This window comes from Lepidochelys kempii, chromosome 24 (genome assembly GCF_965140285.1).
Source record: "Lepidochelys kempii isolate rLepKem1 chromosome 24, rLepKem1.hap1, whole genome shotgun sequence".
Lineage (NCBI taxonomy): Eukaryota > Metazoa > Chordata > Testudines > Cheloniidae > Lepidochelys > Lepidochelys kempii.
The window spans coordinates 4,457,591-4,529,679 of NC_136403.1; the positions used below are offsets into that span (position 1 = coordinate 4,457,591).

Below are 72,089 nucleotides of genomic sequence, written 5' to 3' on the forward strand. Positions count from 1 at the left end.
ACTAGGTTTTGGAATGGAGCCAACACTTCTACTGGTTCTGCTGAATCCCAGGGCTGTTGGTCCCTCCCCAGTAGGAGCCAAAGGAGACCAGTTGAAAGATTTGAAAGGAGGACGTTAGAAATTCCACTAAGGTGATCTAAGCTTGGCATTGCAGCTGCAGTTTAAAGTAATGGCCATGTGGTCTAGTTCAGGGTTTCCCAACCTCTGCTACCAGGGACTGGCTTGCTGCCTTCCTAAATAGCATCAGGGAGATCTCACAGACCGGGCATGGGGAAACGCTGGCTTGTAGATAGGGGTGCTGCATTTTCCCCTCCAAATAGTGGGGTTCTGAAGGTGGAAAATTTCCAGGTGGCAGCGAGGGTCTGGAGCAGAGCAATGAGTTGATGGGTCTGGATCTCTCCAACAGAGGCCAGCTGGGGGAATCTGCAGCCGTGCCCATGGCTGCTGATAGCACAAGCGGTTTTCAGAGGTCACCAGGATGGGAGGGTGTGGATGATGGTTGGGGCCTTGTCCCTGCCCCCTTATCACCCCCAGGGCATCTCTGTCCCACATTGTGTTGGCGGAATGGTGGATGCCCACATCTGCCCCAGTTCCAGGCCCGAGCACTGAGCTGGCAGATGGCATGGCAGACAATCTGTCTCATCCCAAACAATCACCCCTTGCCCACCACGGGAACGATTAACGTGGAGAATTTAAAACACTGCTGCTCAGTGCATTGTGTCCATTCACTGCTCTCTGAATCACCAGAGAAAGAGCCCTGCACCCTGCCAAGGGGAGAGAGGGCACTGTAGCGTGGTACCCCACATGAGGTAGCAAAGCCCTTTGTCAGGATGGCATCTTCCACCCAACTCCACCTTTCACGCCAGCCCAGCAGACATGCCCCCCTGCATCGCTGAAATGGACAGATCTCAGACAAAAAAGGATTTCTTCCCCCCCCCCCTTTGATTCTTCTTTGTCACTCTGATCATAAAACTGAGCCAGATCCTCAACTGGGGTAAATCAGGGGAGCTCCATCACCACCAAAGGAGCTATACCTATTTACACCAGCTGAGCATCTGGCCCATCAACTCCAGTGGAGCTGGGCCCATTCACACCAGCTAGGGGTCTGGCTCTCTGTACTTACAGACTCTGTCAAAGGAGCTCAACCCATTATATGAACTAATTTTGCATCACAACATCCCTAGCAGAGCGGTACCAGGCATTGCATTAGCTACATTTTACAGATGGGTAACTGAGGTGCATGTTCTAACCTTGATAAACTTGCATCAACCTGTACTAGGACTCCACCCCCCCGCCAGAGAGGAAGGGTAGCCTTGTAGGTAGGGAATTGGTGTTGGACTCAAGAGATCTGCACTCAGTTCCTGGCTCTGCTACTAACTCCCGGCATCACCTGGGGCAGTTCACTTAAAATCTCTCTGGGCCTTAATTTCCCAATCTGAGCTAGGACACCTTCTCTCATCTATGTTGTCCGTTTAGATTGTAAACTCTAGAGGGTAGGAATTGTCTCTTTCCATGAGGATGTGCACTACCTTGCACAATGGGGACTTGATCTCACTTGAGGTCCCCAAATAGTACAGCAATAGTAACGATAAATAATCACTTTCAAGCCTTGACATCCAGGATCACAACCTCCTGGACCTGATTCTCCAGTGCCCTGCATCTCCTGCAGTCATTTCCACAAGTGTGAAGCGGCCATAGAATGAAACCAGGCCAGAATGTTAGCTTTTTGCACTCGTGAATGACTGGGCAAAGAGCAGGGTAAAGCAGAATCAGGCACCTGGACTTCAGTCGTTGATTTCCCTAAGGTAAAGTCATACTCTGAATGGGAAACCCCCATCCAAGATCAGAAATCAGCTCTCACAATGCAGAGTCTGTGCTCACTTGCATTGGTAGGAATACGCAGATGAATGCTAACACAGAACCAGAATGAGAGATGGATCCCAGCCCCTAATCCAGACAAACATAAGAGGCACTGGTTTTCAGCTTCTGTGCTGTTTTAAGGTACAATGATCTGTAATTTTAGAAATGAAGGTTTGAGCGGTGATTTAGTCATCGTGTAGAGGTACCTATACAGGGAATAGATTTCTGGTAGTAGAAAACTCTTTAATTGAGCAGACAAAGTCATAAAGAGATCCCAATAGCTGGAATCTGAAGCTAGATAAATGCAGGCTAGAAATAAGGGGCAACATCTTAAAAGCCATGCTAAGTAATGCTTGGAAAACTTCCCAAAGTATGTGGTACATTCTCCATCATTTGAAGTGTTTAAATTAAAGATTGGACATCTTTCTGTAGTCAGGTCTTCTAGCTCCACCACAAGATAGGGGCTTAATGCAGGGACAGTTGGATGAAATTCTCTGGCCTGTGCTGTTCAGACTGGATGATCACAATGGTTCCTTCTAGCTTTAAAGATCTAGAAACTCACTCGTGGATATGCTTCAGAGTAGCAGCCGTGTTAGTCTGTATGCTAATTCTGCTGCTGAATTACAATTTGTTGTGCTTATTATTTAAACAGAGATGGGCCTGACCCACAACAAGAAGTCTGGCTGTAGCAGACTACAACAGCCAGACTATCCACTAGAGTAGCAAGATACAAACTGGAGAGTTTAGAAAAATATCATACCAAGCCTGAGTTAAAAAACAAACACACCAACCAAGGAATATCTTCCAGCACAGCACTCCAACAACTCCAGCGTCCCCTTCCTCCAGCAACTCTGGCTGCCAGCCCTAGGCTAGGGCATTTTATAAAGGGATTCCCTACCCAGAACTCTTTGCTGGGAAGTCCCGCCTTTGTCTCTCTCGGTGATTGACTGCCCATCAAGCCAATCAGCTCGCTTTTCCGCACTGCTGGTTCTACATAAGCATCACTCTGAGCCCCTCCAGGCAGCTGAGTTTTGGATCTAGAGCAAACTTTGCAGTATGTGCTGTTCTCTATTGCTGGCCCACACCGGTACCCACAAGCCAAGGCACATTCAAACTTTCATCTGAATCCCTCTCCCAACTCTAAGTCTCAGCACCATATCCCTTGTTTTAGAGCTTGTGTTTGTTTCCAGTCACTACAAGCATGGGTGTTAAGGGAAGAATGTTGCCATATTGGATATATAGGCAAGGCCCTGCATATGGAGCTGCCTGAAATCCATCAGCTTCTGTTCATATGGCAACTTCATGTGTCTTTGCAGCCACTACCCTTTGAATTCTGCATGGTTACTCACCATAACCGGTGTTGTGTCTGTCTAGATAGCTCAAGCACTTATCCCCATCACATCTGAGCACCACATGAGCTGGAGTGTATTTATCCGTGTGAGGTAGGGCAGTACCACAGTCCCCATGGGCCAGATGGAAAACTGAGGTTCAGTGACTTGGCCAAGATCACACACTCTGTATCAGAGCCAGGAGTTGAACTTAGCTCTCCAAAGTCTTAGGCTAGTACCCGACCCCCTGCACCAGCCTGCTGCTCCTAGGGCTACCAGCTGCTCCCTAGGTAAACTATAAATCCCCCAGCCTCCCTCCCAACTTCCCCAGGGTTCATCTGAAACTTGGTCCAGTCTTGCCCTGAAAGTTCACAAATCTTAGCCAACAGGTGGGAATGAGTCTAAGCCACAATCCTGAATCCAGACCCCAGATCTGGAGCTGAACTCCATGCACCTAAATGTTAATTTACACTGAGGCCCCTTTAGACCACTCAGGCAGCATAAAAGGGTCTTACACCCCAGTCCTGTTTGTCTTATCCCAGTCTCGTAAGACCCAAATCCACAAAGGCATTCAGGCTTATAACTTCCATTGAAATCACTGTTGTTGGCAGTATAGTTTTAGCCATGCCGGTCCCAGGATATTAGAAAGACAAGGTGGGGGAGGTAATATATTTTATTGGACCAGCTTCTGTCAGGGAAAGAGACAAGCTTTCGAGCATACACACATAGGTCCCTTCCTTATTTAAGCAGCTGTACATCACTGTAGGATGCTGTTATACCAGGCTGCCTGACAGGTTCCACCCCTTAGCTGGATGAGGCAATTTCAGCAGTGGGCAAAGTGATTCCTATATAGACACACACTTTGGGATCCTTTGGAACGACAGGTGTTGTACTCATCAAGATCCACAGAACTTTGTTGAGCACCATGGGATAATAGCAGAATAAAGCCCCCCCCCCCTCGTGTTCATTCTCAAACCAACCTGCATGTCAGGATTCAAGCTACCATGAAGCATTATGCAACCAGCGCTATTGCTGGTACCATCGGACTTCAGGGGAGCCAGGGGGTTCTGAACACAGGACCTCCAGGGGATCAGGGAGGATTCCTCGTTCCAAATAAAACGTGTCACAGATACGTCCAGGAGCCCTGTTGCTAAGATGATAGTATATTGCGGTAGCATGGCCCAGTGGTTAGGGCCCTAGACATGGGCTCTCTCCTGTGCTTGGCGACTGACCTGAGATGCAACCTTGGGGGAAGTCACTGTGTGCCTCTGTTTTCCCCTTTGCCTGTCACTCTGCTTTAGAATGAGCACTCTTGGGGGCAGGTACTGAGAGGAAGGACGGGGCAGTAGTTAGGGAATTAGCCTTGGACTTGGGAGGTCAGCATTCGAGGCCCAGCCCTGCTGCAGGTCTCTTGTGTGACTTTTTGGCAATGGTTCAGCTCTTTAAAGGTATTTAGGTGCCTAACTCCCATTGGTTGATTTCAGTGGGTCAGGCACCTAAATCCCTTTGACAATCTGGGCCTTAGCTTCTCCGTGCCTCTATTTTTCCACCTGTACAATGAGGCTGACAGAACTGCCCTACCTCCCAGGGAGTTGTAAGGATAAATATGCTAAGGGGACCCAAGTGCTATGGAGGCCATAGAAGTAACTAAGACAGGTAGCCTGTCACTTGTTATGGGGAGGCCCACACCTCAGTGGAGGCCTCTAAGAACCAGCTTAATGCAAAACTAATATTTCGTCTGCCTGATCGGATCAGGTTAGTTTCATTTGATCTTTGGAAAACTCCTCTAATCACCTTGTAATTGCCACATCGTTTTAAATGAAGACGCCACAAACATTTTCAGCAATCCACGTTTTATTTTTGGCAATTTTTTTAAGTAGAAGAAAGGCAGTTGTAAAAAAAAAACCACAACCCACATTCTGAACAAGACAGAGGCTGAGAAAACATGAACAGGGTCCCCACGCTTTCCGCTGAAGTGCCTTCATTTCATTATCATTAAATTTGCCTAGTAATTAGATTTCCGTGCATGAATATTTAAAAAAAAAATGTAACAGACAGGCTGTCAAAAAAAGCACGACGGCATCAATTTGATAATTTTTCAGACAGACATTCAGAAGCAATTAACGCAGATTTCCAGGTTTTTAGGAGTTTGCTGCTCTTTATTTCTTTGATGATCAAATTCTTTCTTTCCGGCTTGCATCCTTCACCTGCAAATCAGAAAGAGACAAAAACACTCTAAATATCAACACTTCAATTTTTTTTAAATTGCTTTACCAATAGATTAAAGGGATATCAAGATCATTTTTTCCTTTATCCATCCATGCCGCGGGGCTTGCTTAACATGCTAAAAGCACTGTGGTCTTCCCCTGCCTCACATCCTTGCTAAACCAAGGCAGGCATGAGGTTGGGTCATATATTAGACCTCCCCTCTCCTGCAGGACCAGATTAAATTAAGGTTGCATGAAGCTTCTGTCTTGATCTTCAGGCATTTCTGCTGAAAACAGTGATTTTGATCACTATTTGCATAATTGTACAGTTACGTATTCACTGGCTCTCTAATTATACAATCTGTGTTCGACACCACTCCAGACAGGGAAGAGGCATGCCATGGGCATACTAAACTCTATGTACCTACCTCTGGACTCCAGCCTGGAGTCTAATATCCCCCAAGCCTGGATATTAGGGCACACACCGGAGTGGTTGGTTTGCCCTGTGCCATTCCCACAGTGCTTTTCCATGCTACTGGATGAAACCATCCACTAAATCCCCATTGTGCTGTGGAGTCACATTGTTTGACAATCCCTGCCCTGAAAAGCTAAATAGACAAGGGGTGGGAAAATTATTATCCCTGTTTTACAGCTGGGAAACTGAGGCACAGAAAGAATTAGTGACTTGCCCAAGATCACACAAGGAGTGGCAGGGGGCAGGAATGCAACCCAGATCACAAGAGTCCCAACCCAGTGCTTTAACCATACGATCACCCATCCTATCAGGGTCCAAAGGCCACTGGAGTCATATAAACATGGCCTCAGCTGGCCAAATCATATTGGCCTTCCATACCAGCCTATGCACGGCTGGCTTGAAGGTCCTCTCCACAGTTCATAGGGACAGTGAAAGAACTGTTTAGCCAGCGGGTCCCTCACACAGCCACTGAAGTACCGTGAATTTCACCTGGGCACATAGGACCACTGCAGCTGCAAGGACAGCACTATGGGAACAGACACAGAAAGCTTAGCTCTGGTGAAGTCACTGGGAGCGACTCCAATTGCCACCAGCTGAGGATATGGCATGTGCTCACTTTGCCCACGGTCAGCATCCGGCCACAGAGACCTGGTGCTCTCTCGCTGATCATTCCCACCAGAGCCGGGCTTCGGGTGAAGAATTTATTCCCTGCATTTCACTCTTTTTTCTATCTGCAATTTTCTCGGAAGTTTTCACCCAAGAATTTCCTGCAAATAACTCATGCTTTGGAGAGGTTCATTGTAACAGCTTGATAGTCCAGCTGTTTTGATTGGATGCAGAGGTCACATGTGGTGGTTCCAGTCCAATTGGAAGCAGGTGTCTGCCGCCCAAACAGAAAATTTGCTTTCTATGAATATGAATAAATAATGACTTTTATGAATATTAAGAGTAAATAATATATTGGCTTAAAATTCACTGTTTCCACTTACTATTGTTTTCTAATACAGTAGCACTGGGGCACCATTGTGCTGGGCACCAGGCAGATACATAGTGAGAGACAGTCCTGTCCCAAAGAGCTTACAATCCAAATAGAGCCAGACAAAGAGCGAGAGGGGAAACTGAGGCACAGAGCGGCGGAGTAACTTCCTCAAGACCACACAGCAGGCAAGAGGCAGAAACAGAACCCAGGTCTCCTAGTTGCCGCATTGTCCACGGGCCCATGCTGCTTCACAAACACTCTTCCTAAGAAACTGACTGCACAGGAGGGTCCGAGGAGCTGCGAGTTCAGTTCCCAGCTCCATCTGAGTCACTTTGTGACCTTGGACAAGTTACTGAATGTCTCTGGGCCTCTGTAAAATGGGGGAATAATCCTTTGACTAACTAGTTTGTAAATGCATTGAGCAGAGACCATCTCCGTTTCCTTTGGGCACATACAGCTCTCAGAAGAGCCGGGCAGAAAATCTTCAATGGGCCTTGTTTTCCATTGGACAATGCAGTTCTGTCGCAATCCCAATGCTTGGCAAAACAGCAGCAAATCCATTGAAATTTCATTGAGGTTGGGGAAAAAAAGAAGAGGGGAAATAGTTCAGGCAACACTGAACAGGAAACATTTTGATTTTTCCCTTTCAAAACGACTTTTGGTTTAGCCTTTTAAAAAAATAATAATTTTGTATTATAGTCTAATCATTAGATCCTGCGCAATCTGTTCATGTCAAAATAGAAATGAATCATTTTGATTGACCTGAAGTGATTTTATTTTCCCCCAGAATTTCCATTTTGTGAAGAATTTTGAAATTTTGTAGATTTTGTTCCTAATCGGAATCTCAAAAGCTTCCATGAAAAGCAATTTCCATTCTCTGCACAATGGGGACCTGATTTTTGGTTGCTTCTGTAGCACCAATGATAAATAACTGTTATCAGAACCTACATTTAAAGCCTTATCTACTTGATGATTTAGTTGGTGTTGATCCTGCTTTGAGCAGGGGGTTGGACTAGATGACCTCCTGAGGTCTCTTCCAACCCTAATCTTCTATGATTCTATGACAAGAGCCCTGTAAACAAATTCTTCCCACATCAGTCCTTTTGTTGTGTCTTATGGCTTACGCAATTGACGGCCACATGTTTTACAGACAAGAGTTCAAATTCTGATCTCTGCTACTCTGGGGCAAATACGGATTAAATTCACTGACATTAACAGGGGTATGCTAGATTTACACTGACAGGAAAATTTAGCCTGTGGGGCCCACACTAGCACGTAGGACAGTGCAGAGCTGTGGACAGGTCATATAGCACATGCATTAGAAATGATCGTACAGAGGGCGTACAGTTGGGAGAATGCAAGCATTTTGACCTGGGCAATGCGGATTTTTTATTATTATTATTTTGGGGTCTTTTTTAAAAAGTTACACAAAGCAAAATAGAAAATCCTAGACTTCAGCCCAGGTCATGCCTCCCTGAAATCTCCTTTGCGAGGGCTTTAGCAGAAGGAGCAGGGGGTGGAAGCAGCTGGTACGAGTTAGTTGAGTACCCAAATCAAAAGCATGTGAGCAGATTAAAAAAAATATATATCAATCCTCCATCTGATGCAGAGGAAATCCCACTAATTATAAAGAAGGGGTTTATTTCCTGGAGTCGCTCTGTTTGAAGTCATCGCAACTAGTAATTCTTAATTATTTTACTTTATGGAATATGGAACATCGACCCCCAAGTCCTCTGGTGTAATGCTAGGGCTGGGCTTTGCAGGTGTGGTTGTGATGCATGGCATGTACCTGTTTATTCAAATAAATGGCTTACCTGCTCTCCCATGAAACAGCAGGGCGGTATTTCAGCCTGCTTTAAAAAGGGGGTTGTAACAAAAAGGAATCATTTGCCCGGGCAAGCTTCCCGATGACTGCTTGGTACGTGTGTATTCGCTGGGGGTCCCTCTTTGATTTAGCCACGGTCAGGACTCATTTTTTTTGAAACGGGATCATAGAATATCAGGGTTGGAAGGGACCCCAGAAGGTCATCTAGTCCAACCCCCTGCTCGAAGCAGGACCAATTCCCAGTTAAATCATCCCAGCCAGGGCTTTGTCAAGCCTGACCTTAAAAACCTCTAAGGAAGGAGATTCTACCACCTCCCTAGGTAACGCATTCCAGTGTTTCACCACCCTCTTAGTGAAAAAGTTTTTCCTAATATCCAATCTAAACCTCCCCCACTGCAACTTGAGACCATTACTCCTCGTTCTGTCATCTGTTACCATTGAGAACAGTCTAGAGCCATCCTCTTTGGAACCCCCTTTCAGGGATGTTGCAAATAGAAACGGATCCCAGTAAAAGACACTAACCCGAAGCATAGAAAAAGGCCAGGCCCTTAAAAGGAAGGGTAGCCTTGTTGTTAAACTGCTGGCCTGGGCTTTGGGGGTCAGGGGTCAATCTCTCACCTCCCTACACATTTCCTGGGGAAGCCCCTAAGGCCCAAACCCACAAAGGGACTTGGGTGTTGCCATGCTGAAAATCACAGCCTCTAACTTTGAGACGTCTTGCCACCCAGTGGAATCCACAAGCCCTGAGCTCGGGGCCCAGGCTCCCTAGGGAGTGAGGGGAGCTTCAGAAGGGGAGCCCCAAAATCCAGCATGTTACACCGGGCTCTGCCTAAGCTAGCCAAGGGGAGCAGCTGAAGAGAGGGATGTGACCCAAGCCCTGCTCCTCTCAGGGAGTTTGTCATCGAGCTCTGCTATATAGCAACTCCATGGTGCACCCACATCTGGAATACTGCGTGCAGATGTGGTCGCCCCATCTCAAAAAAGATGCATTGGATTTGGAAAAGGTTCAGAAAAGGGCAACAAATATGATGAGGGGTATGGAATGGCTTCCATCCGAGGAGAGATTAATAACACAGGGACTTTTCAGCTTGGAAAAGAGAGGGCCAAGGAGGGATATGATAGAGGTCTATGAAATCATGACTGGTTGTGGAGAAAGTAAATAAGGAGGTATCATTTACTTCTTCTCCTGACACACGAACTAGGGGCAACCCAATGAAATGAATAGGCAGCAGGTTTAAAACAAACAAAAGGAAGTATTTCTTCACGCAACACACAGTCAACCTGTGGAACTCTTTGCCAGAGGATGTTGTGAAGGCCAAGAGCATAACAGGGTTCAAAAAAGAACTCAGTAAGTTCATGGAGGATACGTCTATCAATGGCTATTAGCCAGGATGGGCAGGGATGGTGTCCCTAGCCTCTGTTTGCCAGAAGCGGGAAGACAGGATACTGGGCTAGATGGATTGACCCAGTGTGCCAGTTCTTATGTTTCTAACCCTCTTTTGAAGTCAGCCATCTAAGTCCTTTCATAGATCTAGGCCTCAGGACTAGATTTTCAAAGGCATTTAGGAGCTGGATGACACATTGATATTGATAGGCATTAGGCACCTAATTTGCATAAGAGCTTTCAAAATTGCATCTGCATGGTTAAGTGGCAAAATACTTTGAAAATCTGCCCCCTCCCCCTCCCCCTCGGGTCTCCCTACGCTTCCCTCCACAGTCTACAAAAAACGGAAACGAGCCCTTCCTTCCCATGCTACCAATTTAGGCCCCGATCCAGCAAAGACCTGCACCTGGTACTGAACATTACTCATGTGATTTCAATGGGACTATTCACAGTGAAGACAGTTAACCACATGTGCAAGTCTCTCCAGGATCAGGGCCTTAGATTATAAGGATAACAGGCCACTGACACTCTGCATTTGTGTATGTGTGCTTGGACCAAGACTAACACAATAAAGCCCTGATCTGGGTTAGGGCCTCAGTTTGCCATCTTAATTATAAAAGAAGAGTGGATGCTGGGTCTTCATTTTTGGATGCATAGCACCAACTCCAAGCATTCAGCTATTATGAGCCAGGTCCCAAGAAATCCTGAGACTGGTTTTCAAATCATGAGATTTTAAAGAATAAAAAAAGGAAGGTTCTTTTTACTTGCTGTCCGGTGCTGAAGCCTTCAGGGGTCGCATCTTCTTTGCAACCACAAGGGCTAGAAACTTACTTTTAAAAAACAAACAACTACCAGAAGCTGAGATTTTTCACCTAATCATCTGGTTCCAGGAGCTGGGACTTTAAGAAAAGCACAGGGATCATAAAAGTTGGAAACACTGCTACACAGTGTCTTGGCTCATGGAGAAGTGGGTTATACAGGGCAACATCAGCATTTTATCTAGTTTGCTCCTCTGGGTTTTCTTTGCTGCCACTAGGAGTTCTCCCTTGAGCAAATAACCCATTGCTACTTCAAAAATAAAGGGGAGATTTGAAGCTACGTGCTGCTGCTTGAAATTCTGCACATGCCACGAAGCTTAAGGATTGTCCTACGAATGGCTCTTTCAAGTCATGAGGCATTTCAGTCAGAAAACAAAACAAAAAGAAAAAAGTATCCTTCCAAAGAAACACACTGGGGGAAAATTGATCGTCCGTAAACCAAAGGCTGGATTCATTCAGAAAAAACAAATGAACTCTTCCCTCAGACCAACTGTGGAATTGTAGGGCTGGATTTTTTTTAAAGGAGTCCCAGGTTTTGCAAGAACAATGAATTGTGCAGGCCTCAGTCAATCACAGGTGCAGTTCCAAGCATCTAGCTACCTGAATGGTCAGTACAATCAGGTATTCGAGACATTAAAGAGGTGAGCTGGCATTTGGCAGCTCTGGGTTCAGATCCTGCTCTGCCACAGGCTGCTTGCGATTTCCCCGGGTCTCACTTCTCCCCATCTACAAAAACAAGGACGATGATAATATTTCCTTTCTTTCTGTCTTGACTACTTAGACTACAAGCTCTTTAAGGCAGGAGCTGTCTTTTAATATGTGTATGTACAGCACCTCGCACAATAGGCCCCAACCTGATTTGGACATCTAGGCACTGCCGTAATAATAATTTAGAGGTCTAAAAGCCATCAGTTGCACCCACAACTGATTATAGGCACAAAGTTGGAGGCCAGTTTAAAGAATCAAGAACTATCTAATTTTGCTTAATTGTTATTTTAGTCTTTCATACAAGGTACAAAATCCAGTGCCGGTAATTACATTCCATCTCCCTAAACGCTTCCAGCAGTTGCAACTAATCATACTTTTCTGTGTCACTTCCTATTATGATGCACTGTTAAGCACCTAAGAGGTTCCACCCCAGAAACAAAAGCATTTCAGAGGCAGGTGAACTGTTTGCTCTGTAAAAAGCAAAGGAGGACTTGTGGCACCTTAGAGACTAACCAATTTATTTGAGCATAAGTGAGCTGCAGCTCACAAAAGCTTATGCTCAAATAAATTGGTTAGTCTCTAAGGTGCCACAAGTACTCCTTTGCTTTTTGCGAATGCAGACTAACAGGGCTGTTACTCTGAAACCTGTTTCCTTTCTGTTTCAAAAAACTCTTACAAAGGGGAGGCCTGAGGCTAATTTAGTGATCCTGATTCTCTAATTGCCCTGCTCTTTAAGCAGTCATTTACCCCAGTGCAAGATAGGTGTACACTCCCATAGCATTTTACAGTCAGTTTACATGCCCTTTGCAGAGGTGTAAATGACTTAAGGGGAAGTGGAACAGAATCAGGCTAAGTGTTTGTAAAGTTCTTATAAATTCCATTTTCAACAGAATTTAGGCCTAGCTTCTGCTCAGATTTTTGTCCCAGCATAACTATATCAGGTAAGAATGATTTTTTTTTTAAATCGATATACCAGTATTCCCCTTCCCCTATAGGAATAGCCGTATTGGTTTAAGCATTTGTACACCTATATAGCTGCAGCCACACTATGTGGGGGTTGCATTGCTTTCACTGTACTGGAATGGTTAAAGTGACAACTTGTGCATATAAACAAAGTCTAAGTCATTTAACAATTAAGGTTAAAATTGTCAAAAGTCCCATACAAGGGAAAGAGGTTCTACGGAGAGGTAAACTGAGGCATGGAAAGGGGAAAGTGACTTGCCTGAAGTCACACAGCAGGTCAATGGCCGAGCTGGGGAAAAGCTCTTAAGAGTGACACGGTGGGTGGAGGTCATCTCTTTTATTCAACCAGCCTCTCTCAGTGAAAGCGACAAGCTTTCGAGTTACTTCAGTTCCTGTAAGCCCTGAACACACAGAACTCTCAGCGCTGTCCATGGGCGTTCAGCCTGCAGATGGTTTGAAGTACTGGGCCTTGGTACTCTGTATCAGTGTATAGCCCCCCCCCTCCCCATCCATCCCCACTGGCGAGTTTGGCAGGGCTTAATTTGTCATGAAAGAGGTGCTGGGGGTTCAAGCAATTTTCTTTACCTTCATAAGAAATCAGCAAGCCTTAGAGGTGCCAGGGCTCAGCCCTGGCACAAATTAAGCAGTCGCGTTTGGGCTGACTAAGCACATGCTAATGCTTCCCCTACATTCCTCCTCTCAAAGCGATTTGCAACAGTTTCAATGTGCAGCTGTGCCCATCATCTGCCCTAACTGCCAGGTGACATGTTCAGAGTGGGTTAAAGAAGGAACAGCACAGAGGAACACAGTGCCCCTCGCACGGAAGCCACGCTGCTGGCACAGATTTGCTCACGGCATGTTAAGTCACACTCAGCGGACATCAGCACAACCCAACGTGACACGCAGGGCCACGAGACGGAATGCTAAGGGGCTGCATTGGAAGTGGGCCGGCTCTGCGCAGTGTAGATCCAGAGAAGATACCCCCCTTCCAGAACGGCCTGAAAATGGTCAGCACGTTCTCAGAAGCAAGCCGAAACGGGCTGATCTCAAAAAGTTACTGCGGACCAGGTCACTTGGTGGTGTAAACAGGTGTAACTACGATTATGTCAGCACAGCACCGGACATTTACAGCAGCTGTGACTCTGGCTAGTAGTTTAGACGGGCAATGAGGTCTAGCAGACAGACTTACAGGAGTGGAAGGCAGGTTTTATCCCAGGATCCGCCATGAGTCTTGAGCAAGTGTAGTCCCCTCTCTGTCCCTCAGTTTCCCCATCTGTAAAATTAGGGTAATAGTGACGTATCTCAGAGGATGGTTGTACAGTTTTATTACTTTGTGGGCATGAAACACTTCTCATTTACATTAGATTTATACTGGCAGCTATGGAGTTAGTCCTAATTTACATTGGTGTGAATGAAATCAGAATCCAGCACTATAAATATAAAAATTACTAAGTAGTAAGGAGCCTGACTCCCATCTCACACCAGTGTAAATCCAGAGCGGCTCCATTTAAGTCAATTCCTTTACACTGATATGAAACCAGTTTAAGTGAGAGGAGAATCAAACCCTGATATTTGGAAACCAGACTGAAAAAATCTCACTAGGAGAGGTTTCTCTCTAGATTTCAAGCACTTAAATTTCCAAAAGAACTGCAGAGTCACTCCAGTTAGCAGGTCAAGGTAAAGACTACGGGGATGCAAAGGATTCATCTTGACTTGCTGACTCATATAAAAGCTACAAACGGCCTTATCTTCATTGGGATTTTACCTGATGTCAGTCACCGTGCATCAGCCTGGGGGCCTGATTCACTGTTGTCCTGTGCCTTGCACGCTTCATTTGCACCAGTGCAAAGTGAGCGCAATAAGCTATTGAAGGAGAATGGGCAACATTCCACACCCACTTTGCTTTGGGGTAGATGACAGCACAAGGTCTAGGGCAATGTAATGAATTGCACTCGGCATTTTAAGTCAAAGGGACATTTTCAAGCAAGGGTCATTAGGGCCACTCAAATTTTTCAGCTCTCTGCTGAAATCAATTTGCCCTTCCCTCGAGTGAGCACACTGCTCTGGTTCAAAGCCCCTTTGCACCTCGCCCTGTGCTGTTTGCGAACAAGCTCCAGCCAAGTCCAGGCCACGTCACTCCACCCAGTTTGGCTCAGGGAGCTATCCATAGTGGGTTGGCGTCCAGAGTAGTAATATAAACGAGTTAAAAAAAAATTTAATCCATCCTCCATTAACTTCTCTCTCAATAGCTATTAGCCAAAATGGTCAGGTATGCAACCCCATGCTCTGTTTTTCCTTAAACCTGGGACTGCCAGAAGCATATAGTACCGGCCACAGTCAGAGACAGGATACTGGGCTAGATGGACCGTTGGTCTGATGCAACATGACTGATCTTATGTCCTTATGAAGGATGCACTTTTGGGTCAGACACTCCTTTAGGACCTTGGAGAACCGGGTTCCAATTCCCAGAGCTAGCCCAAGTTTCCCTTAATTGTCTTTGGCAAGTCATCTAGTGGGTTGGTACTCTAGGGCTTTGATGGGGCAGGAGCTGGAGAAGAAAAATCCTCTGAGGTCTTTCGCTGAAGCTGATAAGCAGAATATGGGCCATCCTCCTTCTAATGGGCCAGCAGCTTTTCTCTGTGTGGGGGGCGTTTGGGAGGGGGAGGCTAACAGCTTGTTGATTATACAACAATCCAAGATGGACCCGAAACAAAACACCCATCTCCAACCACCACTGGAATCTAGAAGAGGTTCAAAACTGCACCAAAGTCGAGTCCCTCTAATACCACTTTGCCTTTTCTCTAGCACCTGCCGAGCCAAGGATGGTTTCACACGAATAAATTCATCCACTGTGAGGTAAATCTCCCCATTTTGCAGATGGGGAAAACTGACCCAGGGAGAAAGAAAATTATTTATATGCAAAAGGCCTTTTGTAACAGGGCACATTTTGTAATGCAATCCACCTCAAATCACCTACAGCATAGCTGGGAGGAGAACTAGCTCTCCTGACTCCTGGTCAGTTATCTTAAGCACGATCTCTAATTAGGTTGGCAGATCTGGTTAGATCCCAGCTAAAAGGCAGAGGGGTGTGGGAAAGTCTGAGAACCACTGCACTAGACTAGACCCTCCTACTGCTCAAGATGGGTCAATTGATCTCACTATAAATTCACACTAAAATATATTTTTTTAATTATACTGAAAATTAAAACTATTCCCAGGGTCTTTGTCTTCCCAAAATGTAACAGTGATCTGGAATGGGGATCTGTGACATTAGAGATCCATAGATCCAGATCCTCAAAGGTATTTAGGTGCTTCACTCCCCTTGGGGAGTGCCGAGAAAGAAAAAAAACAAAACAAAACACAAAAAACCACCCCAAGATCCTTGCCTATCTGACAGGGAGGAAAATTTCTTCCCAACCCCAAATCTGGTGGTTAGTTAGACCCTGAGCATGTGAACAAGACATCAGCCAAGCATCAAGAAAGGATGGAACCATCAGCAAGAGAGCACCTAACAATGACAAAAATATCAAAGGACAAGCGAAATATTCAGGGCTGTCTATTGTGCAGGTCATTCTAGGGTAACAATTGACAGCCATTTTGCAATGAGCCCACATCAGCCAAAACAAATCCAGAGTCAGCACCAGACAGCATGATTCTTCCCCACAGTCCCTGACTGAGGCAGGACACCCTGATTGGGGGCAGCATTTCAGCATGGGTGTAAATCCCAAGGACATCTATGAGACTTAAGCACATGCAAAAAGTTAAGCAGGTGCTTAAGCGCTCTCCTGATTTGAGCCTGAAGCAAGGGCTGAGACTGGATTGGGGGCAATTTAGTAGTGGTGGGGTAGAAGGAAATTGGTTAAGATCCCATCTCAGCCACTGTGGGGAGCGGAAGGCAGGAAGTTTACAGGAGTGCCCCCCCTTTTTTTTTGTCCAGATGAAGAGGTGAAAAAAGGGCAAGGGGAAGAGAAATGCAGAAGATCAGGTCCCTGCTGGCGACGTTGCTGCTCTAAAACTAGGATCTCACTGAGAATCCCATAACAAACAGCTCATCAAAAACAGACCAGGGTCCATTTGTCAGCTTTGCTTCATTATTTGCAGTTTGTACACAGCGGTCATTAGGGATTCATTCGGTTTCCCTAGCAGCAGGCATTAGTCTAGCTTTTCTCTCTTCTCACTCGCTAGCTCTCTTTATTTTTAGGGTCTTATTTACAGTTTGACAGAGTAACAGTATCCCTTGCAAAGTACTCCGGCGGCTTTAATCGGGGGAATAATGGGGCCTGTCTGGAGCTGAATAGAGTTTAGGGGACAGATTGTTCCACACTCACGCGGTGGGGGTAATTTATTTATGTGCGCACATGTCAGCGGGAGAAAGGGACGGACGGATCAATATGCAGCGGGGACACCGACAGAGCTGAATGGCTATGGAGAAGGGAGAATTGAGTCAAATGCCCAACTCCCCCCCCCCCCCCCCGCCTTGTCAACTGACCTCCCTTGGCCATGAACTTGAGGGGAGGCAAAGACCCATTCCCAGGCCCTCTGGGCGTCACGGGGGCCAAGTTCAGGCTAGTCTGTTGGGAGGTAGGCCTCAGGATCCAGATGGGTCTAGCGGCAGTCATCACCCCTCCCCAGCCATTCCCCACATAGCGACGGCATAGGGAGCGTGTCACATAGCAACCGTACAGTAGCAGGAGCGCAGCAGGGGTCTGGGAAGAGAGGCAGAGCCCTAAGAAAAATACAGGATGGGCCCAGACAATGGCGGCCTCTCATATCATAAATTACACGGCAGCTACAGAGCGGCACCCTGCCCCCACTCCCTGGATTCTGGCTGGCACCGAATGCAGGGGGTCCGGGTGCTCGGAACTTGGTGGCATGAATGTTTTCCAAAGAGAAATGCTTCTTTCTTTCCCCTACCCTCTTTTCCCACCAACCAGCCCCCACCTTCCTCGGCATGGGATCCTTTCCCTGTTTTTCTCCTCCCAGCTCCATCAGTGTTCGCATCTCTGTTGCTGCACCCTAGTGAAAGAAGAGGCCTGCTCAAGTGCCTGGGATCTCTCCAGCCACCTAACAGCCACAGGTATCACTTGGAATGGTCATGGTGGACCCTACAAGGTCCTCAGTCAGTATCACGGAGCCCCATTGTGCTAGGTACTGTACAAACAGTAGGGAGAATTAGGCCTGTCCTGGAACCCTCATAATCCAATCATTTAAGACAAACAACGGGAATGGCAAGATGAAGAAGGGGACCATAGTCACAGAGTCTTGCCATGTGCACCTCAATCCATCCAATAGTAGCTTCTGCTCTCTCGCTCACTCTCCCCTCCCCAGTATATGCCCCCTGTATCCTTCCATCCCTAGCATCTACCATTCCATCCCTCAGTCCATGACATCCATCCATAGCATGCATTCTCAACACCTGCCAAATGCAGCATCTATCTTTCATACTTTTAAGGTTCCTGGAATTGGGGCATCTCAACATTGAACAACTGAAGGTGGATAATCGCGTCCCAGGAAGGAAGCTAAACTTTCTTGGTTTTCCCACATTCCCAATGTATAATACATTTTTCCCCCTTCTACTTCTCTCTCTTATTTTGCTCAGTGGGGGGGGTGGGGTGGAAAGAAATGCCTTGAGCAGGAGAAAAGCCTTCTCAGAGAGGTGTTCTGATGTAACCTGGAACCAACCCAACAAAGGTCTTGTAGATTAGGACTTTGAATTCCAGCTAGAAATGAAAAAAGGACCTCGTGCCCCCTTCATTGGCTTCCCAGCTGATATCCCGTCAAATTTAATCTTTGCACCATTGTCAAAGCTCTGCCCCCTCCTTACTGATCCTCCCCAGTCAATCTCTGCTTTGCTCCCCCCCACCTTTGTCCCAGCAATGCTCCCAACCTCATCAGCCCATTAGTCAGATTTCCATACCGTCACCTTCCTGCCTTGTTTTGCACAACCCTGTAAGCATGGTACGACCCCCCCCCCCCCCCGAGCTCATCCACAAGGTCCCCTAGTAGGGTGAGGCAAAATTTTTCCATCAAAACGGTTTATGGAAGGAAAATTGGGTTTTGACAGACAGCATCTGCTTTCCATGGGAAGTTTTGTTGTCAAAAAATCTTTCTGCCGAACACCAGATTTTGGCTGAAAACCAAAAGCTTTTTCTGGTATTGGCTGAAATCTTTTGGTCTTTGAGTTTTTAGCTGAAATCTTGGTGATTTTCAGCTGAAATCTTTCAGCTTTTGAATTTTTGGGATGGAAACTTTTGGGTTTCAAGTATCTGGCTGACAACTCAACAATTTCCATGGAAAATTTTGAAGGATTTTCAATCAGCTCTATCCTCTTCCCCATCCACATTCAAGTCTCTCTTGAAGATCCACATCTATGGATCCCCTGCCCATGGTGAATCAAGTTTACTTGGATCTAAATTGCCTATCATTCCCCTTCCCCCAACTTCCTTCTGCTAGCCCATCCATCCTCTGATTGTGAGCACCTTTGAGCAGAGATGGCTCCTTCTTGAGAGCCTGGAAAGCACCTAGTACGCACTGAGTGCTACTGTAAGTATATAATATTTGCAGGCACAGTGCACACTGGTGCTCAATAAATAACGTTAACAACGGTATAGAAATTCATTGCATGGTCAACATTCAGACTCAGCTAAACACTGGATCCCCTGATGGTAAAACCGCTTTAGTCAGTAACTAAATCGCTGCCCTTCAGTGGTGTTGGGGGGGAAGGGGGTGGGACGACACGACAGCAGTCACAGATGCCATCAATTAGAGTTAAACGTACAACTAAGATCCTTGGGGACATTGGAGCTCCCATGCAAGAGTGGCTGAACCACAGAGTCCAAGCAAAATGGTGCCTCTCCGCACCCAATCTCAAAAGGAGATTTCAGAGGAGCAGCCATGTTAGTCTATATCCACAAAAAGAAACGGAGGACTTGTGGCACCTTAGAGGCTAACAAATTTATTAGAGCATAAGCTTTCGTGAGCTTCAGTATGCATCCGATGAAGTGAGCTGTAGCTCATGAAAGCTGATGCTCTAATAAATTTGTTAGCCTCTAAGGTGCCACAAGTCCTCCTTTTCCAATGGAGATGGAATTCTCCTTTGGCGGTTGCAGGCAGGACAATGGAGTGAGACCCAGAACCTTGGCTCTGCTACTAACCTACCGGGATTGTAAGCTCTTGGGGCAGGAATTGATTCTTACTACATGTCTGAACAGCACCTTGCACAATAGGGCCCTGATCTTGGTTGAAGTCTCAAGATGCTACTGTAATATTTACGGCTAATAATGCTGGAGATCCCTGGGCAGCTCTCAGTGTTCAATGGAGAAGGTTCTACCTTGAGACACGTGTCATGCTCTCTATTCAGGTAGGCATTAGTCATTGCAAGTACTTCTAAGGCGCCCATCAGCATGGTATTTGAGAACCTGCATGTCCCAGAGCTAATGCTCAGCATTTCTCCAGTTTGGACCCTATTTTCTATTCACCACAGATCATCCAATAGGACTCACACCAGCTGAGCTCCCAAAAGTAAAGAGACCAAAGCCCTGGGGCGTTCCCGAAACCCACACTGAAGGAAATGCTGGCTAAAGAGAGGCATCTCACATCACAAACCAACCGTAAGACAAGACTCTGGCCAACTATCACCAAGAGTAAATTCCAGAACCAAAGAACTTCCTGTGAGAATATCTGGTTCTCCTAATTTCCATCCTGAGGACCCACTTACTCTCACTCATCCACCCCTTTCAGACAACCTTGTTAGTACATCAAGAACACCCCAGAAGAAATGCAGGGACTCAGTGGGTTCATACAATGCACAGACATTTCTGCAGAGGTCCCCACTGTTCTCCCCTCCCTCTGCATGGAGCTTTGAAATGAACACTAACACATTGAGTGATCTGAAAAATGACAGCATCACCTAGGGACGGAGCTGGTCTTAATGCTGATCTCAAACCACTACAGCTCCACCGACTGGTGTAAGCTAGAGGAGAATCAGTAGACATGATCGAAAAATGCCAATGACATTTTTTTGCATGGAATTTTGAAAAGAAAAAAATGGTTTTGTTTTTAGCCGTTTCCAGTGTAAAACTTTCAGTTATTCAGAAAGGAAAGGGGGAAAGGGAAAGAAACTGAAACAGGCTTGGTTTGCAAAACCTGTTTTCAAGATTTTTTTTTTTTTTTTAACACAAACCACAAACAACTTTTTGGCCCATTGGTCAACTAAAAACTGGAAAATTTCAACCAAAAAAATGAAACATTTTTCTCTATTGGTCAAAAAGCCTCCCCCCCCGCCCCCGAACATTTTTTGTTAAAAATATTTCCAACAGCTCTAAAAATCAAGCATTGACTTCAGTGGAATTACTCGACTCACACTGGTATCAGTCTGAGGAAAGGGTATATTGCTTTCATTGTTTAAAAGGCACCACTCAAATGCCCTTCTTTCTTTTTATTTTAAATTCAATGTTGTGCCTGCAGTCTGACTTTTCTGGATTTGAACAGGCCCATTTCTGCAGTAAACCACTAGTGAGCATGAGTGAAATACAGACTTGTGGTTAGGGCAGTCAAGCAGGACTTAAGCAACCAAGGTTTAATGTCCTCCTCTGCACAGATTCCTTGGGTGATCTTGAGCAAGTCACTTATGGTTTGTCTACACGTAAAAGTGCCTTAATCCAAACTGGATTAAGTTTTTCTTTCAAGCATTCATTCTGAATTGAGAGTGTTCACACATGGTGATATTCTGGAAGAGCTAGTCTGCTTTTAAATTCACTCCCAATTCTGGAATAACTTGCATGTATAGACAAGACCTTGCACCAGGGCTGACAGATGTTGTAAGGTGCTCTGATATTACAGTAGATGGATAGAGGAGTAAGGGGGCTCTTAATGACAAGCTGAGAGAGCTACCCTCAGACCCACCAAAGCCAGAGGGAAGCCATGACCAAAACATTAACCAGTCTGGGGCACTGTTAAAGGGGGACAAATCTTGGCAGGAAAACAATTACCAATAAGGATGTGTGGTACCTCTAGAGCACCTTTGATCTGCAAGTCTGACAGCGCTTTACAAAGGCGGGCAAGTATCGCTGTGCCCATTTTACAGACAGGGAAGCTGAAGTCACTTCCCCAAGGTCCCAAGACAATTCGGGGTCAGTGCCAGGCCTAGACCTCAGCTCTCCGGATGGCACGAATTGGGCTCTGGTTACACAGCCATGCCGCATCCACTCTGGAGAAGATTTTTGTTGTTGTTGATTTTTAACCCATTCCACCACATTTTGCCACTAAAGTAAAGGGAGGCAGGGGGAAAAGGGGGAGAAGGAGAAACAACAGGCAAAACCCAACACTGAAAGGTTTTCATTTTTGAATTTTGTAAAAACAAGGGGGGGAAATTTGGGGTAAAAAATATTTATTTGAGGGGGGAGGGAGGCAAGGCCATTTTTCAAAAATTGGTTGCAAAATTTCAAACAGCTAGTGCTAGTTCTGGCCATGCGTAATTAACTAGTTTGGCATTATTTCCACCCAAAACACTGGCTCGGCATTTCCCAAAAGTGCTCAGGGCCAGATTTCCAAATGTTCAGCGCCCACAACTGGGACCCAATTTTTCAAAACGGCAGAGCACCCAGCATGCTGAGCTATTTTGCAAATCTCTCCCCTAATGAGAGGTGCTGGGTTCTTTTGGGAAAAGGAAAAAAAAACCCAAAACAAAAACAAAAAAACAAAAAAACAAAAAACAAAAAACCACTCTTGGCCAAACTCAAAGCTAACTAGCAACACAGCTGAGAACGTTACCCAGGTCTCCTGGGTCCTGCTCCTCTGCCATAAGAACAAGATCTATTCCTGGAGCAATGCTTCCCGACTCCCCCAGCCCCAAGGGCAACTAAGTCTTCTGAATCAAGCATCACCGAAATGTTGCCAATTAGCGAGCAGTTGTTATTGTACTGACAGCAAGCCAAAAGGTAAGACGTTTGGAAGAAGCGTTCCCTAGTGGTAAGAGCACAAGACTAACAAGAAGCAGAAGAGCGAAGAGTCTGTTCCACCTCTCTGACTCTGGCCCGCAGATTGTGTCACTTGTGGTACAGATGTGTAGCTTCAGATCCTTTCACACCTCTCTGGAAGGGGATTTACTCAGGAACAGGAGGGAGTGTTTTGGTCCCAACACTGCACTCTCATGCAAACACCGAGCTATGGATTTTGGTAGTTTAAGACTAAACCAGGACAGCCGATGGCACAAAACTAGGTAAAAAAAATCTCCCCTGGTAACGGAACAGCATGTACGTGAGAGATTCTTCCCCTTATCCCCATATGCTGGGATACTGCACCATTCAGTCCTTCACTCACTCCCAGATGGTACACCGGCATGCGTGTAAATGCACACACTGCAACCTCCTATCCCAGACGCTGCCTTTGGCTCCCCAGGCCGAAGGGAAGGCCTGATTTGCTAGCTGCTTGAGGAGAGGAGATCTGAATAACGCCCTGTACAGTACTAGCCACAGAGTACAGTGTACTAAACCCATCTCTCATCCAGAGAGCCACCCAGCACGCAGAATGGATGCCCCGACTTTGGCTGGAACAAGGCCGTGAAAGGAGAGGGGAAGGAAGCACGGGGGGGATAAATCAAGCTAACTGAGCCCTCTGTCCCGCTGTGTTTACATGAAGCCACTTTGTGGAGAAGAAGGATCTGCATTGTTCTATTCATCCTCGTTCACCCTGCAAAACGCCGTGTGCCCTCGACTCTCAGACATCCACGGGAATTGAGTGACCAGGCTGGATCGGGCCCATGGGTTCCTCTCACACAGTCCCCTGGCTCTGACAGTGGCAGGCACCAGGTGCTTCACAGGGAGGTGGAAGAAATTTAGAGCTGCAGTGTGGTCCAGCGGGCAGGCCACTAAACTACTGCTCAGGAGAGCTGGGTTCTACTCTCCATGGCCATGTTCTGAGATCTTAGATGAGACACTTGCCCTCTGTTTCTCTTCCAACGCTTTGCCTGTCTTGTCTATCCAGGTTGTAGGCTCTTTGGGCAGGGACAGTCTAGGTACAATCATGGTCCCATTGTGCAAAAGTCTCTTGTTGATGATGTTTTAGAAAATTAAGCAGGAAGCTATGGAATAACCTGCCTCCCAGTGAGAGGTTGTTTTACTCCCTGAAGAAAGAGGATTTATAATCCCTTCCCAAATGCTGGGGGCTTTTAAAGTCATCCCATTGTGACTCTCTATCATCTGGTTACCCAGATAAACATCTAGTTTTTGATCGTTTGTTTAATCCTGCTACACTCTTGGCCTCAGTTACATCATGTGGCAATGAGTTCTACAGGCTAATTGGGCACTGGGTGAAAAGTCAGCCTTCAGAAGGCATACCTGAGCAGGACTAATATCCATCCTAGGCCTTTCCAATTGGTGTCCAATGGGTATTAGGATGTGGATATCTATGGGAAAATCTCTGCTTTCCTTTATCATAGACATTTGGTTTCTCCAAGTACCTACATAAGGAGAAGATTTTTGATAGAAGAGGGCTCTTTAAATTTGGCAGGCAAAGGCATAAAAAAATCCACTGGCTGGAAACAGAAGCTAAGTAAATTCAGGCTAGAAATAAGGTGCAGACTATTAACATTGATGGTAATTAACCATTGGAACAATTTCTCAGAGGACATGGTAGATCCTCCATCATTTGAAGTCTTTACCTTGGGCTACCTTGGGCATCTTTTCGAAAACACCATGCTCTGGCTAAACACAAGCTCTGAGCCTGATGCAGGAATTACTAGGGGAGAAATTCTCTGCCCTGTGCTATGTAGGCGGTTACACTAGATGGAAGTGGCCCCTTCCGGCCTTTTAAAAGGAAATACGGTCCTCAACTTTCATCTTGATTGACTAACAATCCTTTACCCTTCTAGAACTAAAGCCCCCTGAGATGTTACTATGCTCACCTCACAGATGGGGAAACCGAGGCACAGATCGGCAAAGTGAATTCACACCCAGGGCACAGAATATCTGTGGCAAAGCCAGGAAAAGAATCTTGCCTTCCTGACACTGAGTCCTCTGCATTAAACACAAGGCCATGCTTCCTCTCCAGGTAGTATGAAACCATCTGTGTCTGATGATTTTCTTCTATCCAATACCAAGCAACCTACTGCTCCATTAGCCGAGAGAGCTGGACAGCTCCTCGGCTGATCTAAATTGGCATAGCTCCATTGAAGTCAATGGAGAGGTGCTGATTTACAACATAAGAACGTAAGAATGGCCAGACTGGGTCAGAACAAAGGTCCATCTAGCCCAGTATCTGGTCTTCTGACAGTGACCAGTTCCAGGTGCCCCAGAAGGAATGAACAGGTGATCAAGCTGCCCATTCCCAGCTTCTGGCAAACAGAGGCAAGGACACCATCCCTGCTCATCCTGGCTAATAGCCATTGATGGACCTATCCTCCATGAACCTATCTAGTTCTTTTTTGAACCCTGTTATAGTCTTGGCCTTCACAACATCCTCTGGCAAGGAGTTCCACAGGCTGACTGTGCATTGTATGAAGAAATACTTCCTTTTGTTTGTTTTAAACCTGCTGCCAATTAATTTCATTGGGTGACCCCTAGTTCTTGTGTTAGGAGGAGGAGTAAAGAACACTTATTTACTTTCTCCACACCAGTCATGATTTCATAGACCTCTATCATATCCCCCCTTGGTCATCTCTTTTGAAAGATGAAAAGTCCCAATCTTATTACTCTCTCCTCATACGGGAGCTGTTCTATACCCCTCATAATTTTTGAAACAACTGAGGATGTGGCTCCATATCTATGTGACAGGTCTTCTCTGGTGTCTAAACCTATGCAATGGGAAATCCAGAATTTCCTTCTTAGACTTGTCCTACAGCCAGGCTTATCTCCAGTTGAAAGGGAATAACCTGAGTGAATATTCCTACCCAAATCAAATCATACGCTTCATGTATTTCACCTCTTTCAGCTGGCTGGGTGTCCATGAGCAGATTGCAGATTCCCCAGATTTCTTCAGAATTTGGAATTATTCATTGGTGAATTGCATAGACCAGACAGGACCACGAGGAGCATCTCGCAACCGTCTCATTAACTCCACAGCTTTGCTCTGCCTTACTCAGTCGCCAACATTTTTGATCTTCATTGGTCAAGGGGGTCACAAGGTGTCACTTCCTTTCCCTGAATGGAGGAGCATAAACTGTCAGTCGAGTTAATGGTGTAAATTTTCATGGAAAAGTGAACTAAAAATTCACTTCCTTGCCAGTACTGGAGCATATGAGCTGGAAACTGGATTCCCACAAGCATTTGTACCATTGCATGTGTGTTTGTGGAAAGTGAACACAACTAGGGGCATAAAACAAGATGCAGTCAAGGCCCTGATTCTTATATCAGTTTAAATCTGGTTTATATGCTGCAAGCTAAACTGATATAAACTAGGTCTAAACAGATTTAAGAGAGATTTCCACACACAAAGTTGCACCAATTTAACTACATTAGTTAAAGTGCTGCAAACTCAGGGTGTGAGATCAGGCTTTAGATGTATCTTTTGGAGCAGGGACTGTCTCTCATTATGTGTATGTGTGATGGCTGCTATCTTGGCCAACACACCAGGGTTTGAACTGGGGACCTCCAGAGCTAAACACAAAAGACAACTGTAATAGCTCATAACCTCTGTGGATTGGTACAAAGGGGGATCTATAATACACTCACCAGCAGGTTACATGCCTCCAGCACCGAACATAAATGCCCCACCTGAGATCAGGGCCTTATTAGGTGCTCCCATAATTCTAATAAAATAATAAATAATTGTGAACTGACTCCAAGACATCAATGTCAGAGGTCTTTCATCTTCCCATAAATTAATAAATGAGATGTGGTCACCCTAACAATGAGATATGGTCACCTGTTCACCCCAGTTCTGCCGCAATTCACCGGTGCAACTCATCGCCATGAGATATCATTGAGGTTAAGAGCTTGGCATCTGCAAGCAGGGTGTTTGGGGCAGGGATTGTTCAGTGGCAAACAGCTCAGACTAAGCACAGTCATTCAGTCCACCTCAAAATGGAGATACATGAGAATGTACGCAGACATTTTTTTAAAAATTCCCCTTTCAACTGGGAGAATCTCCAGTTTCGCATTTAATTCGCACATTTCCAGATCTTAGGCTGGTGTATATTGGCAGAGCTCCAAAGATGAGGAGTTGCGCCCCGTGTATCTCTCCATCCCAATAAGATAGGAAAGAGATGACAATTGACAGAGAATTTGAGTGAGATAGACTTGAGGGCTGGAGGGGAACACACACACAGGCTCCTAAGGGTACAATGACAGTCTATTCTCCCCATCGCAAGGGCTAATCCTCTTCGGTTTTAATTGGCATTTGGGCTAAGCTGATTTAAGCCTCTTCACCTTGGCTTGTTTCTTCTTTTTCTTTCCTTTTTTTTTTTTTGGCCCAAACAACACTGCCGCTGCCGAGTCCCCAGCACACTGACATCTTTGTGTGAGAGAGAGAAAAGAGGAAAGACGACGGGAGGGGGGCTGGGGAGGGGAAAAACCAAGCTGAACCAACTCTAAAACAATGAGGAGTTTGTGAATCAAGCGAGGCCGCTGGCACAGAACCTGCTTCAGCTGTGCTTCATTAATAAAAGCACTGTCTGTGGGTCAGATCCAGACTTCAGTCCATTCCCATCTCCCTTTCCCTTCCCACTCCAACCCCTCCCCCCAACCTTTCTCGGAGGTCAAACTTTGAAGAGCCTGTCAGCTGAAGGACAATCCACCATTGTGGGAAGCCTTTCCTCTGTCACCCGCAGATTTAATTTCTTTTGGGATGGAAACACCTGCTCCAGTGTACCCTAGCACCCACAGAGAAAAGTACCCCTGCCTTGAACCATCTTCCAGTCAATCTATTGCTCTCCTGGCTTGCAGATCCATTGCCACACATGCATATCTATCTATTGCGTCACCTGCCATAACACTCGATCAGCACTTGTCCATAGCGATCTATTGCTTTGCATGCTTAACGATCTATAGATCATTCTGTGCTCAGGTGCAGATCTCGAATATCTATGCTGTTCCACGCCTGGTCTAACTCTGAAGTCATTTATATGGCACTTCATCCCTGTCGAATCAGATACCTCTCAGTAGCTCCTCTTGTCCATAGAAACCTTTGCGCCTGATTCTCATTTCTCTACTAAAAGGCCACTCTGGCAATGCAAATAGGGTGACCAGACAGCAAGTGTGAAAAATTGGGGGCGGGGAGGTTATAGGAGCCTATATAAGAAAAAGCCCCAAATATCAGGACTGTCCCTATAAAATCGGGACATCTGGTCACCCTAAATGCAAAGGAGACTTGAAGTGTGAGTTACACGAGCTTTGTGGTCCCTTTATGCTGCCAGTGCTGTGGGGTAAATGAGAATTAAGTTCCTTTATTTCTTCAGAAAGCAAAAAAGTGTGATTATTTCTGTATGCAGCCGCGGCTGTCAGGCACACGGACAATGGACAGACAGGTAGATGCCAACTCTCCCAATTCAAGAGTTATTCTATTCTGAGGTTTTCCTTAAAGATCCTGGAGTCATGTTATTTTGAGAGAATCTCAGCATTTGGGGTTGTTTTTTTTTTAAAAAAAATAAGTTTTGAGCCCATACGGTAGTGGAGAAAAAGCTCGAAAACAAGAAGTGAGCATGGCCTAAAGGTGTAGAAACCAGAAAGCAAAGCAAGCCACCCTCTCCCCCCCCACCACACACACACACACACACTATTTCCAGTACAATCTCTCCTCATTCTTTGAGTGCTGGGGTTTGACAATACTGAAATATTCAGGGGAGGCACAAGGCGGAAAGGGAAAAGAAGTACAAAGTCACACAGCCAGATCCATATCAGAGCCAGGAGGAGAACTCAGTTCTTTTAATGCCCAGTCCAGCATCTGGGCCTCTGGCCTCTTAACTGTTCCTGTACCACTTTTGCAGACAGGAAAGCTTAGACACAGTGAGCCTGATTCTCACCCTCTAGCAGCAGATGGATGGTCGGGTGGTTACAGCAACAGCCTTGGACATGGGAGAGCTGCATTTGATTCCCTGTTCTGGCACAGTCTCCTTCTGTGACCTTGGGCAAATCACTCTGTGCCTCAGTTTCCCCATCTGTACAATGCAAATAATAGCTCTTCCCTATCTTCACCCGCATGGACAATCGTGAGGTGCTCAGCTAGGATGGTGATGGAGGGCCATATGTGTACCTAAGATAACTAAAAGGACCTAAAGTGAGTGTAAATTACAGTTATGTCCACTTCAAAGCCCCTTTATCGGGCCTGGGTATGAAGGAGAATCTGGCACAGAAAGATGGAGTGACTTGTCCAAGATCACCCAGTGAATGAATGGCAGGGGTGGGAACAGAATGCAACAGTCCAGGTACCTAATCCTTGCTGTACCCCTAGACACACTTCTTCCCTCCAACATGATTTTTAGGGAAGCTTGGTTTATTACACTGTGGTCTTGTGCCTGCCCATAAACACACACGAGTTGGAAACTCACCCCCACTATACTATGACTCCACGTCTGTGTTTAAAAAAAAACAAAAAAAAACCTTGCCCCCATTACGGGAGCAGATAGAATGCTTTTCAAATACCTCCACTTACCCAGGGATTCCAAGTGAACTTCTGCAGGGTCTAAAGACCCACGATTCGCCATCCAGAGAGAAGGTTGCATGCGCAGAACTTCACCTTAAAATGTCATCCAGGCTAGGCTCTAAGAGGAAAAAGAAAGGAAACCCTTTGTGTGTTAAACAGCAATAGACTTCATGGCTGGATAATTCACAAGCAAGAGAGAGATTGTTGGGAAGGTCTCTTCGGTTCTCCTCCTGCTTTTTCCAGCAGGAACCGGGACAGGAAGATAGAGGTCAGTTTGTGAATGGCCCTTTCCCCTGCATTACTTCCTTTGTGGTGGTTTCCAGAATTGAGCCCTGGTAGAAAAGATCATGCAGGTTTTCAATGGAAAAGCTCACAAGCAGAGCTGGGTGAAAGAGAGAAAAACCCATCCCCCAGAACAGCCAATTCTGTCGGTCTCCGCAATCATTTGGGATGTGGAAGACCATGGTTTAAATCTCCAATTTGGACCAGCGATTTGATCCCAGTTCTGACTCTCTGATTTTGATCAGAAATTCCATCTTGGACCTGAGAAGCCTTGCCTGACAAAGGCTGTTGCCTGAAATAGGTACATTTCCAGGGAAAACTGGTCTCAGCGAGTTAACATTTTTCAGTGGAAAACAGTTTCACCTGCAAACCCCCAACCAGCTCTACTCATGAGCTCGTTTTGGCTTGAGCTGACACAGTGACTTGGATCTTCATTCATGCTAAGATCTCCCTACACAGCCTGGGCAGCATAAAAAGGCCCTAAAATGGATGTCACTTACAGTCACGTTCACTTTCAGGCCCCTTTGCACTGCCAACATGATGCAGAGACCTTCGTGTAAATGAGGAACAGACCCAAAATATTTCATTTAAGTCACGAGAGAGGGAAAAAAACCTAACAGCCTTCGGCCCATAGGCCTGATTCTCCATTGTAGTTTGTGCAGTCATTTTCAACAGTGCAAAATGCGAATCACACACGACTGACCCGTTTTACGCTCTCTTTGCTTTGGTGTAAACGACTGCACGAAGGGTTTAGTTGCCCGGCTAATGTTATGGAGCCTTGTAGCTCATCTGCAAACAGTTTGTGGCATATCCGTATCAGAGCTGTTTTGATTGGATGTGCAGGCCCAAGAGTTTTGATACTACAGTGAAGTACTACAGGGAAACGTTAAGCTTGATGGAAACAATGCCACGTGACCGGTTTTCTGACTGCATAGGTGTAATGGTTAGAACAGACTTTCAGGTGCAAATACTCATAATTACACTCTTGACGACTCCAAAAAATCATGAGTCATGGCTTTCGGGTTTTTGAGGCTTGAAGACTCAGATTTAAAAAATAAATTGGGGGGGTTCTTTATTTGCCTTCTGGTTTTTGCACTTCTCTGTAACCAGAGGGAATAGACATTTTCTTTAAAAAAAAATTCAGATTCTCTCATGATCACATGGCTCCAGGAGCAGGAGCTTAAGAAAAAAACCAGCAAATGTTGCAAGACTGGCAATAGAAGTCACCAGAGTTGGCAACAACTGTGATTATGCATTTGAAATTCACCATCCACAACTATTTGACAGATAAAACAAACAGAATGAGCTAAGATTCCAGCCTGAATTATCCCAGACAGCGAACACTGGCGGGAGTGATGAACTCTCACTTTATGTCACTCTGGCAGCATATCAGGGCCTTAATGAGGCCTTCATGTGAACAGGAATCAAGCTGCCTGGCTGGAATTTTCAGAAGGGATCTACAACCACAATGGGTCAAAGAGCTTAGTTCCCTTGCAGTCAGTGAGTAGATTTTCAAAAGCACTCAGCACACTGGACCCCACCTGTGGGTGCTGAGGGCTTGAAAATCTGGCCTCATCTATCTTGCCCTGTCCCTCCCCAATCACTGTCGTATGGGAGAGTTTGAGGACAATTTCACTAACATCCCAGTGAGGAAGTGTATTTTACAGATGCCGATCACAAGGCATGTGAGAGTGGTCGGGGACAAAGCAACCAGTTACATGGATCCAGCTCTGGAATGAACTTCTAGAGTAGATTAGAAGAATCTGGAGTCTGGCTTCCTTTAGGAAACACGGCAAAAACCTCCCTGCTCGATCAACCTGCTGTACTGGAACCAGAATGACATTCAGAACATCAGCTGCTTCCTTCTCTCCTTCCCCATCAAGGAGCAAAATGCTACTCCAGAGCAGATCTTTCTATCACCTGACAAGGGAGAAGAACCAGAGACTCATCAAGCCCACTAAGCACGTAACCACAGCGCATCTATTTTACAGGGAAGGCACTCACGTAGTCTGGTGATGGGTGTGGTTCAAAATCCCAACAGAAGAGGACAAGTAGCGAGTCTGTGATGGAACCCAGTGCCCAAGTTCCAGGCCTTTACATTCAAGACCATCATTTGCTCTCTGAGGAACTTCTGAACACACTCCCATAGACTTCAACAGGCATTGGATGATGGCCTTAGAACACAACACTTTGGCATCCCGCTACTTGGGACGGGGCGGGAGGGATCCACCAGCAGCCAAAATTCTAGTGCTGATAATCCTCTTTCCACCAAAAAGTAAAAACAGCCTACTACCATTAGTAACACAGCCATTCTCCCGTCATCTTCCCAGCTTTGCAGAGCCTGCTTCTGTAATAGGAGGGGATCCAGGAATGGGGATCGGAATGGGTTTGTCCTGGTAGCTGGCTATGCATAGTGTATCATCATTTATTTAATGCCGTTTCATACCGGAAAGGGTCTGGTTTCCCTTACAGCAAATCACTTGAAATGTTGTTGTAAAATATTGGGCCAGATCCTTGACTGCTGTCAATGGGGCGGCTACGTTGACTTCAGCAGAGTCAAGCTCATTTACGCCATCTGGGCCATACCATTTGGGACCATTAGGGTGTCACTTTTATGAAAGGCTTAATTTGCTTATAGTGCTAGCAAACTCCAGGTACCTGTCTTGTCTTTCATCCATGGCTGTTCAAGTGCTTCATGTTTATTTTAGCTTCCCAGCACCTAAGGTTTTGCTCTATCTGCTTTCCAGATGGGGAAATAGAAGACTTTGGATCTGACCGTGATCCCTTTCTTCGTGTTTAATAGTACCGTAAGCCACAAGTAATTCCTCCAAAATCAACGAAGCTATTCAGTGGAAGTAAGTGGCTCACAATCCGATCCTGACAGAATGAAGCAAGGTCACACGGCGAGTCAAGGGCTGTGCTGGGAATACAACCCAGGAGTCTAGACTGCTAGTCCTGCCATGCTCTAACCATTAGAAAACGCTACCAAATAGCTTGCAGTGCTCTGCATAAGAGCAGGATGGAAATCTCCCTGCAGTGACTATGGTTATACGTAAAAGCAGTGGGAAAGGGGCTAACTGGATGCCACTATGCTAAAATAACTAAGAGCCTTTGCACATTTTTGCAAGCTCAAGGCAAATATTTTCCCCTTCTTGGATAAGCAAGTTAACAGTCAAAGACAGACGCACAGCTGCTTGCCCTTTATAACTTGGGCTAAAGAGAGTCCAAGCCCAAATTATTATTATTGGCCTGATTTCTCATTTACACTAAGGCCTCTTTAAGCCACTCTGCTAGTGTAAAGGAGCCTTCAAGTGAGGGTAACTAATTTATTCCTACTTTAGAGCTGCTTCTCACGGCCACAGCAGTATAAAGAGGCCTTAGAGTAAGTGAGAGTCAGGCTCACTTCGATTATATTTATTGCCGTAGCACTCAGAGGCCTCATCGTGGTAGGTGCTGTCCATGCACATAACAAAACGGTGGTCGCTTGCCCCAAAGAGCTGAGGGATGCAAGGCTGATACAACAAAGGGAGGGGGTCAGCACAAGGGATCAGGGAGACAACTGGGCTTTTATTTTGAAGCTCTTTCAGGGTAGGGACGTTCACCATTTTTGTTGTGTTTGTACAGCACCTAGCATAATGGGGTCCTCTAGTCCATGCCTGGGGCTTCTTGGCTTGACAGTACTACAAATAAATCAAAAATAAAAGCTTTGCCAAACCCCTAATGAGAATGTTGCCTTTCCCCACACATGGGCAAAAGAGAGGGATTCACATCATGATGCCAATCTTGCCCTGCAGCATTAAGAACCCAAACCCAACTGCATTGCGCCATGCCACAAGAACAGGGAAATAGACTAGAAATAGGGAATTAATCGGAACTGGGCCTGGATCATGCAAAGCCAATGCTGAACTTTAAGCCCCAGTCTGGGTTTGCCAGAAGCTGGGAATGGCCAACAGTGGATGGATCACTTGAGGTTTACCTGTTCTGTTCATTCCCTCTGGGGCACCTGGCATTGGCCACTGTCGGAAGACAGGACACTGGGCTAGATGGACCTTTTGTCTGACCCGTCTGGCCGTTCTTATGTTCTAAGTGGTCCCACTGAAGCCAATGCGGCCCCCTCACAAGCTTAAAGGGAAGCACAAGAGTAGGTCTTTGCAAGATCAGAGTCTTCAGTTCTACTGGGGTCCTGATCAGTCAAGTGGGAAAAAGCGAATGAGACTTTCAAAAATTGTCTCAGTTGCAATAATCTCCAGGGTGTGTGCACACATTGCACTGGGCACCCTCACATATATGTGTATAGGAGAACACTTGGCTTACATCACATAGGTAGCTTCTGCTCCCATATATGACGGAGAGCAATGCCTATGGTGGCCTAATACAGTAAGGTTTTAGATAAAAATAAATAAAGTCTCCTTGCATTGTCCTTTAAACCAGCAAAGTGGGCATAAAACACCACCATTCTTATTGGGGAGTGTTTCACACCCATCTTGCACGGATGTAAATGACAATCCAAGGTGAAGGAAATTAAGCTCAGAGATTTTTACTCAGAAAACCAAAAATATATATATTTTTCCTACTATTTATTGCAGTCCACAAAAAATAATAAAGATGAATAAACCATCTCACATAGAGAAAATTCTGCAGTCAAGGGTTAAAATAAGTGATATCAACTGTTCTGTACAGAGTTTTTTGGGGTTTTTTTTTTTGTTTTTTTTTTTTTTTTTAATGTTCACATACACTTGTATTCCACCCCATTGCAAATAGCGTGTGAGGAGATAGCCTGAATTAACTCTCCCTTTGTCTTCACTGCATTTTTGACACCGCCATAGCGATCGCAATGTAAAATCCTAGTGCAGACAAGGCCCGGGTCGTTTTTACCTCGATGAGACTAGGTGAGGTCAATCTTATAACCCCTACGTGGAGTTTACCTCGAGGTCAAAACTACAGTGCCTTGCCTCCACTAGCATTTTCTCTCCATGTCAACACACCTCTTTCCTGCAGTGAGGACGTAGCCTCCGTTCAGCTGCTAGCGAATCAGCCGCCTCCCGGTGAGGAATTCTGCCACGGGTCCCCGTGCCACGTCCCTCAGTGAGGTGAACAATACAGCCACTTTGACACGCAGCATGCTACCGAGCACATCACTCATTACCTGTGAGGAGGATCGGCCATTTTAGAGATGCCAGCTGCCTAAAATGGTGGATTTCCTCCTTTTCCTTTCTGCAATCCTTTTTATCCCCCCCCTCCCCACCACCACCACCACCCATATGCACATAAGCCATGAGTGCAGGGAGGGGTGGGGAATAGATCGGTGAAACAAACAATTTTTAAAAGGATGTAGTTCGGCAGGCCTATCTGTCTTTGGCTTGTGTGTCCCCTGCGGAAGGAAAAGGCAGTCAAGATGTTGTGTTAAATTCTCCATTTGGGGGAGGAATAAGAGAGATGTGGAAGGGGAGAATCTTCCCTTTTTTCCTTTGCCGACCTCCCTTCGCCCTCCCCGCAAACCCGCTTTGACTTTTCCCACAGAAGTAGCCAACCTCCAAGAATGCAAATGACATTCATTATGCAAATGTATGCAAATCAGGTTTAACTATCGGAAGAGGGGCTCGGAATTGCTAATGGGTTAACTCTTTCCCTGACCACCACCACCACGGTGCTTCTGAAAGAGCCAGTGTCTTCCTTTGGCTTATTTATTTATTTTATTTTTCTCCCCTATTCACTTTCACAGACACCGTGGCCCCCGCCCCCGCCAAAACTCTGATCCACCACCCCAAATCCAGAATTGGCTGGTAAATGGCGACAGAAACACGGCCCTTTTCTCCTGCTTGCGGAGCCCCGCTTTTCACACAAGCGTAAGGTTGAGGGAACATAACCAGGGCATCCGGTAAGACAAAGCAAAAAAAACATTGGCATGGAAGCAGCTACCCCCTTCGTTCACTGTGTCTGCAGGAGAAGAGAAACAAAGCAGGCTTAAGCCTGAAATTTAAAAACAGCCATCGATAGAACGTTAAAAAAAGCCCCTCTGTGATAAATCAGCAAAAACTACGGCAGCCGCTAGGGATTCAGTTGCTTTAATCCAACCAGCAGCTGGATGCCAGGATGGCCGCAAAAAAATTCTCTCTCGCCTTCACATGCAAAAAAAACCCCAACCCTATATTGGATGTTTAATTTTTGTTTTAAAATTGGAAAACGACGGGTCATTTCCCACAATGGAGAGTGATCAAAAAAAAAAAAGACAGAATAAGTCTCGCAATAACTGCGGACAACCCTGCAAACCCCTCAAAATTTTCACTCGGGCAAAGCATGTGGTCTGGTTGATGTTAACGGAACTACTCATGGGAGTAAAGGCCTACAGACAAACGTTTACACAATAGGATTATTCCTTGCTCCACAGCTTCCACTTATTGTTCTATTAATTTCTGGCCTTACAGAATATGCTATGATACAGGGACTCATTCTGCAGTGATGGAAACAGGGCAAGGATGGATGGATGGATAGATAGAGTAGCCCAAAATCACTCTCTCTAACACCTAAACTAGATATTTCACTTAAGAGCAAAATAAATGTATGAATCACAAGAATAATGAATATTTAAGTGACCAGTAAAACACAATTTTATTAAATATATATCTAATTCTCAATATTGAATAGAGCTGTTATTAATTAGAAATATTTTATTACATTGCCGCTATTTGGCTACATAATTATACGCACAGCTAGCCTGGGCTAAAGTATCCTATAATTTTGGTCACCTGGTCCTTCCTCACCATGCCTACCTCTTTATTTCAACCACCTGTTATCGCTTGTCTTTTTTGATTGCAAGCTCTTTGGGACAGCAATGGTCATTTATGATACGGCCAACATTCTCCCAAAGCATCTCGTGATTTTCGGTGCCTCATTAAAGGCACCTTAAAGGGGTTTCCTTTTAAGACAGTGTTGGTCACTCTGAAAAAAAATCGGGCCCCTTTAAGGTGTTTCAAGTTGGGCAAGACTAAAATTCAGGGGCCCAGACTCGTTAGTCATTTTTGAAAATGCTGCCCTATTTTTGTACAAGGCTTAGGCAACAGGGCTCCAATCTGACTGAGGCCTCTGCGTGCTAACGTAATATAGAGCATTGCATTTGTACAGCACCTTGTGCAATGGAGTGCTGAACCCTGTGGCTCCTGGGCACTACCGTGATGCAACTAACAACACTGGCCATACTGTCCTAATCATAACCTCAAGCATTCAAAAATCATAAATCAGACCTGCGCCCCCCTTCTTCCCCCCCAAAAAAAATCCATGGGATTTAAAAATAATAAAGTTGGAGTTCTTTTTATCAGTCTTCTGGTCTCAACCTTTTGGGCATGCTCAGGTCATTTTGTCAAGCTTTCCTCCCAAACTAAGAGAACTTACTTATTTTGTTAACATAGTTTAGCCTGCTGAGGGCTGGAAAACGTTTGTCTAATTTCAGTTGTTGGGTTTAGCGTGTAGGTCCTGGGTGGTGTTTAGGAACCTGTGATATACAGGAGGTTAGACCAGATGATCTGACGGTCCCTTCTGGACTTAGACTATGTTATTACATGAAAGTTGATTCTCACATGACTCCAAGAGCTGGAGTTTCAAGAATAAAACCCACCAAATATTGTGACACTTGAAATTTAAAAAAAATCACAATAAAAACAGCAAAACCACAACAGCAGATCCAGGAATGGAAACGGTCCTTTAAAAAAGGAGGGGTATTTTGCAGCGATACATTTAGACGGTTCATATTTACACTTACTTTAATACGCCTTTATATTGTCAGAGGGCTGTTAAATGGGCCAGAGGGTAAATGAGAATTCAGGCTGGAATTTCGATGCCACCTGACTAATGACTCACAACGGAGGGCGCCTGGTGGGATACTTTCCTGAATCAGGGCCCGGGTGTGTATTTTGCTTCGGAGAGACAGTGGAGTGGAAATTAAGGAGCAGAGAAGGGTGGGAAGGGAGCAATAAAATCCAGTGAAAATACAGCATGGAAAATGGAGCAGGTGAAATGAAAAACTAAAGAGACAGGGTGAAAAACAGAGGAAAAGAAGTGAGGTGAGGGGGGGAGGATCATTTACAACAAAAAATGAATACAGTGAGCACGCACTCACATCAGCGTAACACTATTGGGCTGATTCTCAGGTGCACCAAGGCCTTATATGGCAAAGGAAAGGAAAGAGGCCTTAAAGTGAGAGTAGCTGTCATTTGCCAGATTTTATCCTGCCAGAATGCTGTCAAGGGGCCTCCATGTGAATAAGCCTCTGGCCCTACTGACCTGAGTGGAGCTACTCCCGGTTTCTTCAGGTGCGCATGGAAAAAGAATCAGACCCAATATGTACAAGGGCACCCACATGTGCCAGCCTATCTTTAACGGGAGTCTCGCTATTGACTTCAGTCGTGGCTGGACTGGGCCCATAAAGGACCGCTGCTGCAAGGTGCTGAGTCCCCTCAATGTCCATTGGCTTCAGCGGAGCTAAGCATGTTCAGTTCCTTGCTAGACAGTCCCCTGGAGGATAGGGCTCCCTGCGAGTTACATGCAATTTGTAATGAATTCTAAGGGAGTTAGGTACCAAAATTAAATATGATTTAGGTGCTTAATTTCTTTTAGCTTCTCCTTCGGAAAACCCCAGCCGTTGTATTTAAGTTGGAATAACTTCAGACTTTAAGGCCAGAAGGGACCATCTAGTCTGATCTCTTGCAATTCGCAGGCCACAGAATCTCGCCCATCTGCTCTTGTAATAGGCCTGTAACCTCTGGCTGAGTTACTGAAGTCCTCAGATCTTAATTTAAAGACTTCAGGTTACAGAGAATCCACCACTGACTAGTTCAAACAGCAAATGACCTGTGCCCCATGTGGCAGAGAAAGCAAAAATATCCTCAGGGTCTCTGCCTATCTGACCCAGGGGAAAATTCCTTCCCACTCCAATATGGCGACCAGTTAGACCCTGAGCACATGGGCAAGACCCACCAGCTGGGAACCTGGAAAGAATTCTCCGTAGTAGCTCAGAGCCCTCCCCCTCTAGTGTCCCATCTCTGGCCATTTGCTGCTAGGAGTCATGGATGGGCCATATGCCATTGTAGGCAATCTCATCATACCATACCAACTGTCAGGGTTTAAAAAGGGATTTAAACTTAAGGTGAAGAAACCAACTCATCCCACTTCAGAAAGGTTCAGCTAGGCTTGGGTTGGGTTTTTTGCAAGCACAAGCTGTCATCATCAAAAATGCCACTGCTCATTGGTGCACCTTGTCTGCGTTTTCCAGGCATAGCCCAAGAAACTGACACAGATAGCTACTGATTACTAACGACTAATATGCAACATCATTTTCATACCACAGTGCTGAGAAAGCAAACTTCACTCATGCTTTTTTATGAGCACACAAAATAGCATGTAACTTGTCATTTACCTAAGATGAAAGCTGGTTAGGATTCACTTAGCAAATACCCAGTGTCAAATTCATCCTAGGAGTCAACAGAGTTGGATGAAGCTGAGTTTCTGGAAAGGAAGATGGATTTATGATTAAGATACTGTGTTCGGAAGCTAGGTGATTGAGTTCAGTTCCTAGCACTGACAAACTCACTGAGTAAGCAGTGTAGTCAACTCTTGTGACATTTGGCGATTTTCTTGAAGCCCCATTTCCCGGAGTCATGTGATTAATTGATATTCTTTTATTTTTAATGAAAGCAGAGTAATAAATTTATAACCCTCATGGTTGCAGAGAAGAGCTTGAAACTTAATCCTTTTAAAGGCCCCAAAACCAAAAGGTAAATAAAAATAACTCAACATTTAAACAAACAAACAAAAAACCTCATGGTTTTTAAGCCACTTTCAGGATTTTGCCCCCCCCCCCGATATGATTTTTGAATGTTTGATTTGGAGAAACCAAGCAAGTCACTTAAGGTCAGGTTCATTTTCTTAAAATAAAATGAAGAAAAACACCACCCAGGGCCCATTCCCATTCACTATTTGCAGATTTTCAACGTGCGAAGTTCATTCAAAACCTAGCCTAGTGGAAACGGAGAACCCTTCTGAAATTTCCAGCCTCACTTGCTGGCAGAGGCAGGGCTAGAAGCCCTCCTGCAGCTCAGTTCAGTGCGATACCCACCAGCCCATGCATGTTAAAAGCACAAGAGGGGGAAGTGAGTCACAGGCCTCAGATCTCCATATTCTGCTTTAAATTACATGGCCCAGTAGGTACGGCAGTGGTCTGAGATTGAGCGGACACGAGTTCTCTTCCTGGCTCCGCAGTGAGACTTTGGTCCTCTTTTCCCTCCCACACTTTATCTAGAATAAAAACTCTCCCTACTATGTGTTTGTACAGTGCCTTGTAAAATGGGTCCTCGAACTCAGCTGGGAACCTCTGATGCTACTGGAATACAAATAAACATCATCATATTTAAGGACCGTCATTTACTTCAAGATCTCAGATTTCATCCAACCGGTCAAAAATATTATCCAATATATTAATGCCAAAAAATGAAGTTCTGTGATTTTTTTTTTTAAGATAGTATCTTTCATGCCCCCTTTTGCACTGCCTTTCTGCCAGCATTTCCACAAGCCAGTCGTGCTGGGATAAACATTCCTGTAACGTGGCTTTCAATTACAAGAGGTTAAAAAAGTGAGAGAGAAAACAATTGTGGGAAAAGTAGCCTTTGGGGGGCATTTTTCCATCAAAATTTCAACTTTCAACCAAGCTCTGCTTTCAAAAACCCCACAAGTGAGTTTGGTACGCTGAGTGCACTCATCCAAACAGGGTGCAGAATCAAGATCTTGTAGCGTTTCTGACCAATCACAGCTTGAACAACAAATATTTGTACAGAACGCTAAATTATTGGCTCATTAGGTTAAAGAAAAAAAGGAAAAACAAAACCAAACACCTGGATTTGTGAGGAGGTAGAAAGAAAGAATTGAAAATTTTTGGCATATCACTAAACCAAGGAAAATTGGCCATTTCCAATGTTAGGTGGGGGTCCAGAGGGAAATGGATACAACTGAATGTTAAAACAACAATCTGCTGGATTCATGCTTCTGGAAAGGCAGCATGTTTCAACAGCTTGAGTTTAGAATCCAGGACTCATGGGGTCTATTCCCATCTCTGCCACTGATTTGTTTGGCTTTCCCCATCTGTAAAATGGGGAATCACAGCATTGACTTACCTGGGAAGGATTAGGCAATTGATTGTATTAGAGCTGATTGGAAAATGGGGTTATTTTTCTATGGAACTTTTCTTTGAAAAACTGGAGAGAGAAAATTTTTCAATGAATAGGAAAAGGAGAGGCGAGCAGACATTTTTTCCAAAAAAATGTCTGTCACCAAAACCCCAGTTTTCCACAAATCACTTTCAACCAGGCCTCCTGAGTATTAATAAATAATCTTGAGGATGACAGCAAAGTAGGCCATAGGGGAAAAAGAAAAAGAAAAATCTTAGGCCTGGGTCTACACATAAAACTTGGCTACATCGCTCAGGGATGTGAAAAAATGTCAGGCTCTGTGCGATGCAGTTAGGTCAATTTAACTCCACTATAGATGCAGGTAGGTCAACAGAAGGATTTTACCAAACAAAAATTGTAAAAATGTACCATATTTTTGTAACTGAAAATTTGATTTCTTTGTCCCCCTCCCATCCCCTCAGAAGCAAAATGTAGCTTGCAAGGCAAATATTCAGCAGTTGAAGTTTCATATGTTGCCTATTTGAAAAAAAGGCCACTCAGTGAAATTTCAGGGAAATGTGAAATTGGAAGAATGCAAAATAAATGAAATAAAGTAAAATAATCAGAAATTAGTAAGAGTTTGCATCAGAAATCTCTCTCTCACACACACACACGCCATTAGTTGCTCTTCATTGCTCTAGTCTATACGCAATCTGGACCCCATTTCCAAAACTGACGGCCTCAATTGCGTATGCAAGACAAGAATTCGTCATCTATGCATAGCAAACTAGGATAGGCAATAATCTACAGACATGCACAAAACGTGGCCCATGACACCAGCTTCACACGTTACGTCCCTAATACAGGACATGAGATTAGAACCTTTGAAATCACCGGAGTAAGGGGTTGCAGGCACAAATACTCAAATTTGGTGCCCAAGCAGATTTTAGGTTTTTGGTTTTTTTTAAATTAGCATCTCTCCTGTACAGAAGTTTGGAAAACAGTATAATGGTAGCATGGTCTAGTGGACAGAGTCCTGACTTGGAAGTCAAAAGACCTGGGGGTTTATTCCCAGGTCTGCCACAGACCGGCTATATGACCTTTCGCAAGTCACTTTGCCTCTATGCCTCAGCTTCCCCTTCCATCCTTTGTCTATTGAGAGTGCAAGCTTTCTTGGCAGGAACTGTTTCTGACTATCTGTACGTACAGTGCCAAGCACAGGTCCCCAGTTTTGGTGAGCACCTCTAAGTGCAACTGTATGCCAAATAATAATGAAAGCATATTCCAAAATAATGCTGACTTTTGGACATTCCTCCTGAACAGCAGCATTGGAAGAGGAGAAAGACAGCGTTGCCAACTCTCGTGATTTTAACGAGTCTCGCAATACTGACTTTTTCTTAAAGCCTCAATTCCTGGACTTAATTGATTAGATGAGAATCTCTGGCCTTGTCTACACTTAAAACTTTGAAAATCCAAAACCAAAACCCCCACACCGATATAGCAATGCCGATAAAACCCCCATTGTAGACACAGCTGTGCCAAAAGAAAAAAGTTCCTAACTCTCATGGTTGCAGAGTAATGCTTGAAATGTGTAACCCTTAAGGCTCAGACACCAGAAGGTGCACACAAAGAAAAATAATTTTTTTAAATGTATTATATTGTCAAAAAAAAAAATCTCGTGAGTTTTAAGACAATCTCATGAATCTTTCCAGGGCCTCACTCAATTTTTGACTGTTTGAGGCTCGTGATCCTTTCACAGATCAACCCTTTCTCTGGTTTCTCCATAGCACCCGGAGGCACAAGTGTTCGAGAGTCAAATTTGCCCAGGACCCCCGTTCCTTAAAAAAGCAGGGCTCGTTTGCCTTCTACAAACTCTGCAGCGGCAACAAAAGACCCTTTCAAACCCTTCCAGACGCAAGTCCTTCAGCTCAATTAGTCAGGCACACAGAGACACAAAAAAAGCCTTCCATTCAAGCTAGTGGCTAGCTGTGGGGAACAAGAGAAAAGAATGGATCTTTCTCCAGCGCTTTCACTGGGTGTCATAACAAGCAGAAAGACCTCTTATAGGGGGATTATTGGAGATAAGAGCCCCGTCGGAGGAGCTGGTGCAAAAGCTGGGATGGCAAAAGCTGTGGGGGGGCGGGGGGGCGGGGGAAGAGGAACTGGAAGTTGAAATTCCCAAGCTCAGGAAGAAACAAGCTGACCATAATTCCCTCTCTTAGCAATTTTTATTCATCATTCAAAATCAGGTAAAGAGGAGGAAAAAACCCACTGATTCTTCACTGCCCTGCACCCCTGTGAAATTATTTACACTAGCGCAAAGTGGACGAAAATGCTACCACTTCACCATGGAAGCATTTCACAGCCACTTTGCACTAGTCCACACAGGATTCAAGCCAATGGCGAATCAGGCCCAATAAATATCCCACTCCCTTTAACTTGCCCCTGTCTGAAAGAGAAAACAGTCGGAGTTGCCAGCTCTCAGGATTGGATCATGAGTTTCACAATATTTGGTGGTTTTCCTCAAGCCTCAGCTCCTGGAGTCAAGTGAAATCAATGGGAAGCAAGTACCTAAATACCTTTGGGGAATCTGAGCTTAAGTTTCTCGCCCTCGTCATCATGGACAAAAGCTTGAAAATAGGGTCTCAGTGTAACCTCAAAGCTCAGAAACTAGAAGATAAATAAAAAGAACTACTCAGTGTTGCTTTAAATCTCATTTTTTGAGGCTAGACTCAGGATTTTGGACTGCTTGTAAAGGCAATACTGGGACTAGGTCAAGAGTGACTAGTGATTTCGGGTGTCCATTAAAGGGCCCTGATTTTCAGAGATTGGAATCAAAGTGCAGAATTCTGCCCCATGTTTCAAACACCACTCCAAGGCTGATGGGTGGCAGGGAGGAAGGTCAAATCACGGCGCTTTTGGATGACTAAGTATCTGGGTGCCCGATTTGAGAGAGACCATTTTTAGAGGGCAGATGCTCTGCACAGTCTGAAAATCAGATCCCTTTAAGAGAGTCTTAATTTGGGACCTCCAAAATTGAGGTATAAAATTAAAAAAAAAAAATCACAAATCACTTGGCCCCCGACTTCCAGTCCTGGTCTTTAACCTCAGAGTGATCTCTTCTCCGTGGCTACTAGTGCAAGTCAGAGGCTGTGTCCCATCCAGGCCTGGCATAATTGTACTGCCATCCCCAGATCTCAGACCTCCATAAAGGTTCTTCAGACCATGCAATGGGTCTTCTAGATGAATGAAAGCAGGGGAGGGTTTGGCAACTCCTGGATGAAGTTCACAGCTAGACTTTGACTTGAAGAGAAAAATCCATATGGAAATGAATGATAAATCAAGCACTGATAGTCACCCTGGGCCAGATTTATGAAGGTATTTAGGTTCCTACAGATGCAAATAGGTGCCTAGTGCAATTTACAAGAGCTCCTAGACCAGTGGTTCTCAGACTTCTGTACTGGTGACCCCTTTCACATACCAAGCCTCTGAGTGCGACCCCCCGCCTTATAAATGAAAAAAAACTTAATATTTTTAATACCATTATAAATGCTGGAGGCAAAGCAGGGTTTGGGGTGAAGGCTGACAGCTTGTGATCCCCCATGTAATAACCTCATGACCCCCAGTTTGAGAACCCCTGTCCTAGACAAATGGGCTCCTAACTCCCACAGATCAACAGGAGTTAGGTGCCCCACTACCACACCACTGACTTCAATGGGTGGATCAGCCCCCATGTGCCTAATTTCATTCCCAAAAAAAAAAAAAAAATCCTGACACAGGGAAAAGTAAAATCCATCTAGGGTTTGTCTTCTTAGGGATATCCAGAAAATTTAATCCAAAATAACTAAAGGTGTGAATTTGAAGTGGATTAATTAAACTGCATTAAATCCCTGGGTAGATGCCCTCATTCAGAATTAAAGTGGCCTTAATTTGGTTTAGCCCAATTCACTTCCAAAGTGAATCAAGCTAACCTGAATTAAGGCCACTTTAATTCTGAATAAGGGGTTCACACAGGGGTTTAATGAGGTTTAACTAATCCCCTTCAAATTCACACCTTTAGTCAGTCTGAATTAACTTTCCTGGATGCCCTGATGTAGACAAACCCTATGTAATTGTAGAGGCACCTTTCCCAACTCCTCTGACTCCAGACTGTATCCAGAACAATTGGTGACCGGAAGGAGTCCATGCCTTGAAGATACATTTTCTGTCCCCCCCAAAAAAGTCAGATCCCTTGAGAGGAATTGTGCTAACTCTGGATACATGGGGGCAGATCCTAGCTCCAAGGCTCTATGTCAATTTAATTCAATTTTTATTGAAGCCAACGGGGCTATGCTGACATACGCCAGCTTGGGATCTGCCCCATAAACTCCTGCTGGGACTTGCTCCATGGAGGGCCAACCCTGATCTGCAAAGCTCAGCTCTATTCCACTCAACAGAAAGTCAGCTGAAGGCATCTGATCCTTAGCGAAAGCCCCACAAGGCTGATTACTGCTAATGCCTTGAGAGAAGAAAATTTTCTCCCCCCAGCTATTTAACTATTTGTTACATCAATTGCCCCCTTTTTGCTGCTTTTTAAAATATTACCAACCAGATCTTCAGCTGACACCAATTCAAATAGCTTCATTCACGTCAATGGAGCTTTGCCATTCACACCAGTGGATGATCCGGCTACCTCTGTTATTCTGGGAAGGGTCCTGCATGGGTCTAGAACAAACAACACTCTAGGTCTTCAAAGCACCAGTACAAACTTCAACGCATCCTAACCACAGCCCTGCAAAGCAGGTAGCAGCCCATTGGCATCACAGATTAGATCCTCTGAGGATATATCTCGACTTCAGTGGGGGCCCATGTCCATTTATGCCCGCTAAGGACCTGGCCCTTAGGGTTGGGTCAATCATTAGTGTAATTCCATTGACCCCCGTAGAATTATTACGCCACAATGCATATGACCCAGGCAGAATGAACTACAAGGGAACACAGAGTCCAGAATAGAACCCAGGAATCCAGCCTCCCCAGCTCAGCTTCAGCCAACCAGACCATTCAGAGCAGACAAAACAAAAGCATGATCAGTATTTATTAATTAGGTCTTTTGGCTAGGATTGTGCGAGCGAAGCCCAATACCCTTAAAGGACCAGATCACTTTGTTTCAGGGACTGCCTGTAGAATTCTGCATACAACATCAGGGATTAAATATTGAATGCACTCTTCCTCCTGTAAAACAGGGATTTGGGATTATTCAAACTTTCTTTCAAGAACTGGCTTGCAGTCCCATCAGCATGAGCACAGCATCTCTCACTGAGCCCCTTAAATATTCCTAAATCTTAGAAACTTGTTACCGAGCTGTAACATAGCACTGGTCTCCAACAGAATGTATGCTCCATTTTCATATATCCAGCTACTCCTAGTCAGCATATGCACTTAAGGCCTGTTTGCCATTTATACTAACACCCCTTTATACAATGCAAAGAGGCCTGAAAGTGGAAATAAACTGCATGCACACCCAGTTTACATCATTCTGGCAGCACAAAGGACCTTTATAACTGAGATTTAGGCCCACTGGTATCACTGTTTATTTAGGATTAAGCAGCATGCTCTTAGCATTACAGATTCTAGGCCAGTTTCTGATCACAGTCACATGGCTGTAAATGGCAGGTAACTCCCCGGGAGTCACTCAGGATGTCCACCGCTAACAGCTTCTGGTCCACCCTATAATATTCAGAGATGGACTTGAACCAAATCCATGGATCCGAACACCCCATAAACTTTGGAGGAGTTTGGACCGCAAGCCCACGGACCAACCCCAAATTGGCAGCTGACCTGTTAGAATGGGACACTCCATAATTTGCAGCTTGCATTTGCCACTCTTAATGATTTGTACAATTGTGCATTTCATCTTCCAAAACTGCTTCCAAAACTAACACTTGCAACCTTCCCAGCACAAGAGGTAGAGCCGTGAAAATCCCATTTTCCAGGTTGCGTGGGAGGAAATGAAGCAGAGAGATTAGAATTACTCCAGCCCATAAATTCCATTCTCATTCACTTTAAGGCCCTTTTCACTTCAGGATTTTAGTGTAAATGAGAATCAGGTCCTGCCTATTACTAGGGGCTTGCAGACGCATATTTCAGCCATACAGTGCTCTTCAAGGCAGCCAGCTAGATCTGATGCTGTCATATCCGCCTAGGCCAGCAAAATCTTCCCTTGATTTGCTTGTGCGCGCAGGGAGAATGGGGACACGTTCTCCAGCCTGCTGGCAGGTAACAAATACCCTGGAGCGAGCTCTGCGGCTCCCCCATCACATCCAATCACCTCTTGCTGCATCTGAGCGACCTTTCTGGCAGAGGGCCGTCTCTTCGGACTAACCGAAGAGCAGAGAGTTCCACGTCAGGCCATGCTCGGCGTGACTTCAATCAGGCTACCCCCTCCGAAGTCCAGGCTGGTCCCATTGCAAGCTGCCCAACGCCTCACTCAAACCTGGTGAATGGTCTGAAGCAGGCCCCACAACTCACCCTTCTCCTCAGAGATGCCAGTGTAAGGCAGCTTCATTACACCGAACAGAGCTCAGACACTTCAGGGACAGGGGGTTCTAGGTTGCCATCTCACCCACCTGGGGACAAAGGACCAGGACCATGTCAGGGAGACGAGGTACAGGCCACCATTGCCTCAACGGACACGTGGCCCAGGCCCGTCTAAATAACCTGCTGATGCCGCTAACCCCAAGCTCCGGCATTCCTAGTCACGTGCAGGCAGCAAGTGGGACTGCGAGGCCTTCTTGAGCCAGTCACGTGATTTATCCAAAGGCCTTAGCTGCTCCGGGTCTTAGGCCCAGGAGCTCACATGGCTATTCATCGCATCGCACATGCTCCCTTTCCCACAAACTCTGCCACTTGCTGAAAATTAAAGCAGAGCCTGAGCTGATTCGTATGGCAGCTTAGCTCTCCCACTCCGCCGGTTTATCATAATCCCGACATAAAAATCACTCCCTTGAAAACGCTCAGCAATTCTGAAGCCCCGATTGTTTGAAGAGGGAAGATTGTGTTCTCTGCACAAAGAAGGCCTTTCCCTCGCCACACACACACACACTCCTGTTTCAACAGCTGGGGGTTTTAATAAGCATTTTGTCCTCCAAAGGCACAAATGTCAGGAAACCTCTCTCTTTCCCATGGCTCAGTGGGTCCTTCCTAACCCAGAAAGCTAGTGTGACAGAGAATAATCATTCCACAGCTCCATATTATATCTGACCTGCCACCTTTAAGCAACACAGGAATTCCCTGGGCTCAGATCAAGAGCTGCCTTTCCCTCTAGGGACTGAGGACAATCTTTTGGTTAAAGCATGGGACTGAACTTGCAAGATCTGGGTTCAATTTCCAGCTCCGCTACTGACTTTGTGACCCTGGTCAAGTCACCTAGTGAATGTAAAGGAGAATCACCAGTTTGCTCTCTACATCTACACTGCACGGAAATAACCCACAGTCGGGTCAGCTGACTTGGGCTCACATGCTACAGGGCTAAAAATAGCAGTGTGTACAGTCCCCCTCAGGCCGGAGCTAGGAACCCAATGAGGAGGGTGGGTGTACACTCCTATTTTCAACCCCACGAGCCCACATCAGTTGACCTGGGCTCTAGACTTTCTGCTCCTAGGGGTTTTTTTGGTATAGTGTAGACTTACCCTTTAAGGCCTCATTACGCTGCCAGAGCGGTGTGCAGATGCGTTAGTGTAAATGAGGCACAGACCCTTAATCTCTCTGCCTCAGTTGCCATCTGTCAAACTGGGGTAATAATCCTTTTCACCCACCCTTTACTTAGGCCCCGATCCTGCAGAGACATGCTTAACTCTAGGCACTGCGGCCGCGGTTCCGCGGTCAACTCCTTTTTAGCAGCGCACTAAGCACCGATTTAAATTTAGACACACGCGGATGTTCCATGGACTTCCATGGGACTTCAGCACCTGCTTAAAGTCAAGTCCGTCCATGCTTAGGTGCTTTGCTGAATTGGGGATTATGAGGCACCATCCCCGCTCCCCAGAAATCATGGAGGAACCCGGGGCTTAGATTTTCAACAGCCTAACAGAATGCCATGACCCATTTCAGCAGGGACCTTGAGGTGCTACCCTAAGACAAATGATCACTGGTGGTTAGGAGACCCAATCTTTCCTGTGGAAACTACAAACACAGCTCTTACCATGAGGTTTCTGTGGATTGACCGGGTAATTAAAAAGCAAAAGGAGCAATATAATATGTCTATGTTGTAATTAAATAAAAATTGCTTAGCCATCTTTGTAACAGGACCTGTTAATACTGAAATGAAATGAATGCATTGTTTAAATTTAGAATTTTTTTTGACAAAATTTTCACCATCAGGGCTCTGATTAAATGTATTAAAAAGCAGTAATTATCCAAAAGCAAAATTTACACAAAAGCCCCTTTCCACCCTTGCATGAAGGAGCCTGAAAGTAAATAACTGGAGTTTACACCCATTTAAAGGCCACTTTAAGCTGGCAGAGGAGCATAAAGGGACTGTAGTGTAAATGAGAAGCAGGCCCTTTGTATGCATGAAAGGCCAAGGTTTTTAAAGATGATTGATGGATTCTGGGGTACCCAACTTGAGATGCCTTAAAGAGGCCTGACTTTTCCCTCCCATCCCACTCCTCAAATTTCAATCTGCCCTCTGAAAATCAGACTTTTTAAGGCACCTCAAATTGGGCATCCCCCCTCCCAAAAAAATCACTATTCCCTTTTGCAAGTCTTGGTCACTGGCTCTAATTCTGCTCTGATTGTTCAACTCCATTGAAATTGGTAGTGTCGCACAGGGTAAAAATTTTCATTACAACAGCCCATGAGTTCCCCATGGAACAACCACAACAGAGGAGCTAGGCGTGGAATAAACCGGATGTTGGACTGACAGCTTGGAAGAAATGTCACACACAGGCCCTGACCTCATCACTTTCACAAGAGTCAGAGTGTCAAAAACGGGATCCTGGCCAATTTCAAATGTGGAATATAATAAAGGCTTGCTTTAATAGGACACCTTTCATCCTAGAGTCTTTGTACAACTATATACGTACAGCACATGTATGAAATGCAACCAACTGGCCCACAGTACAACAGTGGAAGGAAGATGTTTTCGGCTAAGGACCGAAATTTATCTATTGTAGGGCTGGTCAAAATTTTTCCACTGAAGTATCTTTACTCTGGAAAATTGGGTTTGTGACAAAACAAACCTTTTGGCAGAAAGGATCTACTTTCCTCAAAAAGATAAAAATAAAAAAAAAATCAATTTTTCCACCTGAAAACAGAAAAATTCAATGTCCCGAAGTTTGGGGTCCAAAATGTTCTCATTTTCAGTCACCAGAAACCAAACTACTTCTCCTTTTTCAATTAAAAGTTAAAAATTGCCACTGAAAATTTAGATGAAATGAAAATATTTTCATATTTGTCAAAATTTCTCAGAGTGGGGACATTTTTGACCAGCTCTATTCTTATGGATTTTGACTATTCATGCAGACCAGATAAGAATTAGGTTTTAAGGCCACAAAGTACTGGGTTCATAACTGAGACTTACGAGGGAGAAGGCAGCAATATGAGGATCTGAATTTATGAACCCAAGAAATGTAGGAAGTTTACAGCTGATAGTTAAAGCAGATCATTTTATTCAACAACTTTTGCCTTGCCTAATGCCACTCAAATCCAAACCCACAATTCCATTGCTAGTCTTTGCCTCCCACCTCAGTATTGTTGTGCAGTGTTCTTATTAATGCACATGGGCTGCAGTAATTCCACCCTAGAAGTGGCTGCATTTCAATGGTAGGGCCCAATTTTCATATATTCTGGGCCTAATTTGCATGTATTCTGAGGCCCCTTTACACCACTCTGGCAATGTAAAGTGGCCTTAAAGCAAGTGTCAATTACCTTAAGACCCCATTACATGGGCAAAGTGATGCTAAGGAGCCTTAATGTAAATAAGAAATTGGTCTGGAGCATTTTGTGCCCACTTTACATAAGTATAAAAGGTGCAGGGCAATAGTGAAATTAAGCCCACAGTCTATAAACCTCTTTAGGAGCCTTCCAGATGAATGTCTCTCTGTAAGAGTAGAGATTATTATTATTTACTATTATGATATAGGACATCTCCTCCCACAGTGCTTCACTTAAAGACTGAAGAGGAAAATAGGACTGCAGTTTCTTTTTAAATAAATAAATATCGTGCCACTCTTAAGCACGTAACAGAACGTAGGGCGCTAATCTCTCTCTACAAGAAATGTAAGCATAACTCCTATGAATGTCAATGGGAGTTATGCCTCCATAAGGAGAACAGAACGGACACTGCTGAGTATTTACCAGTCAAATCAGAATGTCCAGGCAAGCTTAAATGCAGCTTACATACAGCCAATTTGGATCAATGTCACGCCAACACATTGGGATTTCTGATTGCAACTGGCTTGCGCTGAAGGAGGGAGGGAGATGGGTTTGCCAGATCGGTATTGAAATGGCCAAGCCTTTAGCTTGGGTAGCTAATTCAATACTTAGCAATGGCCAGACATTGCAGACAAGAATGGAAAAAACCCACCCATCCTTCCTTCTCTGATCATTTCCCCTTCAACATTCTACACTAGGCACCTAGACCGCCCCCGAACTACACGAGTCTCTTGGGATGATGCCATAGCTACGGAATATTGCCGAGCCCCTAGGGACAAATCGACCCGTCAAAATCAGGGAGACAAAATCAACCAGCAGGAAGAAAACTCTGTCCCTGTCTCGATAGCAAAGGCTTGGAGGACAGGAACCAGCACTGCACAGAATTCACAACCTGAAATCCTGCTTGTGAGGCACTAATAGGGCTGATTCTCATTTACACGAAGATCCCTTTATACCACTCTGCAAGTGTAAAGGGCCCTTTCCGGGGTGAATATTTACTGCTACTTTAAGGCTCCTTTACCTTACCAGGTTGATACAGGGGCCTGAGCAACCATGAGAACCAGGCCCATTGTCTATACAGGCTCCAGTTCATCACTGACCTGCACACTGGGCTGGCTCCCTAGTATAAAGGGGATATAAGGAGGATATACATCTGTGCCCACTTTAAGGCCCCTTTACAGTGCTAGAGTGGTATAAAGGGAAAATTAGGCCCAAAGGGATCCATTCATGCGAGTCAGACAGCGGCACTTCGGCCCCACAGCCCTTGCTCCTGATTGCTTACTATGAGCAATGAACGTTGCAGCCTACTCCCCCACTGCAACCTGCACCGCACGAATCAAATTCATCCTTGGTGTAACTCCACTGACTTCCATGGGAGGAATTTTATCCCAGAGGTCAGCGACATCTGACGGAATTATTTGTTGTGAATTAAATTTTCTTCTCCACAGATCCCCATTTCTGATAACGTCTTTGCTATTCCCAGGCAGTTTATGCCAACAAATTACAGCCTCTGGGGTCCCCCTACACTACTGAGAGCATGTGACTGCTCACCTTAAAAAAAAAAAAAAAAAACACCGAGTATTGTCTCTGATTGGATGACAGATTTTTTTTTTTTTTAAATGGAGTATACCCAGTGGCAGGTCGCAAGGGGCCGACAGCCAATGCTTTTGTTCATGCATAACAAGCACCCTCGCTTCCATGGGACTCCTATGTGTTCACCCTACCAGCAGCCATGCCCCAAATGTTCAGGTGAACAAATGCATTCACACGAGTGCTTGTGCATAGCAAATGTGTGTATGAAATGAACAGCCATGCTGAATTGCAAACGCTCCCCACTCTACCCCCGCAGTATTCAGACATCTCTAATGTCAGCCCATCTCCTCAATGTCACCCATTTTATGAGTCTGCTTTTTGGGGAAGAAGAATGCTGCTATGATAAAGCACAGGACTGGGACTCACAAGATTGTGGGCAAAATAACTGGCTCTGTTGAAGTCAGTGGTAAAACTCCAACTGACCTCAGAGAGGCCAGGATTTTCTCTGAGTTTCTGGCTTTGCCACAGGTTTCAGAGTAACAGCCGTGTTAGTCTGTATTCGCAAAAAGAAAAGGAGGACTTGTGGCACCTTAGAGACTAACCAATTTATTTGAGCAAAAGCTTTCGTGAGCTACAGCTCACTTCATCGGATGCATACTGTGGAAACTGTGGCCTTGCCACAGACTCTCTGCATGACTTAGCTTAAGTCACTTTGGGTCTGATCTGAAATCAATGAGAATCTTTCCACTGACTTCCGTGGTCCCTTAACCTTACCCAATCTGATTCTCCATCACCCTGCACCTTGCATTGTCGCTTATGCTAGTGCCCAGTGAATGTGGAAAGGCTACCAGGCCAGAATAACAGCACTTTGCACTGGTGTAAGCAATGACGCAAGGAGATGTACAAAAGAGAATCAGGCTACTGATAAATTGGAGCTTTAATAACTTCCCTGCCTCACAGGAGCACTGGGAAAATAGATCCATAAATATATGGGAAGTGCTCAGATACTAAAGTGCTTGTGATGATATAAATACCTAAATAGATCGATGACAAAATAGCTAAGGGAGATTCCTCTTAGATTTTCACTGAGTAGCTCGCAAATAGATAGTATGCATGTATTGAATTCTTTTGAATTACAGGGCCATGTCTGAGGGGGGAAAAAAATCTTGTTTATTAATTTGGAATCATCATATAAAAATAGGACAAATATTTCATATTGCACTAAGAACTACATCAACAGCAAGGATTAGGTACATCAGTGTTGGTTTCTCCTGCTCTTTTTAAAAAGTTTCTGATGAACTCAGTCAACACAGGATGGAAATTAACAGGTCCAACAAAATTCAAGAGTGAAATCCTATTGTATACATCGCAGGAGAGGATTCACATGAAGTTGCAATGCTACAAAACGTTTTTTCAAAATTATCTCAGGTGATGTCACTGAAATTTAATATTTATTCATTGATTATGAAATCTGTTTCTTGGAATATAGTCATGAGTTGTTTTTTTAACTCCATTACAGGACCTTTGAGTTCCTCGAAGAGCAATCAAGATACCTTTCCAAACAAGTTGGTATATTTTGCAGGTGAAGTCTAAGTCAACCAATCTGATCATTAATGGTCAGTAACGCACAGTTAGTACAAATCTTTGACCCAAAGTTCCCTTTCAAGGTAAAGTAGGTACATTTCGCAAATTGCATCTGGAGCAAGTTGGCAGGAAATCCAATGACAGGGGTAAAAACCAAAGTGAATTTGAAATCAGAAGGGAAGAATTATACACAATTCAGTAAAATCCCATTATCCTCACACAGATTCACACAGAACAGATTCTTTGTAAATTCCCAATTTTGGAATCTTGAATCCATGAAAAGGAATGTGCAACAAAATATATATATTTTAAATATTCAGGTAGATATAATGGGAGGAAAATGATATAGAAAATGTCAAGAAACCATTTTCCAAACCATCATATCACTTTTTTCCCCTCCTCGCCCTGATAAATGACCTCTGTTAGGGAACAAAATGTTTTAAATATATGTACATAACAGATGGGGGGTGGGGAGAGAGTGGAAAAAAAGCAAGAGCCCCTATTTTCAAAGCAACCATTGATAAATGCTATGCTATTACCGCTTTTTTATGTATAATGCAATACCCAGCCCCCTGGATAGGGAAGGTAACATTTACATAAGTAAGAGTATTTTTAGAAGACAATCCAACATTCCTCCCTATGGTCTGATTGGTTATGCAACTATAGTGCATATCTTCTCTTTAGTCAGTGTCCTGCTATTTGACTAATTCACCATTTATTAGAAGTTTTACTTACTACAATTCAATTATAGGAAGCTAGTTTCGCTTAAGACTGGTATTTTCTTGACATGCACTGAACTGATAACCCCTTCTTTAAATGATACGATGCAAATAGGTGCAAAAAAAATCCTACCTCAGGTTTTAAATCCAGTTTCCAAAAGGTGCCTTTTTTCCTTCTTCTTTTTTCTCCTCTTTTCCTCTCTCTTCTTTCTTTCCCCCCCTCCCTCTTTCTTTCAATGGCTTTCTTTCTTCTCCACATCCTCCTCAGGCGTGTAATGGGGTTATTTTTACTTTCGGTTATCTAGCTTTATGAAGAATTGACACCACTCATACAGCTAGATAACCAAAGATAACAACCAACCCCTGAAGTCTACAGCATCAGCAGCAAACAACAAAAACAAAACATCTTCTTCTTCTCCAGTGGGTTTCAGCGGCGCACGTCTTTTTAGGAGGAAGGGGAAATAAATAAAAAGATGCAAATATTAAAAATAGGAACCAAAGCATGAGAACATACATTCATTGGGGACCCTGATCCTTCAACTCATTGAAGTCAATGGCAAAACTCCCACTGATTTCAATGGGACAGGATTCAGCCCTTTGAAATTCATTTTTAAGCAAAAGTGCAGTGTTCAGGAGAGCAACACAAAAGATTCAACTCTTAACTGGGTGCAAATCTGTTTTGACTCACTTCCACTGATATCAACAAAGGTTTTTAATGTAGAGAATTAAAATCTTTTATATATATATATAATGTTTAATGTACAGAGCTTTAACAAATTTGCAAACCTAAAAAAAAACCACCAAGGGTCTGACATAGGTGAACATAATTTATCCATAGATAAGCATGCAACTTTATAGATGCCTATACCACTAAGTGACCACACAAAAATATTTCCTGATTCCATTAGCATTTCAAGAATGCAGAGGGGAGGGAAAAAAAACGCTAAATTGTAAAGCATCAGGGATATAGATTTTCTAAAACCAATGCCTTGTAGAATAGGAGAAGGGAGGATTGAAAATACAGAAGGAACGGGAGCGAGGACCGAGAAAGAGAAACATATAGGCTCAGACAAGCTCAAAGAATCTCTATCAGACCACGGGTGACCCTGTGCAAACACCCACCTCAACCCCATTCAGCCCCTCTCTTAAAAGCAGCTACTCCCTTCTAGGCTAAAGGCACTTACATGCTTGCGGGTGGGACAGAGCCGATTTCCTTGAGAAAGCCGCGGGCTCGCCTCCTGTGCTCCCCCCCCCCCCCCCCCGATCGGTCTGCTGCTTTGCCTTCTCTGCAATTGGGGCGTCCTTGCAGCAGGCAGCAGAGCCGGGCTGCCCCAGAAAGACCCCCCTCCAGCATGGACTCAATGCCAAAGAAGGGCAAAAATTCCCCCCCCTCCCCCCCGGGCGGATCCCGGTGCGAGCAAGGGGAGCCCTGCACATGGTCTGAGCAACTCTGAGCTCACCGGCTGGTTTTTGCTCCTTTTCCATCCCTCCCCCTCCAGCCCCTCCGCTTCTCCCACCGCCCCTGCTCGCTCGCCAGCTCTGCCCGCAGCCTCTGCGCCTGGAGGGGGGGGGGGGGGGGGAAGGGATGCGAGCTGCACTTTTCATTCATTTTTTCACGCGGCCTTCCCCCTCCGCTGCCCCTGATTGGCTCGGGCCGGCCTGACGTCACCCGCCCTGCCTCCAACCGCTTTGCGACTCCCACCAGTTCATTCAATGAGCAGAGCCGAGCTGGCAAGTGGAAGTAGGAACCCTCCTAGACAGACACACACTGGCTGGAGCAGGTTGCTTTCCCCTTAACAGTGGATAATAATTTGCCAGACACCTAGTTCCAGGTGCACATGAAAACAGAAGCCAGGAGTCAGTCAGATATCTGAATTCACTTTTAAAACAATAAACCCGAATGCCCTTTTGGTTTTTTGTACATCAAACCCTTTTCATTGACCGAATTATAATTTGTACTGCTCACTAACCGTAGTCGATCAGGTTAGTATGGAAGGCGTCAAACACTGATTGTGTCATTGTATATACATCTAGATGAGTATGCACACACCTATAGACCCATTTATTTACATCTAGCGTACAGATATGTTTGCATACCCAGTCATATCTATCTCTTGATTTGCAGATCCCTCCTTTCACAACCGAAATAATTTTGTAAAGCAACGACATGACATTTCTCCCCAATGCATGTAGCTCCTTTGAGCCAAAGCCACCTTTTGTTTTCTTGTGTGCATTTTCAGTGGTCTCCTGTGAGTCTTTAATTACGTGACGGGGGTTGATGATTTTACTGGGACTTTAGATAAAATCAGATTTGAATCGTTATTTAGTTGTGACCGGAAGGGCTGCTAACTAGTTATCCTTTTATTTGCTGTTTTGAAATACGTATATATAACAACAGGGTTAGTAAAGTGGCGTTTTCCTTTACCCTAAAACTTGAAATAAAATACAATTAAAAGAAATCGGTTTGCCCTAGAATTGTTTATGGAGACTTGGGTGGGAATTCATCTGGTTTAACATCAGAATGGGATTTTTTTTAAAAAAAATCTGGTTTTACCTTCTTCTGAGCATGGCTTGATCAAACCAACTCTTTACAGCATCCAAGGACAAAGATTAGAACTGTAACTCGTCAAGGGAAAGCAGAGAAGTCTATTATTCCAACCCTTCTACCTTGCAATTTAACAAAGCAATCTGCTTCCCAAGGTGCTTTTTCAAGGGTCTCTGATACCCACCTGACCCAGGGAACCAATGGCTAGTCGGATTGTTATTTATCAGGTTGACTTTATTATTTGTCATTACTGTACTTTCATTTTGATGCTCAGACCTGCAATTCCCCTTGACCCGCCTAGTGGAAATAATCTCCCCCAGATCCCTACGTTCTACCCCGCTGAGGAGTGAATTCGGTTTCACTCCTGGTGTACATTCAGATGCATCTTTCCTGATTTGTTTATGTTTCCAACCTGCTTTAGGCCTTATTCTGCATCTATGGGAATAACTAGAAACGTACGCATGTCAAAAGCCTTCGGAACAGCTGCCCAGTGAAGCTAGAGAGAGCTACCTAAGAAAGGGATCGTGGTAATCGTTTTAAAAAGCGGACCAGGTGTCTTTATCCTGGCTCCACGTTAACATTCCCCACCTCCGCCGCTTTACCCCTTTCTTGGAGATTCAGGCGATCCGGATTCAGATCGCGCGCGCTCCGGATTCACACCGCGTTCCCTCCGGTTTTGCTATAGGATCAGAGAACTCTCATGACCCAAACATTCCCAGCGAATGGCCACTGCTGCGTAGTCTCCTGGCTTTCCAGCCTCAACTCAATTGCTACCTGCGGCCTGTGGAGCGGGCACGTTAGCGGCCTCACCTGTCACTACATAAGGAAACGGTGTCTGTGGCAGACCTGACGGCGGTCGTCTTCAACCTTAAACAAAATCACGCTGCCTGCACCACGCTAGCTACACCCGTCCTTCACATTCTCTCTGGTTTTCTTTACAACCTACCTCCTTCGCCCAAGAGTGATACCTTTGTCTCCACGTGCGCAATGCCAGTAAGAACAGAGAGGAGTTTCCTTCCTGCTACTGGCAGCCCAACTGCGCTCCTCTCTGTCCCTCCTTTTAACAAACCACGGGGTTGTGTTTCCTGCTATAAAACATATTTGACCAAACGTCCTCCCGTCTGCGGCAATTCATAGAGAAGCAGTAACCGAGCAAGAAGCGCTTTCTGAGCCACAGGAAAGATGTAAAAAAAAACAACCTCCAAACCCATGTATGGGGATGTGGTGTGTTTATTCAGATTCTTATTTTGTCTTTGAAGGAGTAAAGGTGCCATGAGCAACTCTTACCCAATGAGGAGACTTGCATAGGTCTCTTTGTGGTCTTGGGGCGGGGGGTGCAAATCCACTTTAAATTGCATAGAAATCTTCCTTCCTTCTTTGTTTCTCCAAACTAAGCCTGGGGAATTTTTGTTGCAGCTGTGAATTTTCTCCTGGTCAGAAACTATCAAAAATTCCTGGAGAAATAACGGTATTCTTTTGACATCAGATTCTTGGTGGGAATACCTTTGAAGGAAGTCTCAAGGAAGTGTATGAAAGAGGTTCCCAGTGTGTTTCATTTTTGTTGCTTCCTTAAATGTTTGAAATTCCTCAGAGGTTATTTATATTCATCTTCTTTCTCTGTGCCTTGCTTCCCCTTCCCCCCCCCCCTCCCACCCCGCTCGGGCTTTTAAACTTAATGTCTTTTCCATTCTTCTAGCCATTTAAGCGCGGGGGTGGGGGGGTTGGAAACAATTGGGGGCCGAAATACAACTCACAAACTTTTCTATAAACACTTTATATTGAACTGTTTCCAATTATTCGAAAACAAACCCCTTTGACGTTATAAAACGCTTGCTCACACACTGTTATCCACACTTTAATTATTTCATTTTTCAATGTTGTCATTGTTGGTAAGATGGCTAATGCCTTATTGATGATATACAATATTACTGATATCCCATTTGCTTATATATTGTCCTCATCGGCCTATACCGGCCAGATTTTTCCTTTACCAAACTCTTTCCCGTTAATTATCTCAAGAGCCTGAGTAAAATTTGAGAGAGAGAAAGGTGGGTGGAGGAATACCGTTTATTGGACCAACTTCTGGGTGGAGGAATACCGTTTATTGGACCAACTTCTGGGGGTGAAAAGGAACAGAGCTCTTCGGGTTCTTGGTAAAATCTGATTCTTTTCAGAATCAAACCCCAGGATGTCTGAATGTGCTCTTCAAACCTAACCGAAACTCCGACATGTTCATAATTAAAAGAGTTTGCTGATCTAGCTAATCTAGTTTAACGTGTCCACCAATTCAAAGGCCGGAAGATGTGTCTTGTATCCGGCTAGAGATCTGAAAACAGTATCAAAGGGGATGGCGCTGGATATAATATTAAAAAAAATCTAGTTTCTTTTTAATTCAAGATCAGATAGCAAAAGGGGGGAGGAGGAACAACCCTCAGAGAATGCTGAGGGGGGGACGACACTTTTTTCACGCCCATTGAGGATAACCTATGTTTGCAGCCGCCGCAAACGTCTTTGTGGCCTCGGACCACAGACGTGACATAGACAACGCTGATGTTCTCAAAACGTCTCTCCCACTCTCGCCAGGCAGCCACAGGCCCACCCTGTCCTGTACCGGTGGAAATCGGTGGCACTTTTGCAGAATAATTCACTGCCTTTGCATCGTCTGGCTCTATTTTAGCCCCGTGGTTTAGCATTTGGGACTGAAGCTGCTGAAGTTTGGTCCCCAAACCAAAATCAAATAAAGTAGCCTGCGATTGTTTGCCTCATCGGCTTCAGTGAAGCCAGCCACCCACTGATCAGATTATTTTGATGTATTATTTAAATCTCAGACCCCCGGAGTATTTTAACGCTCAGCAAACAATTCCAGTTATTGAACTAAAAAATAACCCAAGAACTTTTTAACATACCGATTCCAACAACATCCGAGAGATCTGAGTTCCCAAACGAGTGCCTGGGGATTTGCTAAACAGTATTTCTCCACTAATCCTCCTCCTCTCTTTCCACAGGTCTAGCCAGCGATCGACTCCCTTTCTACTGGTGTCCGGCTCCAAATTTGTAAATTTCACCATTGCACGCAGCGCTGTTGCAGCCCAGCGCGCTCACCACCAGAAGCGGGTCCAATACAAGATATGACGCCCCCCACCTTGTCTCAGGAACATCATGTCTCACAGGCCGCTGCTGCATTGATTTAAGCGCCTTGTTTTTAAAGCGCACATATTTTATTTGACGTGTGTATGTCCTAGAAGCAAGGAACTAACATCAATCCAGCCTCAGGTCACTGATGGTATTTCTGAAATGTACAAAACTGGGCACAGACACCAGCGGAAATAGCACCCGTGACCTGCTGGCTGTATTGAGGGGACTTCTTTGTTTCCAAGACGTCTGTGTGTGGACCCCCGAATCGTTTGCTGCGAGTTCCTTGTTTTTAAAACCATTATACCACCTCTCTAGTCCCCAACCCTGTTATTTTACAGATAATTTTACATCTAATTAAATGGGTCGTTTGTGGAACCCTATGCCGCTCTGAAGTGTTTTGGTTTGATTTATTTTGTCTTACATTCCTCTGCTTCCATCTAAAAGCAGGGTATGATCACACATTTATTTTCTTCCCCATGGCTTTTACCATCACTTTCCTGTCTGTTCCCCCGCCCTCCGCCCCCGGTTTCCTCCAACAAATAGACCAGGATATAGAGGTCTAGCGATTGTATTTATTTAAAGTATTTCATATATACGGGAGGTTAAATTTAAATAGTTCGAGAAAATTCTGTCTAGACGCCTTGCATTTGCTTTAAAATCAATCTTTCATTCTGATTTCAGTTAAAAATACAAAAGTTATTGTTCTCCACTCTATAGACAGGGTTGTGTTCTTGTTTTTTAAGTCACCCTTATGCAAACAAAGAAAACTTGCACCTTTGGCCTGTAAATTCTCCAGCCAAGAAGAACAGTCAGATTTCATTCAGAAATAGGAGACTTAAATGGCAGGTAATTTTTTAAAGAGAAGAACAAACCCGATGGGCTTAGATTTTGCATTTGCAAACATTAGCGCAGTTGGGTGTGTGTGCAAAGGGACCCAAACACCTGGTAAAATGCAGACGGAGACGTGTGGCTACTTTGCGAGGTGTTTAGGTAACGTTTGCCTAGATGGCCCTGTTAAAATTAAGTCGCTTTCACGCCCTGTGGCTGGAGAGCCTGCTTATATACAGAAACCGGCGCAGACTCTGAACGTTATACACGAGATTCAGCGCATCTTTATAAGAAAATCTCAGGGGGGAACGCGTATATAGGCACATGTAACACCTATTTGTGTTATTTCTTTATATATGCGTGTGTGAGTATACACATACACACCTGTCCCTACAGCTGCGTGTATCTACACTTATGTCATATTATGTGCATTTATAGAGGGATATTTATATGCACACGTATTTAAGGTCACACTCATACATATATGTAGATAAACACGCATCTCTCTATAACTACACACATACTGTGTGTATGTATATATAACATGTATATTAGATGTATATATGTACACACACACGCGATGCATTCTGGACATGTGTAGCCCATGGAACACTGCATTCGATCCTTTTACTTTTCAGACAGACGCCTTTGAAAATCGTCGTTTCAAATCCCTGATTAGATCCCTTCATTTTCTTTATTAAAACTGGCAAACCCCAGAAATTGCTCTCTTTGCTCGTACTGTATATGTCCAGAGGGGCGTAATAGGCTCCTTTCAACTGGCTTTTATACCCTCCTCCTGGCACTGGCAAAGGATTGCTTTGGGTTTTTTGTTTAGTGGCTTTTCCCTTAAACACTCTACAAATGGGCAGGAATGATATTACTTTTAATAGTTACTCTCATTGTAATAGACTTGTTTCTGCTGTAAGAAATGAGCACACAGGACAGATTCCTACCTGTCTGCTTGATATGGGAGAAACGTGTCTCATCTCCCGAATTGGCCTTTCGCTCATAGGTGTGTTTACTATGAAGATTAGATAGATAGATAGATAGATAGATAGATAGATAGATAGATAGATAGATAGATAGATAGATAGATAGATAGATAGATAGATAGATAGATAGATTAGATAGATAGATAGGAATTTGTAATTTGTGTGTAGATGAGTTTATCAAAGCAATTGCTTAAAACTATCGGTCTGCCTTTGGAAGATAGTGTCTACAGAAAAACAATGACTAACTGTGTCTGAATAGAAAGAGCCTGCATCCCTTTTTAAGGGATCTTGCACATGTTGCAGCGTCTATGCATGCCTGCAGGGCTGAACCCGAAAAGGCACGCTGGGGGTTTTATTCTTGCTCACCTGTGTGTGTTGCCTGCGTGTCTTTGCTCAAAGAGCTACCAGCAAGTACTTGCCTTAAGAGAGAGGGAGGGAAGGGAAAACGCTGTGTGCCCGAGTGTGAAGAAACGACATTACTGGGCGGATTGTATGACACAGCAAGAGTTAAAGTGATATTAATCTGCTTACAGGGCTCCATCCTGCTCTCTCTTATATTGATGTAAATCAGGAGTGACTTCACTGAAGTATGAAATAATGTACAGTGTATGAAGCTGTCCCACCCATTTTTATCTTAGTAGCATCATGGGACTATATCACACTGTAGTAAAATACATAAAGGAAGCATGCAAAGACTTATGCAAGCGAAGCAATAAACAGATCTGGAATGGAGTAGGGAAAATCCATGCAAGACGTAGAGGAGGGAAAGGAGAAAGTTTTGCAAAGCGAGAGTAAATGCATTTCCCGTTCTTGCATTCAACTGAGGCAGAAAGAGATCTAAAGCAAAGCAAGGACTATACCTGTTACCTTTGACAGCAGGATCTGTTCTGCAAGAGAAGAGATTAAAAGGGAAGAGTTAAGAATGCTGCACCCCTGGTCAATTTCAGCCCAGCTTGGGAGCAGGTCGATAGCTCTGTTGCTTAATGCAGTCAAATGGCTACACGGGGCCCTTTAGGATTTTGGGGATTCAGGGGAAATGACATTACCCTGAAATCTATTTAAGTTTAAATATTTCCCAGTCCTTATTAAGGCAGAATCTTTAAAAAACAACCGCTTTCCTTTCTGACCTATCTATATTTTCTCTCTCTTTTTAAAATCCACATCAATACTACAAGCTCCTTGGGGGTGGTGGGGAGGGGGGCGGTGGAATCCAAAGGTTGATGCTTTTGTTTATTGTTCGTTTTTTACCTGCCAAAAGAAGAGACCCAATGGACTTGGCTGTTTAGCTCGGGATACATACACTAGGAAGACATGTATTCAGCATATGCACTCCAAATATCATGGGATAACCCTGATGACAGTGTACTTTTTTACTAACAAAGCATTTTACACGTACCGATCTAGAAGACTTATGGGAGGCTGAGAATAATTTGCAGAGGTGTGTGTGTGTGAGAGAGAGAGAGAGAGAAAGAGAGAGAGAGAGATGCACCTTTTCATGAACAAGTGAGGCATTAAGATGAAACCATGCTGTAGATATTTTTATATAAAGTTACGTGGGGCTACTGAAGGCAGGCACATCAAAGGACCGATTGCAGAATCAAGATTGCATTCTGAGCTGCAGGCTTGAAGATTCCTAAGCGTCTCTTAGGATGAATTTTTTTGCATTGTTGGCCCAAAGGTGATTAGAGAGAGCCGTGCGTTCCTATGCTTCAATCTTATTCTTCAGAAAAATAAAAATTCCATCTTTTTAGGCATTAAAATCTCATAGCACCTGGCCTACTCAAAAGTGTACGTCTCCACGGGCGATCACTGGGCAGCCGGCGGATTGGAGCTCCGGAAAATGCTGCCGATTTTTCTCGAGACACAAAAGACTGTACCACAACTATATATTCCTCCCAGGGCATGCGAACCGGAATGCCTGAACATAACACACCGAGGTGTGTGTCATAACACAAGGTGAGAGGAGCCGCCTGACCACAGCTCTGCAAGCCACTGGAAGGAAATCCAGACAGGAGAAGTGGAGAATTCTTAGAGCCTGGCATTTCACCTTAAACCCTCCTCTCTGCACGCTGCACTACAAGGTTTAGCTCCTTCTATTTATAGTCAGGAAGCCATATTCCTCCTGTGTGGTGGTAACGGACAAATGCACTTCCGGCTGCTTTGCTACGTGTATCACCTCTGAGGGAGAGCTGCTTGCTACACAGTTTTCTAAGGCAGCTTTTAAATTCTAGGGTGCTTTAAAAGAGACGCGTCACCCACCAAGCGCAATAAGGTGGGCCCACGGTCGGCTGCAGACCTGTATTGCTAGATGGGAGTGGGTTTCTTTTAAACCCAGCATTGAACTGAACAGCAAAATAAGGGCTTTGAGAAATGATTTTGCCATCTGTCAAGACACAGGTTTCAGAGGAGCAGCCGGGTTAGTCTGTATCCGCCAAAAGAACAGGAGGACTTGTGGCCCCTTAGAGACCAACCCATTTATTTGAGCGTAAGCTTTCGTGAGATGAAGTGAGCGGTAGCTCGCGAAAGCTTATGCTCAAATAAATGGGTTCGTCTCTAAGGGGCCACAAGTCCTCCTGTTCTTTTTATCAATACACACACACACACATTACACACACAGAGAGAGAGCCAATAGAATAAGAAGTTTACTGAGGAACAAATCTTTCCCTTTCCCTGTCTGTTTCTCCAGAAAAGGTGAAAGCAGGCTCTGTGTAATACCCTTTGTACTTTTCAAACTTGCTCCGGTTTACCAGAAGGGATATATAACCACTGCAAGCTGGAATTGGCATTGGGATTGAAATTCCAGAGCTAATGCCCAGCACTTAAATCTATTGTAACTCAGATTTAAGTTTCTTTTATACACATAAACCCATCAGGGCAGATCTGCTTATTTGATCATGAGCTACAGATCATGTTATTTCGGAGTTCTGGTTTCGAATACACTAATAATCTTTCCTATTAAAAATGTCAGTCGTTAACTAGTCAAGCAGGAGGGTTTCAAATCACTGTCATGCTAAAAGAGAGAGATTAAAAATACATAGTTATCAAAGAGAGTTAGAATAGGTGTGTGTGTGTGTATGTGTGTGCAGAAACGTTGTGATATATATGTGTACACAGTTTGGAGCAAGTGAGAGAGAGATACACACAGTTAAAGAAAATATCCATATATTTTTCCATAGAATTTCAGCCATGTGTTTAGGGGAGGAGGGGAGGGATCCTGGATCAGTGGCTGGTATGTACGTGTTATATAAGGGGGAACTATATGTTTGTGTGTGTATGTACATATATACACACAATTAACACACAGAGATCTGAGTGTGCTTGCAAAAAGACATATCTATGTGTGTGTCTGCAACCCCTTCCCCCCATCTAGGAATTAGTTATATTGTCTAAAGGTCTGTGAGGTGTTTACATTCTTTCTTCTTCTTCTTTTTCATTGTATCCCTCATTTCTCCTAGACATATGAACTGATTCCAGTTTAAATCCAACCCTAGGCCTTCCAGAACACCTGTGCTATGTCGCCCCCCACCCCTTGGGATAATTAGGAGGAGTGCATTTTTTTAAAATATTCATTCATTTTTGCTCCCTCACCATGCACGCTTAGGTCTTATAAACCCCAAAACCCTTTTAAAAGCAGAAGGCAATAAATTGACCCTGTCACATCTTGTATTTCCGCGCAAAAGCGAGCTTACATTTCTACCGGGAGGTTTCCTGAGGGTGGAACCGGTATTCAGCAGACATAGAAAGCACCAGCCTGACATGAAACCCACACGAACACAGCTCATTTGAATCTGCCAGTTGATGGTCAACCTAAACCACCCTCCCCAGAGCGGTACTTGAGCCGACACGATTGTTCTTTGAAAATTAAAGCTGTCCCTTATCCTGCACCTCCCTTGAAGGGCAGTGGATGTAGAAGGTGAGAAAAGGTGAAAGGAGGGAAATAAAAAAGAATCTACAGTCGCTGGAGGGTCCCCCCCCCGGTGTTTTAAGGATAAAGGGACCCAATTGGCCCTCCACACTCTGAAGCGATTTCATTCCCCTCTTCCTGGCGAAATTGAGAGGCCAAGCGGATTTTAATAGGACAGGAGCAGGCGTAACCCCTCGCCTTTCTCCCTCGTTGCAAACTTATCGGCTCCTCTTAATCTGCTGGAGGCAGCTGCGAACTGAGCGGGGGAAGAGGGGCAGGGAAGTTTTTGTTTGTGATGATGTCTAGACTCTATTGCCAAGCTCCATCCCAGCGGGTGGTTATTTTAAAATGGGTGTTTTAAATCAGGCCAGGTCCCCTGCTCCCACCCTCGATGTGCCTTTTAGATCTTTGAGGCGTGGAGGGGGGGTGCAGGGGAGAAGACCCTGGTAAAGGGGTGAAGGGGGGGGGGTTTGAGGACCACAGCAAGCAATCGCCGTAAAAGAAATTAGCCAGCCTTTCCCTGCGCAGCCGACTCCATCTGCAGTTGCAAAGCAGGAAAGCCCTGAATCAGAGCCTTTAAAACACGCCAGGCTCCGTTGCAACGCGGCGCCCTAGCCAGTCCCCCCCCCCTTTCCCCTTTTGATTGCAAATAATAATTAGCACTTACCCTTAGCTTGCCAAGGAGGTTCCGTGCCAAAGTCTGCAGCCCACCAGATGTACCTAGAATGAGCCTGTCCCTCCTGCATCCTACCCACTTGTGGATGGCTGGTTGGAGCTCGGGGTGACGTAGCTGCGGTCTACCCATTCAGGATTTTTTTTCCTGCCTCTCCCCCCTCCTCCCACCCTCTTCCTGGAAAAGAACGCGGGGCTTTACCCAGGTAACAAATCTTGCAAAGAGCCAGCTCCCCTCCCCCGCAAAAAAAAAAAAATCCACCCCAACCTTAACAAAAAAAAATATCCTGATCAAAAATGAATGGGGAGAAACAGATCAATCATGCCGCTGGGGTTTATTTCAAGTACAGGGAGCTAGCGCTGTTGCAGGATCCAGGCTATTCCATGCCTATCTTTTGATCTAAAGACAAAGGGGAAATCTTCCCAGACACCCCAGAATGATCCAGCCATTCCCATTCTCCCCTCTTTCTGCCCCACTAGGCTCAAGAGAATATGAAGAGATCCACATGAATGGCAAACATTCTGGTGGCAGGGCTTTTTTTAAAAAAAAAAAGGGTGGGGGGGACCTTGAAGTGGGGGTGATGCCTCTTTCAGCGTGTCCAATAACCTTAAAGCCATCTTCTCCACAAGCCCCCGCCCCTGTCCCTCACCCCCAAGCCTCTTCAAGTCTAGGAATTCGTCTGGGTCAGCCTCAAGACCGTGGAAATGAAATAGTCGGTTGTCAAGCCCCCAAGTTGAGCTTTCCAGACTGGAGGTCTTTAAAAGAAGTGGGGGAAGGAGTGGGGGGGGAGAGAGAGTCGAAATTACCATAATAATCACATCTCGAACAAGTTGCTTTGAATAAAGGAAAAGGAAACACTAGAATGAAAGTCTAGACTGGGATGGGGAGGGGGAAGGGTACGTACCCCCTGGTTTTGCAAAACTTTGAATCTAGGGGTGTGTGTGTGTGTGTAAAGCTACACTCTCAAACTGTAGGGAGGAATCAGAGGTTTGATTTTCCCTCTGATGGGAAGAGGAGGCTTTTGCCCAGTGTCCATAAATGACCGGCTGGCGAAGGTCCTGATTTGTTTTTGTTTGTTCTGGTTTTTTGTTGTTGTTTTATATCATGTCTGGTTTCCAGGGCAGACTCCCCGGCTCCCGCTGGAAGGCAGCAGGATCTAACGGCCCGTAGAAAATGCATAATGAATTCACTTTTTATCCGAGCATGCCTGGGAACTCAGGGTGCCCTGAACTTGAGAGAGACCCTCTTGCATGCTGATGAGCCCTGTCTCAAGTTCATTGTCACAGAGCCCTCGCAGACAACCCAGCCCTGCCCCCCCTCCCAAGCCTAACTTTTGTCCCACAGCTAGAACACACCCTCCCTTGGGAGACTGCTAAAACAAATGTATTTAAACGACAACTCTGAAGACAGGCATAATTCCACTTCACCCCTCTCCCAGCAGCAGCCGTTCAATCACCAGGCATGCCTTCAGGCTGCTTATAATGCCCCCCCCTCCGCACACACCCTCAAAGTTTTTGGCTTTGTTTCCTGATGCTTTTAAAATAAATATCCGCATTAAGCACGCTGCCCTGGCCCCTCTGGGATGATGCTGTGTTCATTTCACTTTCCTTCTCTTATTCCCCCACAGTGAGAGGTAAAGATGCCACCTTCCTGCCTCTTGCAACATGATTTGGAAGAGCTGGATTTTTTCCCCCGCCTTCCTCTCTTGGGGGTGACTCCTATTTTCCCATGGGGGGCGTATATATGTCTCTCTCACACACTTAAAACACCGATCGCTGGATTTAAACACAAAGTATGATACGATTTGCGCCTCAGTCTATCTTCCAGCCGGCCCCATCACACCGCATTGTGTTTGCAAAGCAAGCTGCCTGTCCTGCAAAATCTGCATCCCCACAACACGCTTTGCACTTCGCCTTGGTGACCTCTGCTTCACTGCCTCCACTGAAGAGGCTCTGAGAGAGAGAAATGCTCTAACCTCCTCCCCACCCCCTGCTTCTTCTTTTACCTCTATTATTAATTATTATTAATTATTATTATTTTCTCACCAACTCCAATAATTGAGCGGCTTGTCTGGCCTCCGACGTGTTCAGCAACCAAAGCCTGCAAGCCTTTTGTTCTGGCAAATCTCATATTGTTTTCACTCTATGGGACTTGATTTAAACCCGCCTTCCCCCCAACATCACGTGAGTCTGGCTTCCCCCCCTTTCCCCCCCCTCAAAAAAATTGCTCATTAGCAGAAAGGAAGCGAAGAGGGGGGTAATTATAATTAAAAAGAGACACCTCCTGATTGCTCGCTTTTCATACACACACACACAGACAAATTCTCCCTTGCGATGCAAATGGGGTTCAAGGAATTGAGGGGTGTTCTTTGATCCCCATGAATGGGGAAGCTTCCCATCTCAATTTCTGGGCTAAGCACGCGGATAGATCTGGCCAGATATTTTTAATTTGATTTTTAAAACGACACCAGCACCACCCCTGTGCCAGGGGTGATACCTACTGGATCCAGCCCCCAAAGCAGGGGAGAAAAAAAGACATCTAACTTCTTCCTCCCTGTTCCCCTTCCCCCCACCTCTGTGGCTCTGATGAAGAAGGGGGAACGTAAGCATTGGAATCTTTTAAAACAAAACAAAACAAAAAAAATTCCAGGTCCTCGTTTTGATGCTTACCTCATGGGTCTGCCTCCAAGCCCCTCGCTTTTTGCTGCACAGATGGGGAAGGAATCTTCGCCTCAATCTTCTTGTTTGGATAGAGCTAGACAAGAAATTGGTTTCTGCATCTTTTCTGCTTCGCTGTCCTTGCTCTCTCTCCTCTTCCTTTAATCCTTGGAGGAGGGGGGAAAAAAGTCTTCAAGGAGGGAACCTGAAGATGGAATTGACAAGGGGGGAAAAAGTGGGGGGGGGGAAGAAATGCGAGGCGTAAGGATATATAGGAGCCGCAAAAGGAGACTTCCACGTAGCCTATACGTAAAGTATACGTATTATATTTAAAAAAGATGATATGCAAATGTTGAGAGCTCAAACTAGTACATTGCAAGGATATTTTGAAGGGGGGGGAAAGGGGAGCAATATTGCAAAGCTTTCTTAACCTGTGTATTTATAGCAATCGATCAGCAAAGCCCATCAGCCTGGCAATTAGAAGCTCATTACCATATATGCAAATATGGCACCCAAGCTCCGCAGCCGTGGAGGCGAGCAGGATGAATTCGAGCTGCGTTTCTTAGCAATGCCACAAAACGACAGCACGGCTGCTGAGTTGAAACGTGGGGGGAGGGAAAGGGGAGAGAGAAACGCATTGGAGGGCTTTTTGCTGGTTTTAACAGGAAGCAGTTAAATTCGGAGCGGATTGCTCTCCGGTTTAACAAGCCAGCGGGGTTTTAACTGCCCAAAGTGGGGCTTGCTGGAAAATCGGGAGCGTTGTCCGGGAGGGCAGGGGGAGCTATCCTTTGGGTCACTAAACGGAGTTATTTGAGTAGTCCCCTAATTAGGCAGAAGTTAACGGTGCCACGCTGCCTGTCCTAGGTCCCGGGGGGTGGGGGGGGGGAGGTTTGGTATCCATGTGAAATAGACAGAGCAGCAAAGAAGCAGGGGATAACCACGTCGTGATGTTGCATCGATTTGCTGCAGCCCCAGACAGACGCACCGACCCGGCAGGCAACCCCAATCCGCAGTTTGGGACACTGCAAAATAAAATTAAAAAACAAAAAATCCTCCTTAAATAAAATCGCAAGTGCCCAGCTCCGAGAGGGTCTGAAATAAACAAAACTCAGCCTGCAGTGTCTCCTCCTGGCTAGCTCCCCGGGAGACTTGGCAGGGAATGTTCATGCGATGACCCTGCTTCATGGACAGTGTTTACCCCCATTTCATTAGACTCGAGGCAACTGCAAGCTTCTTTGACAAATCCAAACCACTACGCCTTTACCTTCCGGGTGTACAGACACCTTCCCTCAGTGTGCTTTCCTGGGCATGCCATTGCCCCGAAGAGTTACCTGCAATCTTATCAGCAGGGGTCATTTGATTGCTTATTAAAGGATCAGGATTTTGTTGCTTAATAAGGGTAGATTAGCAGCAAGTCCCAGTGGCACTGGCTGGACAGGGATCGAAGGTGAGTAGATATATTTGCAGCATAAGAGTGTAATGGGGAGGAAAAGATTGGTAGCCTAGCCCAGATTTCTATTACTGCTGTGTCAATGTATTCAAGTACAATCCACTGTATGTTGGCTTCCTCCCCCCGTCCATGGATTAAATCTGAATTTGGATCCCCCCCCCACACACAAACCCCAAATCACATCTCATTTAAAGAACAGCAATGGCTAACTCCTAATAAAATGTTCTTCCCCACCTGGGTTAATGTTTTTGGAGGAGAACTGTAAATTCTGAAAATCAACGGAAAACAGGAATCGATTCCTACCAATAAATAATTTCATATTTTGCCGGGGGAGGGGAGAAGCAACCAGGGAATCTAACGTGGTACAGTCACCTCAAAAGCCCTCATCGAACATCAGGTTAACTCCACATAAGGGATGACATGTCGTGCAACAATGCTAGGACGTGAATAATATATTTGACTTCCCTTATTTGGAGTCCCTTACCCACTTGCATATCTCACCCTCCCAGATCAACGTAAATTTCAGAGAACTGTGGATGCCACTGGTTTACAGTTGACAAATATAACGGCAGGTCTTTAAAAAGCTCAGAGGTGCAAGGTAAAGTCCCCACAGAACAGGTCTATGAAAACAGGTCTCAGGGTAATATGTTCTCTCTCGATATTCCATCAGACAGATGGAACAGATTATGTCTTTTCCCAATTGCTTCTTGAGCTACATTCTTGTTTGTTTGTGTGTTGTTGTTTTTTTAACTTAGAGTGAATGGACAGAAATGGGACATCCCCTTAAAGGAGATCGATTCTGGGATTCTTTTCCAAACTGGAAATTTCACTTCCTTTTTTATAAGGGAAACATATTTCATATTTTGATCTGGGGGTTTGTCCATTTGTTTTTGCAAAGCCCATGTGCAACTGAGTTTGGCAATATGCAACGATCGTTTTTTTCTGGCAAATTCTCAACAACCTATCACACACACACACACACTTACTTTCCTGCACAAAGCAATCCAGCTTTGTTAGGCCACTGTGCCATTTGATTGAATTTTAGGGAGGGAGGTTGCTTCTTTGACCAGATTATGCTAAATAAATGGATTTTAATTTCTTCCATACTCCCAAGTAGCAATTAAAATTAGTGATGACTTCTGCTTTTACACGACGATCATATGTTGGCACCGCTCTCCCGGGGTGGGGATTGATCTGCAACCCGGCACAGCCAGTTTCTTGTCTTTGCTTTATTCTACGGGGCTGGTTTTGTTTGTTTATAAAGACAATTCCTGCAAAGAAAACCGTCAGACTTTGGAGATTTCAGCTTCATTTGTAAATCTAGATTTGTTTTGTTTCTTTATTTTACCTTTGGAAATATTTGGGGAGTTTTATGCTCACCTGATATTATATCTTTAAAACAAACCAAACCAAAGGTTTAGTCATTTAAACGACAGAGCAGCAAAGGAAAATAGACATTTTCACTTTTTAGAAACTATATAGTTGTTATAAATGAATGGATACACAGACACATTAATCAGCAATAGTTATTATCCCAGAGCATACAAAAACCGGAGTCGTTTATAAACTGTATTCCAGCACAATAGCTAAAGCTAGGTAC

The 72,089-nt window shown here is 44.8% G+C and overlaps 1 long non-coding RNA gene across 1 annotated transcript; it reads right to left on the bottom strand.

Annotated features, from left to right (window-relative positions):
* Positions 1 to 5,024: 5,024 nt before the first annotated feature.
* On the bottom strand, positions 5,025 to 54,602 carry LOC140902677 (uncharacterized). The gene is made up of 5 exons (XR_012156103.2): positions 54,439 to 54,602; positions 29,132 to 29,240; positions 25,466 to 25,683; positions 13,737 to 13,820; positions 5,025 to 5,395 (listed from the first exon to the last, which is right to left on the bottom strand). It is a non-coding gene; the product is annotated as an uncharacterized LOC140902677 (long non-coding RNA).
* Between the last annotated feature and the right edge of the window lie 17,487 nt (positions 54,603 to 72,089).